At 46.5% G+C, this 71,632-nt stretch overlaps 2 protein-coding genes across 5 annotated transcripts; one reads left to right on the top strand and one right to left on the bottom strand.

Moving 5' to 3' along the window:
* Window positions 1–140: 140 nt before the first annotated feature.
* On the bottom strand, window positions 141–10,917 carry LOC100472056 (cytochrome P450 2E1). The gene is made up of 9 exons (XM_002928709.3): window positions 10,707–10,917; window positions 9,638–9,797; window positions 6,236–6,385; window positions 5,772–5,932; window positions 5,187–5,363; window positions 3,984–4,125; window positions 1,761–1,948; window positions 1,213–1,354; window positions 141–476 (listed from the first exon to the last, which is right to left on the bottom strand). Exons 1-9 carry the CDS (start codon window positions 10,881–10,883, stop codon window positions 289–291), a joined length of 1,485 nt encoding a protein of 494 aa, XP_002928755.1. The 5' UTR covers window positions 10,884–10,917; the 3' UTR covers window positions 141–288.
* A 7,248-nt stretch (window positions 10,918–18,165) lies between these two features.
* Window positions 18,166–53,535, top strand: LOC100468784 (olfactory receptor 13G1). 4 transcript variants are annotated; one of them, XM_034663547.1, is made up of 4 exons: window positions 18,166–18,497; window positions 40,807–41,092; window positions 42,049–42,169; window positions 52,236–53,535. In XM_034663547.1, the coding sequence occupies exon 4, from the start codon at window positions 52,269–52,271 to the stop codon at window positions 53,175–53,177; it is 909 nt and encodes a 302-aa protein (XP_034519438.1). In that variant the 5' UTR covers window positions 18,166–18,497; window positions 40,807–41,092; window positions 42,049–42,169; window positions 52,236–52,268; the 3' UTR covers window positions 53,178–53,535. The 4 variants fall into 4 exon arrangements, 3 of the variants coding, with proteins under 3 accessions (XP_034519438.1, XP_034519437.1, XP_002928744.1); XR_004626343.1 differs by lacking the exon at window positions 52,236–53,535 and having other exon boundaries at window positions 42,049–42,219; XM_034663546.1 differs by lacking the exon at window positions 42,049–42,169.
* The last annotated feature ends 18,097 nt before the right edge of the window (window positions 53,536–71,632 follow it).

The following is a 71,632-nucleotide window of genomic DNA, read 5'->3' as shown; positions in this document are numbered from 1 at the left end:
TACAAACTAGCATCTGTCTTCTTTTTTGGGAACCCTGGTGACTGGGCACTTGCACTTTCCTGGAAGAGGTGTGTTTACGTTATTATGGTCTCGCTCACCCCTGTTCCCGGGAACCCAATATAGACTCAACTAGGTCATGGTTTGTTTCAATTTGTTTAATTAGTTTTACACAATGTTTTTTGGACTTTGCTGTCAAATTTCATCTGACGCACTAACTCTGGAAAGCAGCATCTCTAGCCCAATTTACTCCCTGTGAAGCCTTGACTGGGGGCTGGGGTGGGGGGTTCTTCAGCCCGAGCGGGGAATGACACGGAGTTTGTAATGGGGTGGGATCTTGGCAAACCCGATTACGATTGGACTGAGGTCAATATCCTTGGGGTCAACAAGAGACTTCAGGTTAAAGTGCTGCAGGACAGCAGACAAGAACAGGAACAGTTCCATGCGGGCCAGGCCTTCTCCAACACACACCCGCTTTCCTGGAAGTGACAATAGTGCTGCTGAGACTCTGAGGACAGTGAGGCAGCTGGGGGGGGCCGGGTGGGAGAGGGTTGTGGGTAAACTGTCACCCTAAAGCAGAACTGAGCCCTCTCTGACCCTTGGAAGGACGCACATAACACCTTTCAGTGTACGAATATCCACGATAGACATGTTCAGGGACCAGGACTCAGCAGCATAAACCTACATGGGCTTGGGAGAGTGATCTCTGCCCAGTGCTCCCCCTGACATCCTATAGGGATGTGGGGCCACAGCGGAAGCCAACACTCTAACTTCAAGTGCTAGGGAGTTTGTTACATGGACTTCTCTCCAACCAACCACTGAGGAAAGGCCCTGGAGGAGACCAAGGGCCTGAGAGAGGGCACTAGGACACAGCTTAGGGAACACCAGATGGTCCCATGATGAGTCCAGGTAACCAAAAGTTAGGTTTCATTTATTAACCCTTATTTAAAATTATTGAGAATTAGGTAATACAGTTTGGAAAGATTTTCACTAAGCCCTATGAAATAAAGTTTTATCACTGAATGAAGAGAAGTATCTGCTATGCAGAAAGAATAATTCATCTCATTCCCAGGACCTCTGGTGAGAAGATGCCATCCAACCTCTGTGAACAGGGAAGAACACATTTGGGTCCCCCGTACAGGTGCTTGATCGTGGCAGAGAGCAGGAATTGGGGACAGTTCCCCAGGGAAGTCCCCCCATCTTCATGCTTCTTACCTGCGGAAAACGCCTTGAAATAGTCACTGTATTTGAACTTTCCATTTTCATTCAGAAAGTGCTCTGGCTTAAACTTCTCTGGGTCGGGGAATTCTTGTTTGTCAAACAGGAGGGAGTCCAGTGTTGGAATTACAACTGTGCCCTGGAAGGAACAAAGGCCGTGTCTGTCAGTCAAGTTAACAGAACATGGGCTTCCCACTGGCCCTAGTGGGGAAGTCGTTTGCCTAAGGACTAGATGGAAGTGGTCAGGGGTCAGGTCTGCACGGTGACAAGAGCTCTAATCTCATTAGAGGAGGAGCTCACGGGCTGGTTGCTACTGGTGTTGGTTTCTGGGGGTGGGAAGTACCACAAACCCCAGGCACTGGCCCAGGGCCCCTTCCAGATACTCTCCATTCCTTGGTCACCAGTCCATGTGAGGACTGCCGGGGTGGAATGCTGGCCTGGTAACCACCGTTCAGCCACATCTGCCAAAGGGTCCCGCCGTGGGCGGGTTAGTCGATGGGCTAGCAGGTGGTGCCCACGGTGGGTGCTCCAGGCTCACACCTGACCTTGGGGATGACGTAGCCTCTGAACACAGTGTCCTGGTTGGCTTCATGGGGCAGGTTGGAGGGCAGGAGGTCGATGAATCGCTGAATCTCGTGCACCACGGCGTCCATATAGGGCATCTCTAGCCTGTCCTTGATGGCGGGGATTCGGCTTGGCCCAATCACCCTGTCGATTTCTTCATGAAGTTTCTCTGCCAAGACACGAATGGAATAGATGTAAAGGGTCAAGTCCAGGCTGGCTGGGCACCCATCCACCCAGCACATGCTTATGGAGCAATCTCAGCAGTGCTTTGGGGTGTTCTGGATCCTTTGGACCCTTGGGTAATTCCTCCACAAATGCCAGTAAGAGCCCCGCTCTGGGAGGCTACTGAAAGACCCCAGCACGTGTTAGCCTCTAGCTGATTGTGGCTAATACAGTTCTTGACATTATGCCGGGAGCGGAGAGCAACAAAAGGTCTTAGAAATTTCCTTCGGAGGCGGGGTGCCTGGGTCGCTCAGCCGTTAAGCGTCTGCCTTCTGCTCAGGGCGTGATCCCTGCGTTCTGGGATCTAGCCCCACATCTGGCTCCTCCGCTGGGAGACTGATTCTTCCTCTCCCACCCCCTGCTTGTGTTCCCTCTCTCGCTGGCTGTCTCTCTGTCAAACAAATAATCTTTTTTTTTTTAAAGATTTTATTTATTTATTTGACAGAGACAGCCAGAGAGAGAGGGAACGCAAGCAGGGGGAGTGGGAGAGGAAGAAGCAGGCTCATAGCGGAGGAGCCTGATGTGGGGCTCGATCCCAGAACGCCGGGATCACGCCCTGAGCTGAAGGCAGGCGCTTAACCGCTGTGCCACCCAGGTGCCCCCAAACAAATAATCTTTNGAGCCTGATGTGGGGCTCGATCCCAGAACGCCGGGATCACGCCCTGAGCTGAAAGGCAGGCGCTTAACCGCTGTGCCACCCAGGCGCCCCCAAACAAATAATCTTAAAAAAAAATTTCCATTGGAGGGAAATCTCTGTGTTAATTATTACCCCAGGCTGGTTTATTGCACACTTCAGGAAGTGTGGAGGCGAAAGGCAGAATGGAAACAGATCCACGTGGCCTTCTGCATGCAGAGAGAGGGTCCAAGGTCTGGGCATCCCTCTCTTTGACAAGTTGCTGGGGCCTTTCAATATGTTGAGTGAATGACAAAATCATGTGCCATGTGGTTCCCAGGTAAAAACGTACAACACATCCAGTATGGCTGGTATGCTGATACGGAACAAGCATTAAGTGTATGAAGTCGAGCACAGAGACACCACACACTGTCCTGGGACAAGTCTGGGGGTGGGCAGGCAGGGGGCTAAGGAGGGGCTTCAGCAACCTGTTTTCAAGAGCCCTGAGGCAGGCACTACAAACTGCTAACACAGGTTACATTTGGCAGTGGAGTACGGGCCTCAGCCGTACTTATTTTCTGTCTTTTTCTCTATATTGGAGATTAGTCATAAGTAATCATGTCCAAGAGTTTTTCAGTCTGTAGCTCCCCCAGTACACACTGGTCAGAAGTTCTCTCAGATCCGTGGAAGGCTTTGCCCCAGAGACTTCCGGCTCCTTCATCCCTCGCCCTTCTGTGAGACAGAAGCAGCCGTGGCTTTGGGGTCAGATCGGACCCTGAACAGGTCACATTCCACATCCCTGGGGGAAATGACCTCATACCCTTAAGAACACAGTGCATTCCAGGGCTTATGCCCGTGCCTGGCACATAGCAGGAGCCAAAGTACTGTTGGCAGCACACCAAGCATGCCTCGGGGTGAGGGGACTCCCTGGAGCAGAGCCCAGGGGCAGGGGGACACTAGGGCTGGCCGCTGGCCATGTGGACACCCTCACCCCATCCTGCCCTCTCTCCGTTCTGCCTGGCAAGCCAGGCCTTGTTCAGAGGCAAGGGCGATGCTGTTTTCACTGCCAGACGTCGGTTATCTTGTGGAGCGGGGTGCAGACGGCATCGCACTGCTCCATGCTGGCGTTGGCTCCTCTTTTCTGGAATCGGGTGTGTGTCAGTGGGGTGTGGGGAAACTGGTATTCAGGAGTGCCGGGTACCCGTCATATACAAGAACGCTTCCACTGAATTCATGCAGGGACCCCCTGTCACTGCCATGAGGGTTAACAAGCAATGCCAGCTTCCGCTTTGCAAGCAGAAAGCTACACCCTAAATGGTCCAGCCTGACAGCTCCATAACCCCGAATCCTTGCCTGCTACTTGGCCTACCTTCGATCTCTGGGTATTTCATGAGAATCAGGAGCCCATATCTCAGAGTGGTGCTTGTGGTCTCTGTACCAGCAAAGAACAGGTCAGCCACGGTCACAGCAATGTTGTCCAAGGTGTACCAAGGCTCGGAACTGTACCTTCCCTGCAGATATTTGAGACAGACAGGGACCCCATAAGAAGATGTCTTCAGGTGGGTGAGAAAGAGACCTCTGTCTCCCTCAGCCTCAAAAGAACCCAATAGCCCAGCCAGTTCCACAGGGAAGAGAGGGCAGGTGCACATGAGGGTATCCATGATCGCCTCCATGGCACAGTTAGGGAAACCAAGGATCTCAGAAAACCGGCCACGGGCAGGACTGTGCCCCTCCCCCAGGCTGTGGAGACTTGTGTCCCTTCTGTAGAACTGAGGCTGTGCTGGGGGGGCGGTGGCGGTGGTAAGGCCCTCCCTGGTCCCGAGCCGTGACCTCCAGCAGCCCAAGGCTGAGCTGTGGGACCTCTGCTAACAACCCAAGAATGGCAGGCTGCCCTTGGCCTCCTCCACACCCACAGTCAGCACCACTGGGTCCTAGGAGGCAGGAAAGTCACCAGGAAGCCAGACACCTGGGAGGGGCAGGGAGGAGCCCGACTGCTGGAAGAGCTTCTCAGACAGCCCCCGGCACTTCTCCGGAATTCACATACTGCTCTAGGGACACAAGAGATGTCAAAGGGGAGAGGAGAAGCTTCACCATTTGGGTGGGGTCCTGGAGTGCTGTCAGGGAGATGATGCCGGACAGCCTGGAAACCCATGTACAATTTGGGGTTTACATGCTGACAAGGAGTGTGGAGGGCTTCCCCCCAAATGAGACATGGTCATCGAAGTCAGAAACGGTTAGGAAGTACAGCCTGGAGGGAACCAACATGAAAGGCCCACTCACCCGGCCCCACAACCACTGAGGGCTTCCCCAAGAAAGCTGTCTTTTTGGCCAGCACTGTGGGCAATGCGTGGTGTCTGAGGCCGGCCAGGTAGGCCAGCTGTGTCCCCACACCTGTGACAGCAGGTGTAATGGTCATGTGAGGCCAGTGTGACGTAGGACCAGGAGCGTCAGAACGTGCCCCTGTGGGCCCCAGCAGTGTCACAGAGTCAGTCTGAAGCGTGCATGTGCGCACCCCCTCCTAGCAAACGCATCTCATTTCGTGGAGTCGGTGCAGCCAGTGTCTACACGGTACCTTCTGCAACTCCAGGAGCAGGCAGTCAGTGAAGTCCCGGAGGCAGTTGGGGTCCAATGACTGCTGGTGCTCCTTCACTCTTTCTGAAGTGTAATCTTTTATTTCAGACACGTTTTTTAATACTTTTCGATGGCTTCCAGGCAAGTACTGCAGACAGCTTGGGAAAATGTTATAAAGCTAGAAAGAGAGAGAGGGGGAATTTCTATTTTTTTTTTCCAGATGCAACATGGTTTTGTGTACTGGGCTATTATTTTCTCCAACTTGAACTTACGGACATCATATTGTAATGTTTAGAACATTTTGTCTCACAGTATCTTTTCAGCACCACGTTGTGGGGTGTGTGAGGTCACATGTTAGCAGGGTCCTCTTTTAAAGGGTACGACAGCCTCCCCGCGGTCAGCAAGGCAAGCATCGGGCTCCGTGGATATCTCCAGAAGCAACATCCAGGCTCTCGAGTTACACAAGGCCTGACCGTTCTCTGGCTTTTGGGGGCCTGTCTGCCCGTCCCCCAGTTCCCAACCTTGTCCTTTTCCTAACCTCAGTGGAGCAACCACGGGCAGGTGCAGACTAAGGGGGGGGCCTCACTTGGAGCCAGCCTGTGCTGAGCAGGTGGAAGTTCTCGTTGAAAAGCCTCTGTATCCTCAGACCCGTCTCATCCGTGTAGTCAAAGTGCTTGCGGAAGAGGATGTCAGCGATGACGTTGCAGGGGGCAAAGCCCAGGAGAAATGTGGGGTCGAAGGGCTGGCCTGGAAGACAGGGGAGTGGTCAGGGCAGCTGCCACCCACTAGCACTTTCCAGCGCCTGTGAGCCGTTGCCCTAAGCACCCCCGTAATTCTACAAGGCTTGTGGGAGCCTACTGGAGGTCGCTTTACTTCCCAGTGATCCCGGATAAACACACTGGACATGGAGAGGACCCCGAGCTGCAGACAGTGTCTGTGGATTAAGGCAACCCTCTCGGTGCCAGCAGCTTCGGATCGTTCCGGGGTCTTGCGGGCCCTCCAGGGCTGCCTCCCAGGCCATGTGTGCAAGGACCAGGCAACCACACGCACCCTGGGTGCCCTTGAGAGCTTCCAGCAGGAAGGGGATCTCCCTCCGGATCCGCTCCTCGTTGCCACGCTTCCCCATGCCATAGTCCCGGAGGGTGGTCAGGGAGAGTCGCCGGGTGTCCTTCCAGCCCGGTCCATTGTTGAAAGTAATCCCTAGGGGAGAGGGGACATCAGAGGAGTTACTGCAGACGCCCTGGGGCAGAGTGACAAGGTGAGCGGCTCCAGGTGGGGGGGCCCAAGTGGTGAACTGACCGGCCTGGGCACCCAAGCACTGGGACTGCCCAGTGTCCAAAAGCCTGGCTGGTCCCCCAGAGGCTGGCCTTCCACCCGACATTTCACCTCCCCTGGCGTTCTTCACACCATCAGTTTACTGCCTTTTCCCACTTTGCCCGAGTCTTCCCACCAAGAGAAGGCCCCGCCCCTTTCCCAGAAGCTGTCCTGTTTCTACTGGTTTGTAACCTCCACACTACAAATAAAAAAGTGCCGTTACTAGAACCTGAGCTGTCACTTGGCTCCCAGACTCCGCCAACTATCAGACTGGGAAGACCTCAGGCACATTCCCTCAGAGGTGTAAGCAGAGGTCTGGGAAGGCCGAGGCCAGCACATTCTAGAGGGAAGTCTGGCGGGCCTGAGAGGGACCGGGGTGGGGGAATGTGAGATGAGGCAGGGAGGAGGGCGGCAGCACAGGCCAGAGTAGGGTCTAGTTCCACCCTGAAGGGATCATGAGGTGGAGACAGGCAGGTGGACGGACAGCATGGCCCCTGACTGGGTGTGAGCCCTCGGAGGGTACACGGCACCCTGGACCCTACTTAGAGGTGCCATTCGCCGGGTTAAAAAACACAACCAGCGGGGCGCCTGGGTGGCTCAGTTGTTAAGCGTCTGCCTTCGGCTCAGGGCGTGATCCCGGCGTTCTGGGATCGAGCCCCATATCAGGCTCCTCCGCTGGGAGCCTGCTTCTCCCTCTCCCACTCCCCCTGCTTGTGTTCCCTCTCTCGCTGGCTGTCTCTATCTTTAAGAAAATGAAAACAAAAACAAAAAACCACAGCTAGGGCTGGTGTTTGGGGTCCTGTGGTCAAGTGTGTATGCGTGGAGCTTCAGATCCCTGCAGGGTGGATGCCAGAGACACAGCCAGGCAGCCAAGAGGGAACCCAGGGCATATGCGACCACACTCCCGCGTGTCTGTGGGAGCCTCTGATGGTCTCAGCAGGAGGCCAGCCTCCATCTTCCAGCGGCTGCAGCAGACACATTGACCCAGGACACAGGGCAGACAAGCGGGGGGACCAGAGTGTGTGCACTGAGGAGGCCAGAGGACAGAGCTCTGGGCTGAGGACCCAAGAAGCTGGCAGGGACAGCAGGAAGAGGGAGTGCCCAGTGGACCTTCCCAAATGGCTGTCACATGAGGACTGGGGGCATGGTCAAGGAGGCAGACAATTTTAAAATGGTATTGGGAAGAACTGTGTAGCAAAGGGAAGGTGGAAGATGCCAGAAAATGTGAGGAGAAGACAGAGAGACAGATGCTAAGACAGAGACGGAGACTGAGACAGAAAGATAAGACAGAGAGACAGAGGGATAAAGGGGGAGACAGAGAGACAGAGACTGAGACAGAGACAGAGAAACAGAGACTGAGACACAGAGACTGAGACAGAGAGACAAGACAGAGACAAAGACAGAGACAGAGAGAGACAGAGTGACAAAGATAGAGACAGAGAGACAAAGACAGAGACTGAGACAGAGTCAAAGAGACAGAGACAGAGAGACGGAGAAACAAAGACAGAGACAGAAAGACAAACACAGAGACAGAGAGACAGAGACAAAGAGACAGAGAGACAGAGAAGGAGATCCCAGAGGAACCAAGACATTGGAACCCAAAACAGGCTGAAATGGAGACAGTAATGCTTCTGGGTCAGAGCCTCATGAACATTCCCTGAAACGAAATTTATTGAAATTAACGAGGGCCCTGTGCTCACTATTATGCTGGTATTTAACATTTGCATCATTTTTCCTGGGAGATCAGAGGCATCCCATGTACAGGGTCTGGGTCACATGGGACATATGAAAATAGGACTTAGGAGCCACAGGCAGGACAGGACAAGCCCCCTTGAGTCCAACACATAGAATGTGAGTATGGCCCCTGCTGGCTGCATTCAGGGGCCCATGACTTGGACCAGGGGTGGCAGATAAGGGCTCCCTGGAAGCAGGATGAGCTCCTTGACCCCACAACTCCTGCTCTTGTGGGGCAGCAAAGCTCCCCTTGTGTTAATGACAAAGACTGAGGAAGTTAACTCTGCTTTCGGCAACCCCGAAAAAGTAAAACAAACCCACAATGTCCAAGAAAGAAAATCAAATGCCATTGACAGTGACAGGGTAAGATCTTGTGAATGTAGATGGGAATAAGGGGTCGGCACCATTAGAACAGCGGATGCAACTGTAAGCACATCAATTTGAAATTTCTGCATAAAATGGATACAGGTTTTCTAGAGATTTGTCACCAAGGTTAACGCAGGAAAAACTAGAGGCTTCTGGGTTTTATAGGGTAGATGGGACACTGCTTTATTTCTAATGTGCTTTAGAAACTCACTAAAACGACAGTGAGCAAGGGGAAAAGAATCACCATACAAGGTCGGGGGTCAGACAGACAGTGGTGGGTGCAAGCTCTGAGGGCTGTGAGCTGGTGGAGCTGTGAGCAGGTGGCCCCATGGGCTCCAGGGTGTCCCAGGAGACACAGGAGGTGGGCGCTGGAGTCGGGAGTCTGGACAGTACTCAGATAAATACTCAGACCACCAGATCCCAGTCCGAGGTAACAGTGCACATTCTAGAGATGAGAACCCAGGGCCCTGAAGAAGAAAGAGAGGTGGGGCTGGCAAGATGGGATCTTGTGGAAGTCCCTTTGTGAGCTGGGGCTGCTGTGCTCAGAAGCACAGGTGACGTATCAGAGGTCCCCAGGGTTAGGATGTGAACTGCAGCTGACCTAAGCCCCACAGACAAGCAAGAGGCCCAGTGGGCCTCGGTGCCTGGTCTTAGGTCAGGGGCCTCGAGCGTGGAGCACCAACACACAGAAGCAGGTGAGGCTGTGAGTGGGAAGAGCTCCCCAAACTGAGGCCCCAGGAGGCTGGAAGGGCTGTGGGAGGAAGTCACAGCTCATTCACCAGAGGCATTTCCCTCTGGGATATTTCTCTATAAACACATCTGTCCTGCTGGTCAGAGTGTGGGTGCTGGAGGTCCTGGTTTTTGGCTACACATCTGTCATGGTAGTTTCCAGTAAGGTGTGTCCTGAGCACCTGGATTGATGGGGGATCTCTTCACCCTTTGGTTTTGCTGTACTCCATCTATGTGGTCATTATCCCTGGTATTCCAGGACCTGGCTCCCACGCCCCCGTGGCGGGTGCTCTGAAAAGTGAGGCTCACCTCTGTCCTTGTGAAACTGGAATGCAAAGATTTCTCCTCTGCCAGAAAGGTCGTTCTTGTGGTCAAGCAGGGCTTCCTTCACTGCCTTGTAGCCATGCAGGACCACGGTGCGCTGGGAGCCCAGGTACAAGGTGAACACTGGTCCATACCGCTCTGCCAGCTGCAGAGACCAGCAAGGAGCCAAGTGAGACCACTGGGAAGTCAGGGAGGAGGTGGGCCAAGCTTTAAACACAAAATTGTTGTTGACCAAGAGAACAGAGATGGATCTGGGGGAAGACAATTCTTTGTCCGGCCCAACTTGGGAAGACCCTTCCCATGGCGACTTTCTTCCTCATACCTGGGCTCCTGGACACAATTAACTTTGTGGGCTGACTCCTGTCCCTCCCCTGAGGACCCTTTGCCAACATCTGCCCTATCACCACCACTGTCTGCTGTCCCCAAAGTCCCAGACCCCAGAGTGCTGCAGGAGGACCCTGGGCCAGCACTGTCCTGACCTGCACAAGCCCATCCTCCATGGTGCACAGAGCACTGTCACCATCTCCCTTATCTCAAATGGTTCCCATGCATGTTGGGTTCCCTACGGCACCCTTTATGAACTCATATAATAGATGTAGCAGCTCATTCACTTTTCAGATTTGTTAGCTCATTCACTGTTCACAACAACTGTAGACAGACGTACCACACGGGGTGGCTGACACCACTTTTCACCCTATTCTTTGGCATTTAGTGTGCATCTGGTGTGAACGCATGGTCCTCCTCGCATTGCAACGGCGACCAGCAGCAGCCCAAGACACACTGGCCTCCCCAGGCCGTCCAGTTACCTGGCATCTAAGCCATGGCTCAAGCAGGGTTTCTGGGGCCAGCCACGGCCAATGCCCACTCCAGGGCTCCATGCCCACGCTGTGCACTAACTGAATATCTTTAATGTCACTCTTGGATGCTACTATTACGTCAGTTCACTCATAACAGGCTGGTGTTGAATAACAACTTGTCTGACGATGAATTGAATGCACACATACTAAGTCTAATCCCTGAGTTCTCCTCCGCTAACCAACAATATTGCTCTTACCTTGGTGAGAGACTTGGGAAAATTCTTCAAATCCAACTGAAGAAGATTCCCAATAATGGGCAGTGGAAAAGGGCCAGGGGGCAGGTTCCAGCTGCTGTAGATCTGCTTCCAGACAGAGATCAGCGTCAGGGTGGCTGCCCACACCAGCAGGGCAACTGTGATGCCCAAGGCAGCCATGGTGCCTGTGGGGTCACTGCTGACTTATGGGAATGCTCCCAAGAAAGAGAAGCTTTTACAGTGCACCCTCGGGAAGGAGGGTAACTAGCCAACCAATGCCATCTTCCTTTTCCTCTGGCCCAAGATATTAGTTTATTATTAGCTACTGTTGGCCATCATTTCAAAAGCTGATTTCTGTAGTGGTTACGTCCAAGAAACTCCATCCTGGCACCCACCTTACGACACTCAGGATCTGTCAACACTGAACCCTGGTGCTAGCATCACAGTCAGCAAACACCGAAGCAGGGAAATACCACCACACCAATGCTTGGATCAGAAGATCACCCTGGTTCGGACAGGAGAATTCAGGTTATGTGTATACGTGCAGCTTGGGGGTGGGATCTATCTAAGGCAGCATTGATTATGTGCTAATGAGCATCTCCATGGCAGAGTGCTGGATCTCGAGGGGCAAGTCTCTTTACATCTGATCCGGTTTGTCTGAGCAGCCCCCAGGGGTCACTCAATCACCAGCAGCCAAACTTATGGGGCCAGAACAGGGAAATTCAACATTTGAATTCTTCTCTACTTTGTCAAAGCAATTGGCAAATTCAGAGGAGGAAAAAAAAGAATGACAGTTGACCAATTTTGAAAAAGTTACTATCTATTATAAAAAGGTATATTTTATTGTAGGAAATTAGGGGATAATTATTCTTCAGAATCATTTTTGTCAAATTCTAAAAAAAATTACATTAGCATTTTTACTGGCTTTGTTTCAGTGAGTTAACTTGAGCAGACTTACACTCCATGTAGGAAGGCTAGCTGAGGACAAAGCAGAAACTGACACCCTGCAACACCCCCCCCATGAAATGTATGTGACATTCCTCAGTCACTCCTGGCTGCGCTACAGGAAAAAGAAATAGTTAATCTATAGAGGCCACAATCCTGCGCGACCAAACGTCTTAGCAGTCTACAAGAACAAAGCATGTCTTTTTTTTTTTAAGATTTTATTTATTTATTTGACAGAGAGAGAGACAGCCAGCAGGAGAGGGAACACAAGCAGGGGGAGCGGGAGAGGAAGAAGCAGGCTCCCTGCTCTGCTGGGAGCCTGATGTGGGGCTCGATCCCTGGGATCAGGCCCTGAGCCAAAAGAGGCACTTAATGACTGAGCCACCCAGGAGCCCCAGAAGAAAGCATTTCTATTAGTAACTTAGCTTCTAGAAGGAAATGTGGATACAATTAAATGTCCTTAAAATCTGCAGCCTCCAGGAATCTTCATGTTAATGCCTTGCTAGAGGGAAAACCGTTCTTAACTTGACAGTAGCAAGGCCTCTGGTGTCCTGTGAGTCTTTACATATGAAAGTACTTTCTCAACCTCCCTGTTTCCTTACCTCCCCCAACCCCACAGTATATAATCAGTCCCCCCTCACAACCCAGGGCAGCAGCTCTTCCTGCCCCCAGGTCCTGTCCCCATGATTTATAAACCACCATTTTGCACCAAAGACGTCTCAGGAATTCTCTCTTGGTGGTCAGCTCCGGACTCCACCCCACCTCAATGCACTGAGATCCCACAACCACATCACTCTCAGTGTCTTGCCTTTGTTCCCCCATCAGTGCTGCAGTTCCGCAGCCTTCACCTCTGCTCACCGTTAGTCCTTCACACGGAAACTTCCACCTAGCTGATAGGGCTGCTTCGAGGTATTTCAGAGAGCTTCTGTGTGCTTGTGTTTAGAAGGAAGACGATGTTTTTCATTCTGTCTTCTAATTGATGATATTAGGGAAGATCTTAATTTTAGGTTGTAATTTTATACCTTTATGTAAGTAATGCATTTTTGTGTATAATGAAAAATAGGATGAAAGATGAAAAAATAAAAACCACCTTCCATATTTTTATTTATGTGAAAACAAGGCTGTATCCCGTATACCTAATTATAACCCCATTTTTTCTCTCAAATTATTAGCAACATGGACAATGTATTGGTTCTGCATTTGGAAGTGCAGCCATGTTACTCGTGATTTACTGGTTAACTGTCCCAAGTTGTGAAGGGGGTTGAGCTCTGGCAGCAGTTTTGGGGGTCTTGGCTCCTATCTGGTGTGCTGCGCCCCTTGAGCTGGAACTGACAAGGCTGGCTGGGCTGTTGTCCCTGTGCGGGGACGGATACAGTCGGGTGGATTGTACGCCCTGTGTGACTTGCTCTTTACCTTGATTTCCCTTCCAGGAGCTAGTGTGGGGTGGCAGGGCCCACTTCTTGGGATGGAAACTGAGCTGTCTGGACCCTCTACCTTCTTCATCTGCCCTCCAGGCCCACCTGGGTGAGACACCCATTGGGTCTACGCACCAATTCTCCTGAAGACACTGTGCGTGAGGCAGAGCAGGCCTCATGGCTCCCGTTGGCTGAGAACAGCTGTGCCTGTACACCTTCCTGAGGCTGTACATGCCGGGGAGGGAGCCCGAGGGCAGGTCCTGGTGAACCTGGACCTCACAGGGGTGCACCTGTGCCCTGGGGCTATGTCCCACAGTTCTAGGTCCTCTGGCCATAATGCTGTTGAGCACCCGAATAACATCAAATTCTAAATACGGGAACACATATCTTTTGAAAATAGTGACATTTTTGAGTGCTTCTTTTCAGACGCAAGGCCTTTTTATTCATCTTGCATCTTGTTCAATCGCCTGGACCTTCTAGGACAACGCTAACAGATGGTGATGACAGGGCTGGTCTGGCAGGAATGAGGGCCTTCTGCAGGCTTTCCATCACATCTGCTGTTGGTGGTTCATGGCAAAGACAAAGGTTGGAGCCACCTTCTTGTTTTTCTAGTTAACTAAGAGTACATAGGATGAGTGTTGAGATGATGAGATAGTTTTGTAACTGAGACGATCCTGTGATTTTTCTCCTTGGGTCTGCTGGATGGTGTTGGGTGAAGACGTGGTCCCACATGACAGCACTCACAGCTCTCTACATCACGGCCGGTGTTTTCATGGGGTGGCTCTCTTTTCACATGCTGATGCACTCCACTTATTAATGGTATTTAGTAGTTCTGTTTCTATATCCATAAATAAAATTGGGCTGCAGATTCTTATGTTTTATTAGGTTCTTGCACAAGAATCGTGCTAACTCAAGAAACAATTGAAATGCCCTCCATCATTCTTCTATGTCTGAGATACTTTAACCGGCAGGAAATTATCTGGACTTCAAAATGTTGTTAGAACTCACTAATAAAACATGGGGCACCTGGGTGGCACAGCGGTTAAGCGTCTGCCTTCGGCTCAGGGCGTGATCCCGGCATTATGGGATCGAGCCCCACATCAGGCTCCTCCGCTGGGAGCCTGCTTCTTCCTCTCCCACTCCCCCTGCTTGCGTTCCCTCTCTCTCTGGCTGTCGCTGTCAAATAAATAAATAAAATCTTTTTAAAAAAATATTAAAAAAGAACTCACTAATAAAACAGCATGGAGAGGCTTTATTGAAGTTAGACAATTGTTTATAAGGATTATAAAGGATTATTAGGAAAGTAAAACATGTTCTTTGTAACAAATTCAACAATACAGAACTGGATAAAGCAAACAGTGGGAGCCCCTACCTTAAGACTCATAAAGAAAGAAAAATTACACCAATTCTTTTTTGTTATTTCCTTTTTTTATAGTTTTTTTAAAATTTTTTATTATATATTATTATATTATGCTTATTATATTTTTATCATGTTTCATTCCCCCCTCTGATTATCCCCCTTTCTTTATCCCTTTCTTCCCCTACCGATCTTCCTAGTTCTTATGTTCCATAGATGAAAGAAACCATATGATAATTGTCTTTCTCTGTGACTTATTTCACTTAGCATTATCTCCTCCAGTGCCGTCCATGTTGCAGCAAATGTTGAGAAATCGTTCTTTTTGATGGCTGAGTAATATTCCATTGTATATATGGACCAAATAAAATCTTTTAAAAAAAGAAAGACTTCTTTTACACGTACTTAATTCTGTGTATCAACCTCATGCATACACTTAAAAGGGAAATTGAATCAGTGCCTTGATTCCAGTTAACTTAAAACAACTTCCTGTGTGCTGGTATGGCCTCTCACTCCCCGTAGGAGCCACACCTTCAACACCTGCAGAATTAGCAGTAGGGAATTGAAATAAAGTCCTAGGAGAATAGCAGAGCCTTCTTTTTAAAAAGGCTGCCTGCCTAAAATCAACAACATAGGAAACAACAGGTATTGGCGAGGATGAAGAGAAAGGGGAGCCCTCTTACACTGTTGGTGGGAATGCAAACTGGGGCAGCCACTGCAGACAACAGTATGGAGGTTCCTCAAAAAAATTAAAAATGCACTGCCATGTGATCCAGCAATTGCACTACTGGATATTTACCCAAGAAATACAAAAACATTAATTCAAAGGGATACATGAACGCCGATGTTTACGCAGCATTATTTACAGCAGACAAGCTATGGAAGCGGCCCAAGCGTCCACTGACTGATGAACGGATAAAGAAGAGGTGTCTTGTATACAATGGAGTATTACTCAGCCATCAGAAAGAGTGGGATCTTGCCATTTGCAATGATGTGGGTACAGCTAGAAAGTATTATGCTAAGTGAAGTAACTCAGAGAAGGGCAAATACCGTATGATCTCACTCGTGTGGAATTTAAGAAACAAAGTGAACAAAGGGAAAAAGACAAGCCAAGGAACAGACTGTTAACTCCAGAGAGCGCACAGATGGTCACCAGGGGAGGTGGGTAGGGAGGGGAGATAGGTGACGGGGATGAAGGTATGCGCTTGTGCTGAGCTCGGGTCACGTGTGCGAGTGTCGACTCACCAGGTTGTACACCTGAAACGACCGCACTGTGGTAACTATACTGGAGTTAAAGTAACATATAAATATAAATTATAAATAAATAGATGCTGCCCACAATGCCCCCAACAGCACGGAGGAAATATGCAGGAAAGCCACCACAGACGTCGACAGCTCAGATGGAAGATGTGCTTCCGAGGGGTTGTACCTGAGTGACGTGTCCTGGATACAAATCCCTCGTCAGATACGCAATTTGCAAGTATTCTCTCCCATTCTCTGGGCTGTCTTTTTACTTCCTTGTTGATGTTCTCTGAGCACAAAAAGTGTAAATTTTGATGAAGTCCAGTTAATCTATCTTCCCTTTTGTCGTTTGTGCTATTGGTGTGTATCTAAGGAACCACTCCCGACTCTAGTCACGCAGACTTGCTGTCAGGTTCTCTTTGAAGTCTATGATGTACTTGAGCTGGGTTTTCATGGTATGAGACACAACTCCAACTTCATTCTTTTGCCTCAACACCAGTTGTAGAAAAGACTGTTTCAGCGGTGGAGAGAACCCTGAACGTGCCATTTGTCTTGCCAAAAATCAATTGGCCATAGATGTGAGGGTTCATTTCTGAACTCTAAATTCTTTTCTATTAATCTATACGTCTGTCCTTATGCCAGTGCCCCACTGTCTTGTTTACTATAACTTTGCCATAAGTTTTTGGGTCAAGAAGTGAGTCCTCCAAATTAGTTCTTTTTTTTTTTCTTTTGTGACTCATTTTAAAAACTTTGTCATTATGTTCAGTTAGCCACCGTATAGGACATCACTGGTTTTTGATGTAATGTTCCATGATTCATCAGTGGTGTATAACAGCCAGTGCTCATCACATCACATGCCCTCCTTAGTACCCATCACCCGGCTACTCCATCCCTCCACCGCCCTCCCCTCTGAAAACCTCAGTTTTTTTACCGGAGTCCATAGTCTCTCATGGTTCATCTCCCCCTCTGGTTTCCCCCTTTTCATTTTTCCCTTCCTTCTCCTAATGTCCTCCATGCTATTCCTTATGTTCCACATATGAGTGAAACCATATGATAATTGTCTTTCTCTGCTTGACTTATTTCATTCAGCATAATCTCCTCCAGGTCCAACCATGTCGATGTAAATGGTGGGTATTCATCCTTTCTGATGGCTGAGGAATATTCCATTGTATATATGGACCACATCTTCTTTATCCAGTCATCTGTTGAAGGGCATCTTGGCTCCTTCCACAGTTCGGCTATTGTGGACATTGCTGCTATGAACACTGGGGTGCATGTGCCCCCTCTTTTCACTTCTTAAAGATTTTTTTTAGCTGTTCTCAGTCCCTTGCATTTCTGCATGAATTTTCAGCTTGTCAATTTCTGCAAAAAAGACAACTGATTTTGGTAGGAACTGAAATAAATCTGTATGTCAGTTTGGGGAGGATCGCCATGTGTATTAGTTTTCTGGGGCCACTGAAACAAAGGACCACAGACTGGGTGGCATAGACATTTATTTCTCACAGTTCTGGAGGCTACACGTCCAGGACCACAGTGTCTGCAGGTGTTTCTCCTCGGTTTGCAGACCGCCACCCTCTTGCTGCCCCTTCACATGGCCTCTCCTGTGCTCACAGGCACCCTGGACCTCTCTGTTCTTTGTCACCCCCACTTTAGTTCATGTAATATAAAGTCTCCTATGCTCAGCCAGGCTTTATGCGGGGAGGGTGGGCTCCACGAGGGGGCACGTGTGACTACCCACTGAGTCCTCCCTCTCAAGATAGCTGTCAGGCCACACTGATCCTAGACTGCCTCCCATCACGCCATTCTCTTCATTTGCGAATCCGGTGGGGAAAATAGCTTCTGTCAGGCTGACTCGATGTCAAGAGGGAGAAGGGCAGAGGGAAAGGGAGACAGAGACTCCCAAGCACACTCTCCATGGACCCCAATACGGGGCCCCATGCAGGGCTCGGCCTCACAACCTTGACAACATGCCTGAGCCAAAATCAAGAGCTGGTCACTTAACTGACCAAGCCACCCAGGTGCCCCGTCTCAGAAGCTTGCTGAGAGGCGACTCGGTAACCATAAATCTTAGATCACAGAGGAGAAAGATAGAAGAATGTGATTTCTCTGGCACCCAGAAGGCTCTGGATAAGTAGAAGCGAATGCAGTAGGAATGGAGGTGAAAATGTGCTTGAAAGAGTCAATTTCAGAAATCTCTCCTGAAGGGACACCCAGCTGGCTCTTTGGTGGAGCGTGTGAGTCTTGATCTCAGGGTTGTGAGGGCAAGCCCTACGCTGGGTAGAAAAATGCTAACTAAAAATTATACGTCTTAAAAATATCAAACAAACAAAACAAACAAAAAAAAAGAGAGAGAGAGAGAAACCTCCCCTGGAAATTTCCTCTCATTTTGTATGAGAACACCAAAATACAAATTTGGGCAGATAAGTATGTAATGTTTAATGAACTCTGACCTTGACAAAAGCCAAAAATCGTTTCCAAGTGAAACAAAAGCAGAGAACACACGCTATCACTACGTCCAAAGAGCAAGCCGGCTTGAACCAGGATTGCTTTCCACATGGAGGGGCTGCGGACTGCCCCTGTCCGTGGGCTCCACCTGCGTCCGCGAGCTGCTGTTGAAGATCCGGGGAGCCAGGAACACCGTTTTCCGACACGCAGAAGCATTTGCCCCTCTGGGTGGAAGAAGCAGCCCTCTTGAACTCACCAAGACCCCAAAGGGTGCCCGCACGCGGGTCGGGAGCTTGGCAGCAGAGGGGTCCGCGAAGGGCGCGCTGCCCGTGGAGACCAGCGGCGTGAACCGCCAGAGCGCGGCAGAGCAGAGAGCCCTTCGTGGAGGAGAAGGTGAGAAGGGGCGCCCGGGGTAGTCGGTGAAACACTGCCTTCGGCTCAGGTCGTGGTCCCAGGGTCCTGGAATCGAGCGCCCCATCAGGTCCCTGCTCCGCGGGGAGTCCGCTTCTTCCTCTGCCCCTCCCCCTGCTTGTGTGTGCGCGCGCGCTCTCTCTCTGACAAATAAATTAAAAAAAAATCTTTTTAAAAAATGTGTGAGGTATCTCTTCTGTAAAATATGCGGTGTAATAACAGTATGAACACCGAGCAAGCCACCCCAAATCCAAAAACCAAACCCTGTATTCCAAACGTCATCTACCTGCTTCTTTTTTTTTAAATAATTTTTTATTATGTTACTTTAGTAACAGTACATCCCTAGTTTTTGATGTAAAGTTCCATGATTCATTACTTGCGTATAACACCCAGTGCACCCTGCAATACGTGCCCTCCTTACTACCCATCACCAGCCTATCCCATTCCCCCTCCCCCTCCCCTCTGAAGCCTTCAGTTTGCTTCCCAGAGTCCACAGCCTCTCGTGCTTCATTCCCCCTTCTGATTACCCCCCTTCATTCTTCCCTTCCTTCTCCTACCGATTTTCCTGCTGTTTCTTATGTTCTNTCCTAGTTCTTATGTTCCATAGATGAGAGAAATCATATGATAATTGTCTTTCTCTGCTTGACTTATTTCACTTAGCATTATCTCCTCCAGTGCCGTCCATGTTGCAGCAAATGTTGAGAAATCGTTCTTTCTGATAGCTGAGTAACATTCCGTTGTATATATGGACCACAGCTTCTTAATCCAGTCAACTGTTGAAGGGCATCTCGGCTCCTTCCACGATTTAGCTATTGTGGACAATGCTGCTATGGAGATTGGGGTCTACCTGCTTCTCTCACACCTGACTGCCTCCCTCCAGAGGCAGCCACTGTCCTGACTTTGCTTCTAATATTCTCTGTGGTTTTTCTTAGGTTTTTATACTGTTAATTTTTCTTACTTTTAAATTTCTAAAAGCTATTTCATAGCATTTCTATTCTCTGAGGCCTGAATTTTTTACTCATGTTTACCTCCATGTGCCCATTGTCAGATGTGGTTGTGCATGACTTACCCACCATCCTATTGCCTCATCCTCAAGTTTTTGCTATTGCAAAGGGTGTTACTCAGAACATTCTCATGCATGCTTCCAGGAACACCTTACAAGAATATCTCTAAGCCAGTTATGTACGTGACCGACATAATACATGGTACCACGTTATTTCTCAGGTATTTGAACCCATTTACACTTTTACCAGTGTGTCCATGTGTCCGGTGATTCACTACCCTTCCAACGTTGAATATAGATAGGTTTCCTAATTTTTGCTCATCTAGTGGGTACAAGCTGGTATTTAATCGTGGTTCCCATGTGCATTTCCCAGGTTATGAATAAAGCAAGGAATCTATGTATGTTTATTCATCAGACTTGTGTCTATAACTCGCCTACACCTGTACTTAACTTTCTCCTTGGGCTTCTGCCTTTGTCTCACGGTAGGAATATTTTATACCTTCTGGTTAATGATCCTTTTTCAGTTTTATGTGTTGTGATGATTTTCCACTCTTTCGGCTACGTTTTCACACTATGTAGCATTTTTTTATGAACACTTTAAAATTATTGATCTTTTATTTTAAGTTTAACACTCTTTCGAGTTTAAAAAAATGTCTCCTTATCCCAGAAATATCGGAAAGATACTTGCTCATTTAAAAAATTTGCTTTCACAATTACATCTTAAATCCATGTGAAATTGATCTTTGTGTGTGGTAAGGGCTAAGGATAAATTTGTTTTTCTGATATAGATATAAATCATCCCAGGACGAATAACTAGGCCTCACAGCTTGGTACAGGGCTGCTTACCGCGCGGCGCACAGACAAGTGCTGTCTACAACGGGGACCCACAGAGGCAGAGGAGACGGAGACTCACGCACATTAACACCACTGAGATTTCTAAGCACGTGATCCTTTTTCTAGTAATTCACTTTACTTTGATTTTAAAAATATTGCCTCATATTGGATTGGAAAGGAACAAAAACCATAAAATAAACCAACTCCTTACTACAGACAGTACGAGAAGCACTGAACTAGATGAGGCCCATGTATGTAAATGTTCAGCTAATGCTTGAAAAGCTGCACGTTCGATAATGGTAGCGTTATTCAAATGTCCTTCCTGCCTTTAAAAATGTTTTCGATTGCTTACTTGACTTCACGATGGACAGAGGACTGTTAAAATCTTCCACATCTCGCCTGTAGGTCCATCAGTTTTTATTTTATGAATTTTGAGTCTATTTATTGGATGCGTTGAAATTTTTTTTTAATTTTTTTTTTATTTTTTTAATGTTTTTTTATTATATTATGTTAGTCACCATACATTACATCCCCGGTTTCCAATGTAAAGTTCGATTCATTAGTTGCGTATAACACCCAGTGCACCATGCAATACGTGCCCTCCTTACTACCCATCACCGGTCTATCCCCTTCCCCCACCCCCTCCCCTCTGAAGCCCTCAGTTTGTTTCTCAGAGTCCCTAGTCTCTCATGCTTCATTCCCCCTTCTGATTACCCCCCCTCTTCTTTATCCCTTTCTTCCCCCGATCTTCCTAGTTCTTATGTTCTATAGATGAAAGAAACCATATGATAATTGTCCTTCTCTGCTTGACTTATTTCACTTAGCATTATCTCCTCCAGTGCCGTCCGTGTTGCAGCAAATGTTGAGAACTCGTTCTTTCTGATAGCTGAGTAATATTCCATTGTATATATGGACCACAACTTCTTAATCCAGTCATCTGTTGAAGGGCATCTCGGCTCCTTCCACAATTTAGCTATTGTGGACATTGCTGCTATGAACATTGGGGTGCATATGGCCCTTCTCTTTACTACGTCTGTATCTTTGGGGTAAATACCCCGTATTGCAATGTCTGGGTCATAGGGTAGCTCAATTTTTAACTTTTTAAGGGACCTCCACACTGTTTTCCAGAGTGGCTGTACCAACTTGCATTCCCACCAACAATGTAGGAGGGATCCCCTTTCTCCACATCCTCTCCAACAATTGTTGTTTCTTGCCTTGTCTATCTTTGCCATTCTAACTGGCGTAAGGTGGTATCTCAGTGTGGTTTTGATTTGAATTTCCCTGATGGCTAATGATTTTGAACATTTTTTCATGTGTCTGTTAGCCATTTGTATGTCTTCATTGGAAAAGTGTCTGTTCATATCTTCTGCCCATTTTATGATTTGTTTATTTGTTTCTCGTGTATTGAGTTTGAGAAGTTCTTTGTAGATCTTGGATACCAGTCCTTTATCTGTGGTGTCCTNACTTGGATACCAGTCTTTTATCCGTAGTGTCATTTGCAAATATAATCTCCCATTCCGTGGGCTGCCTCTTAGTTTTTTTGACTGTTTCCTTGGCTGTGCAGAAGCTTTTTATCTTGATNAAACTAAACAATCTGGAAGAGATGGAGGCCTTCCTGGAAACCTATAAACTACCAAGACTGAAACAGGAAGAAATAGATTTCTTAAATAGGCCAATTAACTATGAAGAAATTGAGTCAGTGATAAACAACCTTCCAAATAATAAAACTCCAGGCCCAGACGGTTTTCCTGGGGAATTCTACCAAACATTCAAAGAAGAAATAATACCTATTCTCCTAAAGCTATTTCAAAAAATAGAAACAGAAGGAAAGCTACCAAACTCATTCTATGAGGCTAATATTACCTTGATCCCCAAACCAGGCAAAGACCCCCTCAAAAAGGAGAATTACAGACCGATTTCTCTAATGAATATGGATGCCAAAATCCTCAACAAGATCCTTGCTAATAGAATCCAACAGTACATTAAAAGGATTATCCATCATGACCAAGTGGGATTCATACCTGGGATGCAAGCATGGTTCAACACTCGCAAATCAATCAATGTGATACATCATATCAACAAGAAAAGACTCAAGAACCATATGATCCTCTCAATTGATGCAAAAAAAGCATTTGACAAAATACAGCATCCTTTCCTGACTAAAACCCTTCAGAGTGTAGGAATAGAGGGTACATTTCTCAATCTCATAAAAGCCATCTATGAAAAGCCTACTGCAAGCATTATTCTCAATGGGGAAAAGCTGGAAGCCTTTCCCTTAAGATCAGGAACACGACAAGGATGCCCACTCTCGCCACTATTATTCAACATAGTACTAGAAGTCCTTGCAACAGCAATCAGAAGACAAAAAGGGATCAAAGGTATCCAAATCGGCAAAGAAGAAGTCAAACTGTCTCTCTTTGCAGATGACATGATACTCTATATGGAAAACCCAAAGGAATCCACTCCCAAACTATTAGAAGTTATAGAACAATTCAGTAAGGTGGCAGGATACAAAATCAATGCCCAGAAATCAGTTGCATTTCTATACACGAATAACGAGACTGAAGAAAGAGAAATTAGGGAATCCATCCCATTTACAATAACACCAAAAACCATACGTTACCTTGGAATTAACTTAACCAGAGACGTAAAGGACCTATATCCTAGAAACTATAGATCACTTTTGAAAGATATTGAGGAAGACATAAAAAGATGGAAAAATATTCCATGCTCATGGATTGGAAGAATTAACATAGTTAAAATGTCCATACTACCCAGAGCAATCTACACTTTCAATGCTATCCCGATCAAAATACCGAGGACATTTTTCAAAGAACTGGAACAAATAGTCCTTAAATTTGTATGGAACCAGAAAAGGCCCCGAATCTCCAAGGAACTGTTGAAAAGGAAAAACAAAGCTGGGGGCATCACAATGCCGGATTTCGAGCTGTACTACAAAGCTGTGATCACAAAGATAGCATGGTACTGGCACAAAAATAGACACATAGACCAATGGAACAGAATAGAGAACCCAGAAATGGACCCTCGGCTCTTTGGGCAACTAATCTTTGATAAAGCAGGAAAAAACATCAGGTGGAAAAAAGACAGTCTCTTCAATAAATGGTGCTGGGAAAATTGGACAGCTACATGGATGTGTTGAAATTAACGTGCCTGATAACACCTTCTCTCTTACAATCTAATTTTTTTTTTTTGGTGTGAATGTAACTACCCCGACTTCCTGTATACGGTATTAAATCCAGCTTGGTTGATAGTAACTTATGAGACCAAAGGGTCATGGTTGGGCTTATGTATGCCTGAAGCCAGATTCAGGGATGGCAGGTTTTTGAAAGAGACTCACACATCTCATAAGAAACCCCTGCCATGATGACGGTGATAATGATGATGATGATGATGGTGGTGATGATGGTGGTGATGATGATGGTGATGATGATGATGATGATGGTGATGGTGGTGGTGATGATGGTGATGATGGTGGTGATGATGATGGTGATGATGGTGGTGATGATGGTGGTGATGATGATGGTGATGATGGTGGTGATGATGATGGTGATGGTGGTGATGGTAGTGGTGATGACATTCACTAAGACATCCATCTTAGAAAACTGAGGCATTATTTTCTGGATTTAAATCATGTGCAAGTTGTGAGGCTTTCAATATATTTAATGTATTGGGAAGATTTATAAGCAGAGAGGCTGTCAGTTTTGTTAACAGCCTCAGAAACAAAGCTCTATCTAAACTCCAGAATGAATGAATGAATGAATGAATTTCCAGAGTTTACATCTTGCTTTTTCTTCAAAACTGTTGTTACTTATGAGGACAATCTTCTCTGTCATACACTGTGTAGCTGAACAGTTGCCAAGAAACAACCCTGCAAAGTCCAGACTTTTGGCATGCGTGTCAGGAGATAACCTTTGGATGAAATTGAATGACATTGTTGCAAGAGCTAGGATAGCCTGCCAAAGTCCACATTAAAATTATGATGACAGCATAATGTGAAGAGCTAGTAATAGGTCCTGACAGTATATATGGGGATGACATGAATGGTAACCAGTTTTGAAAGTTCCTATTTTTTCAATAATTTGATATCAATTTTTAATTAATGAAGATTGGAGGAATTATCTTTTAACTACCTCTAACTCTACTGACTTATTATCAAAGAATGTGCAATGTAAAATGTTTATATTTTATAATTTGCAGAGATTCACTTCATTCCCAAGTACATAATGATTTTGTAATGGCACATGAATACACAAACAAAATATTTAGTTTGTGTTTAAAAGTAGGCTTAATGGCTACATTATTCAATTATTTCCTGTCCTTACCAGTTTTTTGTACTAAGCTTGTCCAATTCTGAAATAGTGTTTTAAAGCCTTCCACTCTAATAGTCCTCTTTCTGGTTTTAGTAGACCTCAGTTCACACACTTAGGATTGTGTTGTCTTGGTGCACGTGAATTTATGGTTGTTACACCTTCTTCGTACCGTATGCCTTTTATAATCATCTTGTGTCTCTTTTTGTTCTGTTTAGTATATTTAACTATAAACATCACATCTTGTTGTGATACTAATATTACCAAATGCATACAGGAAAGTATCCTAAGCGTGTAGCTTGATGGATTATCCCAAGGTTAGCGCACTGTATTAAAGGGCATCAAGACCAAGAAACGAGTGTCGCCCGCACGTCAGAGAAGTCCCTGTCCTTCTTCAGCTGCTAACCCCTCCCCCAGGCAAAGGAAACTTTATCCTAATTTCCAGAACCACAGATTAGATTAATTTTGTCTATTTTTTTTTTACTTTTTGTAACAGTAACAAAATTACACACCATGTATTTTTTTTGTGCCTTTCTTCTTTTACTCAACATTATGTTTGAGCAATTCACTCATGTTAATTGTACCCGGAGCTCATTCTTTCCCACTGCTGTACATTGACAGTGACTCTGGCACGATGCATCCTTCCTACCCCAATTGAAATTTGGTTTGTCTCTACTTGTTAGCTACTGGAAATCATGCTGTTATGAACATTCTAGTAGTTGTCTTTACATGCACGTGTATGCACATTTCTGTTGTTTATGTATCTAAAAGTGAAATTGATTAAGCACACACCATAACCAAGGTTTCATACATGTGTAGGTCTGTTTCTGTTTCTTTGTGTGTCTCTTGGTTTATCTGTCTCTTCTTGCACTAATCTCACACTATCTTCTTTACTGTAGTTTAAATATGTTTTGATATCTGACAGTGTAAGTTTTTCAGCTTTGTTCTTTCCCAAGGGGTTATTCTTGGCCCTTTGCATTCCTATTTATGTTTTAAAGTCATCTTGTCTACCTCCTGGGATTAAGGTTGGAACTACATTGAATTCATACATCGATTTGCAAAGAATTGGTATGTTACAACACTGAGTGCCCCAATTTATAAACATAGCATTAATTAGTGGTTTCTGTGAAACAAAACAAAACAAAACAAAACCCAGAGCTTTTTCTTGATCCAGCAGGCTAATGTAGGCTCAGGTGGAGTTGGCTAGGTAATCAGGTAGCTCTGCAAAGAGGCTCTGGTATGCCTGCAGGTCTGGTGTGGCTCTGCTCTGTGTCTCTTGTCCACTTTGGAATAGTGGTGGGGGGGCTGGAACATGTGCTTGTCATGGTGATGACAGGGGTACATTCTCAGACACCTTCCTGCCTGGGTGCTCATTGTTTCAATCAGGCACTGTTGAGTCTGACTATTGAATTTAGAGACATTGGTTACCTGCTAGAGGCCTCAGAATGTGTGTCTTGGATCTTTGCACCCTTTTTTGCTTCATGCAGCCTCGATAGTTATCAAGTTATACTCCAGATTGTGGATGGTGCTTGTAGCAATTTCCTTGTTGCATTTATTTTGAAATTCTCTTTTATTTCTTTGTTCTATTGTTATTCTTGGCTAGTTTCAAGTGAAAAAAGTATACTGAAATTCCATACATCCACCGTCTTTAAACAGAAGTTTGGAAACTGCTTCTCTTATTTTTCAAAATTATCCCATGTAAAATAGACCTCTCTTTCTCTTGGTGTACAGGACTATGTGCAGTTTTGTGTAACCATCACTACTACAAGCAGGTACAAAGCAGTTCTATCATCCCAATAAACTGCATCATGATATCTGCTTGTGGTCCCACAACCTCCCCTCCCACATCATTCCTAACTCTGGACAGCTGCTGATCTGCTCCCCACCACTATAGTTTTTCTTTTGATGGATGTCATATAAATGGGCTCATACAGAATGTAATCTTTTAGGACTGGATTACTTAACTTATCAAAATGCTTTTGAGATCCTTGCAAGTTGTTTATGTATCAGTAGTTCATTCTTTTTTCTTTTAATTTTTTTTATTATATTATGTTAGTCACCATACGGTACATCCCTGGTTTCTGATGTAAAGTTCGATGATTCATCAGTTGCGTATAACACCCAGTGCACCATGCAATACGTGCCCTCCTTACTACCCATCACCAGTCTATCCCAATCCCCCACCCCCCTCCCCTCTGAAGCCCTCAGTTTGTTTCTCAGAGTCCATAGCCTCTCATGCTTCATTCCCCCTTCTGATTACCCCCCTTTCTTTATCCCTTTCTTTTCCTACCGATCCTCCTAGTTCTTATGTTCCATAGATGAGAGAAATCATATGATAATTGTCTTTCTCTGCTTGACTTATTTCACTTAGTAGTTCATTCTTTTTTATCATGAGTGCTGTCTCACTCTACGGGTTTACCACAGTGTGTTGCTTACCCATTCAGAGATATTTGGGTTGTCTTCATGTTTTGGAAACTTTGGATAGAGTTACTACAAATATTTCTGTACATGTTTTTGTGTGATTGCTGAGTGAAGTAACTGGGTCTTAGAAATTACTAGGCCATTTTGCAGAGTGACTGTGCCACTTTACTCCCTCCTGCAAAGTGTGAAAGCCCCAGCTAGCTGGTGTTTTCACCAGCACATCACCAGCACATGGTATGGTCATTATTTTTACCCTTCTAGATGTGGTGGTATCTGATATGGTTTTAATTTCATTTCTCTAATGGCTAAATAATAGTGAACCTTTTTATCTATGTATTTATTTGCCATGTTTATATGCTTTATAGTGAAGGATTTGTTTAAATATTTTGCCTTTTAAAAAAAATAGGTACTTTGTTGTGTTACTGTTGATTTTTGAGAGCTCTTTACATATCCTGGACCTAAGCCTTTATGTGATTTGGAAGTATTTTCTCCTAGACTGTGTTTGTCTTTTCATTTTCTTACAGTGTTTTAACAGAATGAGAGTTTTTAATTTGGATAGTCTTGCACATATCACAACACAGAACGTAAATGATGTGCATTAGGGCAGTGTAACATAAGCAGTAATCGCCTCACCTTCCTGGCAAAAAATCCATCCATGTTGTCAAAAATTGAAATTTGTTAAAAAAAAAAAACAACTCCTACCCTTCAATGTTTTTTAATGTTGTTTATAATCTCTTGACCTCAGTGCATGTTCTAGGGCACACCAATATTTGGGGGGGCTCCCCTGCCGTCTGAATGGCCACATGTTACCTTTCAGACTCAGTGAGATAATTCTTTTTTTTTTAAAGATTTTATTTATTTATTTGACAGAGATAGAGACAGCCAGCGAGAGAGGGAACACAGGCAGGGGGAGTGGGAGAGGAAGAAGCAGGCTCATAGCTGAGGAGCCTGATGTGGGGCTCGATCCCACAACGCCGGGATCACGCCCTGAGCTGAAGGCAGACGCTTAACCGCTGTGCCACCCAGGCGCCCCCAGTGAGATAATTCTAATCAGTAGGAAACAGAGATGAGTGCAGAGGGTTTGCTTCCCCCAGAAACTTCCAAATGCCCTGTAAGCAACAAGGAGCATTGCCTCATTTCTCCTGCCCTCTGCTGGAAGGTGGAACATCAGGTGGCATCATCCTGGGAGCCAGAGTTGGCTCAACATGCCCAGGGAAGGGTGGGCCACACGACTGAGGGAGCCATCTCAACTGGGTATGTGCTCTGGGAGGAAGGAGGAGATGCTGTGGCATTTCATTGTTTTTCTTAGGGAAAAATTGTGGGTCCAGAATGACATTCAATCAAAGCTCTCTTATCTGACTTAGAAACATGTTTTTTTCCACTCTCTCTCAACCTCTATCTGCGTCTCTATCTCTGTTTGCACCCCTCCTTCCACCCTCCTTTGTTCTTTCTTTCTTGAAAAAGAAAAAGGCAGCAATCATGGTGTCTTTTTTTTTCCAATGTTTTATTTAAATTCTAGTTAGTTGACATATAGTGCAGTATTGGTTTCAGGAGTAAAATTCAGTGATTCATCGTTTACCCACAACACCCAGTGCTCATCACAGCTGCCCCCGTGACACCTAGAACCATAGTGTCTAAAGAAAAAAATGCTCCCTGGGGATTTGGAGAAACTGTGCATTATCCTTCCTGAGGCAGATGCCACCCTGTCCCTGTCCCTGGGTGCAGAGTCCCAAGTGAGCCCCTGATTTGAGGACAAGAAACCAACCCCCCAGAAGGAAAGACCACTATGAGGAGGGCTCATGAGGAGGTTTCCTGAGAGATGAGACTGTAATAAGGTTCCTTGGGTACTAATTTCCTTTATGGTGAAGAAATATTTTCCTCAGTTTCTTTAACCTTTTCAGATTTCTTTCAGTTTCTTTGTTTTTATTATTAACTATAGCTAAAATTCAGTTTTATATATTCCATTTTAAAACATATATAATATTCTCATAACATGCTACTAAACAGTGAAGGGCCAACCAAGAAATCAGATAGGAAATTAAAAGATATGTGGAATTATTAGCCACTCATGAATTGTTGAACACTACAACAAAAACTTCTGGGGTACTATACGGTGGCTAACTGAACACGATGGAAAAAAATTTTTAAAAAGACACGTGGAGACAAATGAAAATGAAAACACCACAGTCCAAAATCTTTGGGACACAGCAAAATCTGTTCTAGAAGAGAATATTATGCAGGACAATATAGCTTCTTAAGAAGCACGAAAAATCTCAAATAAACAACCTGACCTTACACCTACGGGAGCGAGAAAAAGAACAAAGTTCTAAGCTGGTAGATGGAGGGAGATAATGAAGTAAGAGCAGGAATAAGTGAAATAGAGGCTAACGAAAAAGGACAATAGAACAGATTGGTGATACCAGGACATGGTTCTTTGAAAAGATTAACAGAATTGATAAACCTTTAGACAGACTCAACAAAAAAAAAAAAAAAAGAGAGAGAGAGAGAGGACTCAAATAAATAAAACCAGAAATGAGAGAGGAGAAATAACAACCAACATCACAGAAATACAAAGAATTATAGTAGAATATTATGAAAAACTACATGGCAACAAATTGGACAATACATAAGAAATGGATTAATTCCCAGAAACATTAAACCCTCTAAAACTGAAGCAGGAAGAAATAGAAAATTTGAACAAACTGATTACAAGCAATGAAATCGAATCAGTAATCAAACAACTCCCAACAAAGTTCAGGACCATATGGTTTCACAGGTAAATTGTACCAAAATCTTCAAACTATTTCAAAACATAGAAGAGGAAGGAAAACTTCCAAATTCATTCCATGAGGCCAAATTTTATCTTTCAATCTAATTTAAGCAGTTCTCCAACCACACCTCCTTGAACCTACCTGTATATGCAGAGACATATGGGACCACGTCTACAATGACATCTACCAAATATCAAAACAGGAAGTGCAGGGTCATTTTTGAATCACCTTGAATAAGTATAATGTATGAATACTAAAATGCACTCACGTATACATACATTTTGATGGGCCCTGACTAATGCGCACATCCATGTAAACACCACCAAGGTCGTGATACAAAACATCTGAATTACCCTAGAAAGGAACGTTCTAGTTCCTTGGTTCTAGTTCCTAGTTCCTTGGTAACCCTTTAAAACAAATTCTTCCCCCACAAATGGAATCACATTATAGGGACTTATTTTGTGTCTGTCTCTTTTTATTTTTAAAATCTTATCACTTTTGAGATATATCAGTGTTATTGCACAAATACATAATGTTTCTCTTATTGCTGAGTGCTGTTCCATTGTATAGATGCATCACAATAATTTCACCCATCATCTGTTAGTGTATATTTGTTTTAATTCCAGGTTTTAACTATTTTAAATAAAGTTGCAATAAACATAAGCATACAGTCTATGTGGATATGTTTTTATTTCCCCTATGTAAATGCATAGGAGTGAAATGGTCGGGTCATGTGCTCAGTGTATCTTTAACAGTCCATGTTTTCCCTGGTGGCTGTGTCATTTTACATTTCCACCAGGAGCATGTGGATGTCCCAGGGCTCTACATTGTTTTCAGTACTTGGCATTGTCAGTCTCTTTGATTTTAGCCTTTTCACTGGGTGTCTAGTGATATCTCATTGTTTTTCTAATTTGTCTTTCTTTGATGACTAAAGATGTTGAGCACCCTTTTGTGTGTTTACTGACCATGCATATACGATCTTTTATGCAATGTCTGTATGTGTGAAAAATTGACCTTTGTTTCATAGTCTTACTTTATTTTTTTATTATGTTCAGTTAGTCACCATACAGCACACCACTAGTTTTTGATGTGGAGCTCCATGATTCCTTGTTTGCTTATAACATACAGCGATCATTGCAACACATGCCCTCCTTAATACCCATCACCCTGTTACCCCCTTCCCCTTCCCCCTCCCCTCTGAAACCCTCAGATTGTTTCCCTGAGTCCTTTTTAAAGAAAAATTTGAATTGTCTCCCTATTGCTGGGTTTTAAGACTAATTTCTTTTTTTTTTAAGTGTCTTATTAAGTTTATTCATGTTGGCACTCAGATATTTTTAGGTGGGCAAGGGGATATGTGGATTTCACTACAAGGAGCGATGGAAAGCCCTTCTGGAAGGGATGGTACACCTGGCACAGGGTTGGCAGTGGTCCGATTTCAAACAAACGTGAAGATGACAGCTTCATTGGGAAAAACTTGAAATAATGACATAAAGTTTCATGAGGCAAGACATGTTCCAATTTTTCTTAAAAGATTTTATTTATTTATTTTGACAGAGAGAGAGACACAGCGAGAGAGGGAACACTAGCAGGGGGAGTGGGAAAGGAAGAAGCAGGCTCCCAGTGGAGCAGGGAGCCCAATGTGGGGCTCGATCCCAGGACCCTGGGATCAGGCTCTGGGCCGAAGGCAGACGCTTAACGACTGTGCCACCCAGGTGCCCCAACATGTTCCAATTTAAAACACTATGAAATAGTACTATCAAGTGAAAAAGGAAATCAACTTCTAAGTGTACCAAAGGGGTTACAGGGCAAAGAAGAGGAAAATCTGCATTTGTCAGGTATTCCCTAATAGAGGCATTAATTATTATTAATGGCAAACCCTGCAAATAAAACCCAAACCACTGGTCACATAATTCAAGGCAATAGCTTCACTTATGGTCTGTCAAATAATTACTCCACTAGCGTTATCTACAGAAGCACTTGGCCCGTCTGTACACAGTGACTCCTTACGCATGCCACAGGGTCTCCGTGAACATGACGCTATATACAGATCTGTACACTGAGTCACCAGAGCGGTTCTCCACCACGCAGAGGGGGTCGTCCGCTTAAAGCAGGACACTTGAGGTTTCATTCGTTTGGCTGCCTTATCATGATCCCCAATACACATTTCAGGGTTTGTTTTTGTTTTTAAAGACACTTTCCTTGATATGTGCACTATGGCCAAAACTGAAAACAAGAACAATAAGGGAGCTGGCCGTTCCCACCCCTTCTAGAGCCTTCATCTGGCTGAGGCCGGCGAGCAAGGGCGGCAGCCGCAGGACCAGTCCCCGCGCCCGGGCCGGCGCCTAGCGTCGCGCTGCTTCGGTGGAGGCCGCAAATCTCTCATCGACTCTCGAAATGGAGGAGGACTACAAAGAAAAACAGAAAAACAAAGCCCCAAATGCCCAAGGCATTTCAGAGGGATGAAGTCCGTCCGCCCCCTGGAGCCTGGCCTGCAGCTGCACCACCACCGTGGTGTCCGAGGTCCGGGACAGCTTGCTCCCTCCGCGCGCCCTGCAAAAGGAGGAAGAATCATTGCGGATGAACCCTGAAAGAAAGGCCTCTTGGGATGTCTTTCACCTAAGCTCTTGAACCCACCGTCAGCGCCCGGGATCTTCCTCTCGGATGGCGGATGGCGGAGACGCTGTCCCAGTCACTGCCCCTCCTGCATGCCGGGCTGGCGCAGCGCCGGGCTCTGGTCGGCCTCCCGTCTGTTGCACCTGTCGCTGAGCTCGGCCAAGCGGGCTGCTCGTCTCTGCGCCGCGCGTTAGGGCTTGTGCTCGGGCCTCCTTAGCAGGCGTCTAGCGCTTGGCTCCTGCTTCAGACAGGCTTCCACAAAGTCCTCGGGGGGCTTTGCGGTGGTTTCCCGGCGAGGGCGGGGGGCGGGTTTGGAGGGAGGAATAAACCCTTCCCGGGATGCAGACCGGAATGAGGAGCTGGATGGCTGTGAGGCCCAGGGACCAGATGGCCAACTTCGAGTCCTACCCTGACTTCGTGCACCGTCCAGAAAGGGCAGAAAGGGGTGTCCTGCCCACAAAGGTGCTTCTCTCTGCCGGCCTCTGTGAGCTGGCCAGCCACCCGAGTCAGCCAGCTTCACCTCCCCGTGTTCAGAGAGGATGTTGGCAGCTTTAGTAACCCTGGGAATTCTATAAATCATCAAGTCAGTATTTCTAAGTTTCACGTAGGAGCTCTGGTGCGGACCCCACCAGTTGTTCCATCACTGTCCACAGTTTAGTGTCCTTCACACGGGAGCCAGCATCCTTGGGTTCGCGCGGACTGGCGCAGGGACTCAGCACTGTGGTTTCCTGTTGAACGTCCTCACCGCAACCGCTTTCTGAGTCCAAAGGCCAATGCCTTCAACACCTCACCGAAGGAGCCCTTTCCGATCTCTTCCAGTTTGTAAAACTCTCTTCTGGATCTGCTTCGGAGTTCAAGGTCAAAAGGTCCACCTTGGCTACCCTGCTGACACTCGGTCTTGTCTGCCCCTGTCCTCACTAGCCCGGGGTTCCTCTCCCAGCCTCCCCGGTGCAGCCGGCATGCCGCACAATCCAAGTCCTTCCACCGCATGCGGGGCGGCCGACTGCACCAGCAGTGAGCCTCGGAGGTGAGCACCGCGCCAGGGCGGGGCTGCGGGGGCGCACAGAGTTATTTCTAGGAGATGGACGCATAGCTTTTGTCAGATACATATGTTATAAATATTTTCTCCCAGTGCATAGTTTGCCTTTTCATCTACTTAACTATGGTTTTTTAAGTAGTTTTAAAGTTTGATAAAGCCTACTTTATAGGGCGCCTGGGTGGCACAGTGGTTAAGCGTCTGCCTTCGGCTCAGGGCGTGATCCCGGCGTGATGGGATCGAGCCCCACATCGGGCTCCTCCGCTATGAGCCTGCTTCTTCCTCTCCCACTCCCCCTGCTTGTGTTCCCTCTCTCGCTGGCTGTCTCTATCTCTGTCAAATAAAGAAAAAAAAAATCTAAAAAAAAAAATCTGTCGAATAAATAAATAAAAATCTTTAAAAAAAAAAGCCTACTTTATAAATTTTTTCTTTGATGGTTTGTGCACCCTAAGAAATCCCCTCCCCCCCAAATTGCAAAGATCCCCCCCTTTTTCCTAATAGTCTTCAGTTTAGCTTTACTGCTTTGATCTACGATCCGTTTAATGTTTGCAATTTTTTCTACATTTTTAATTTAATTATTAATTTTTAAATTGAGATATAACCGGCAAACAGCATTATATTAGTTTCGGGTGTACAAAATAATGATTTGGTATATGTGTACATTGCAAAATGATCCCCACAATAAATCTAGTCAATGTCCATCATCTTATATAGCCATGAAAAGCATTTTTTTCATGATAAGAACTTCTAAGATCTACTCTTTTAACAACTTTCCATCTGCAATGAAGTATGAGCAGAAAGGGTGAATGCCCACCGTTTTCACTGGATGGACGGAACTGGAGGGGATTATGCTGAGTGAAATACGTCAGTCAGAGAAAGACAATTATATGGTTTCACTCATATGTGGAACATAAGAAACAGTGCAGAGGATCATGGGGGAAGGGAGGGGAAACTGAATGGGAAGAAATCAGAGATGGAGACAAACCATGAGAGACTCTGGACTCTGGGAAACAGACTGAGGGTTGCAGAAGGGAGGGGGCTGGGGGGCTGGGGTAACTGGGTGATGGGCATTAAGGAAGGCACGTGTGGTGATGAGCACTGGGTGTTACTGAACACACATCAAAAGCTACTGAGGTATTATATGTTGGCTAATTGAACATAATATAAATAAATAAATATGCAATTCAATATTATTAATTACAGTCACCATGCTGTACATTACACCCCATGACTTACTTATTCTATGAATTGAAGTTTGTACCTTTTTGATCCCCTTCACCCATGTCACTCACTCCCCACCCCCAACCCCTGGGAACCACCAATCTGTTGTGTTTTTAGGAATTTTTTTTAGACTCCACATATAAGTGATATCATAAGTTATTTGTCTTTCTCTGTCTGACTTATTTCACTTGGCATAACGTCCTTCAAGTTCCATCCATGTTGTTACATGACAATATTCCTTCTTTTTTATGGCTAAATTGTATTATATATATATATTTATATCCCACACTTTCTTTATTCATTCATCCATTAATGATACTTAGCTTGTTTCCATATCTTGAATGTTATAAATAATGCTGCAATTAGCACAGTGGTGTGTACATCTTGTTGAATTAGTGTTCTTGTTTTCTTTGGACAGATACCCAGAAGTGCAATTGCTGAATCATATGGTAGCTCTATTTTTAGTTTTTTGAGGAACTTCCATACTGTTTTCCACAGCGATTGCACCAGTTTACATTCTCACCAACAGTGTGCAAGTATTCGTTTTTTAGCACGTCCTTGCCAACACTTGTTACTTACTGTCTTTTTGATACCAGCCATTCTGACAGGTGTGAGGTGAAATCACATTGTGGTTTTTGTGGTTCGTGGGGGGTGTGGGAGAGGAAGAAGCAGGCTCCCAGCAGAGCAGGGAGCCAGATGCAGGGCGATCCCAGGATTCTGGGATCACACCCTGAGCCAAAGGCAGACGCTTAACGACTGAGCCACTCAGGCACCCCTGATATATGGAGTTTAAGAAACAAAACAGAGGATTATAGGGGAAGGAAAGGAAAAATAAAACAAGATGAAATCAGAGACCATAAGAGACTCGGAGTCATAGGAAACAAACTGAGGTTTGCTGGAAGTGAGGGAGGTGGGCAGATGGGATAACTGGGTGACAGACGTTAACGAAGGTGCGTGATGTAATGAGCGCTGGGTGAGTAAGACTGGTGGGTCACTGACAGATCACTGCCTGCTTTCTCCACATCCTCGGCCACACCTGTTATTGTCTATTTGTTTACAGCTGTCCTAGTCAGTGAAAAGTAGTGCTTCGTGTGGTTTTTATTTGCATCTCCTTCATGACTTACGATGTTGAGCATCTTTTCATGTATTCGTTGGCCATTTGTGTATCTTCGTTTGAGCAGTCTCTATTCAGATCCTTTGCCCATTTTTAAAATCAGGTTATTTGCCTTTATATTATTGAATTGTAAGAGGTTTTTTTTAGTTCTAGATACAAGTCCCTTATCAGATTTATGACTTGCAAATATTTCCTCTCATTTGCTAGGTGACATTTTCAATCTCCTGATAGTATCTTTTGACACATAATGTTTTAAAATTTGAAGTTTAATTAATCTATTTTTCTTGGGTTGCCAGTCCTTTTGGTGTCATATCTAAGAAGACATTGCCAAATCCAAGTCCTGATGATATAGATGCCTCTACATTTTCTTTTAAGTGTTTTATAGTTTTTGCTCTTAGGCTTTGACCCTTTATGGGTAATTCTTGTGTATGGCATGAGGCAGGGGTCCAGCTGCATTCTTTTGCAGATTGATGCCCATTGTCCCAATACCACTTGCTGAAAAGACTTTTCTTTCCCCACTGAATGGTCTTGGTAGGTTTGTCTAAAATCAGTTGGCCACAGTTGCGTGGGCCTATTTCTGCACTCTGTGCTGTACTCCATCGATCTATGTGTCCACAGTGCCGTGCCGCCTTGATTACTGCAGCCTCATGGAGAGGTTGAAGTCAGGAAGAGTGTGGTTGGGTCCATCAGCATCCTGCTGAGGCTTGCTGCCCTGTGGACCTGGAAACCTCTGGAGAAGAGAGACTCTCGCACTATGCTGAGAATTCTCACAGCCCTGGGACAGTTCTAGCCATGTGGCAGGTGCCTACCCGATTGTTATTAACCAAATTAGTACACATATTGAGGCTTCCACGCTACAAATTATGGCTACGTGTTGTGAGCTACGAGATAAAGATAAAGTTCACTGATTAGTTTTATGGATAGACATCATCCCTTTAAGGGAAAGTATCAATTAGGAAAATCAGACATAGCCAAACATTATATCACATATAAATAAAGTAGGAGAATCATTCAGATCTCGATTTGCTGAAACTCTATCTCATTTACTGTCACATGAAATAAATAATCATCGGTCAGAGACTAAAACTATGTGCTGATGATTGAGGTGAAGGAAATAGGAGTAATGGGACCAGTGGTTATTCTTTTGTGAAGTGAAGAACCACTTCAAATTAATAACGGCCCCTTCTTTGGCTCTTTTGCAATGACTAATATCTGTATGTCTTGTTTTCTGAACTTGGTCACAAATATAAATTACTAGATTTTCCTTGTACGTACTATTTTTTATACGTTGGGCATGTTGTAGACAGACCACCAACAGATACCGCAGTATCTCTTGACCATTCAGGTGAAGAAGCCACCTGCAACGAGCTCGCTGAGCTCTGAGGGGCATGGGGGCTGTGGTTGACCCTGCCAGCATGGACCCTCCACCCCTGATGCTGGGACACCCAGCGCTGGGGCTTAAAAATGGTTATGAAAAAAAAAACATCTTCTCCAAGCCAACATCAACAGTGAAAATCAATGATGAATGTCTCCTGATGTGATGAGGTGAGGGTGACACCTCAGCCTGTGATCTTCCTCCCGAAACACAGCCCCCTAGTCTGATCATGAGAAAAACAGCAGACAAATCCCAATAGAGGAACACTCCACAAAATTCCTGACCAGCACTCCTCAAAACCGCCAAGGTCATCAAAACCAAGGGAAGTCTGAGAACATGTCAAGCAAGAGGACCCTAAATGTCATGTGATGTCCTGGGTGGGATCCTGCACAGAAAAAGGACAAACTTAGGGTAGAAACTAAGGCAATCTGAATCAACTATGGACTTTAGTTGGTGATAATATGTCAATATCGATTCATTACCAATAACAAATACCTTGTAGTAATGGAAGTTGCCACTAATAAGGGAAACTGGGTCTGGGGCTTACAGAAACTCCCTGTACTGTCTTCTCAGGTTTTATGTTAAGTCCAAAGCTGTTCCAATAAACAAATTCTATTTGAAATAAAATCCCATCTTTCCTGCGGGGATTGGTTTTACACGGCTCTTATCTGAGACTGCTCATGAGAGAGGCTGTCAGCTCACATTGCCCTCATGCCTACGCCCACGGGAGCCTTGTCCCTGTGGCCCCAGGCACTCTGACCCTTCTCAGGGCCCACGGAGCCTTGTTAACCTCCAGGTGAAGGTAACTGCTCCCTGCGCTCAGAGCTCGCCACACCCCAACATCCATTCGAGGGGATGGACTCCACTTAACAGGTTCACAGCAAACAAGAGAATCACGGAACAGGGAGGATGGTCTTAGCCTCATGCCCCGTCCTCTTTCCCACCAGAGTAAGAATTTCCTGTGTCTTTGCATGAAAACGTGGATGTCTTATATTTAGACAGGAGACGATCTGGGGTGCACCCCTTACATCCACAGTGAGTATCTTCCTGTCACTACCTCTTCTTGCTTCGGGGGCTATCTTCCCTAATTTTCCTTTTGATGTTTCTCAAAAGGCAGATTTGGTTTTGTGCTGACCTATTTTCTCATGGAAAAAATGATAGAAAATCACTTTGCTCATGGCTTTCACGGCTTCAGTTTGAAATTGCAAAGTCCTCAGAGACCTCCAGCACATCTGCTTATCTGTGACCTAATTGCTCACCACATCAGGAGAAGGGAGAAACCCAGCAGTGTGGTTTGATCTCTAAGTAGGTCAGGATCTTTACGAGAAAGACGCAGTGAGCCTGCAGCTGGGGTTTTGTGAATCTGGGTGGGCAGCCAGCCACACAGGCAGACAGGTACCTGGAACTCAGAAGCTGCAACCAGAAGAGGCTTTAGGAATTCCCATGTGCACACAGAGGGTCCTGGGTCCTGGGTCCTGGGTGACTGCTGAGAAGGGGCGTGTGTGGCATCTGGCATGGGACAGGGCCAGCAGTGACCAGCAGGTGGGGAGCCCCATCCTGCTGACTCAGTGGCACCTCGGGTCTGCAGGGTGGGAGCAAAGGGGGGAGAGGGTTGGATATGCAGCAGGTGGGGCTCTTGGGAAGCCCAGAGCTCTCCAGCCTTGGAGCTCCACCATAACTGATTAAAGCTGGTGACGTATTTCTGTAAATTGGTGTGTCTTTGTTCAGATTCCACCTGGGATAAGACAAACTTTTTCTGTTTGAGACATGCCATGTTGTTAACACTTGTACCTGGTAGCCCACAACCCATGTGAGCCCCCAGGGCAGGCCATGGATGCACCTACCTGATGCCCCTGGGACTGCATGGAATTGGCCGCAGGGAGGGAGATCGAGCTGGCCTTGTTTCCCTCATGCGCCACCTGATTCCTCCATGGGCTTGAGGAAGATGCTGTCTTCTAATGAGATCGGCCCTGTCCTACCCAGGGAGACTGGGTGGCCCCAGAAGGGCTGAGGGCTGCAGGTACACAGGTCTGGGAGCTGGGTGGGTGTGTTGGCCAGGGTCATGCAGATGTGTTGAACTGGGTCTGTGCCTTTTTCCTGTATCCCAGTCCCTGGCCCAGGGAAGGAACAAGCTTTCTGTCCAGCCCTGGAGCAGGGGATGGGGTTAGAACCAGGAGCCTGGATGACCCACACTCCCCCATCTCATCCCAAGGATGCAGCCTGGACTGGCCCAGGCGGGGTTGGGCAGCTATGGCTTCAGTGAAGTGCTGCGGCCGGGTCCGTCCACAGCTGACTCTGACAGCTGAGCATGACTTCCCAAAGCAGCCACATCCTCTGGTGCCCCAGCCATGACGAGGCTGGGACCCAAGCCACTCACTCCCCTCCATGACCCTGTGCTCCCCCTGAATGCCCAGCTCGAAGACCCACAGGTGAAAATCCCATCCTGTTCTTATGGCCCCAGCTGACTGGATTCTCCTTCTGGGAATCTGGCCTGGCTTGCTGCTGGAGACGTGCTCCCCATGGCAGTGCCAGGCACACAGTGCAACAGTGAGCTTCTTGTCCCTGGATAATGTAGGAAACGTTTGAAATCAGAGTGAGGAAAGGCTCATGCTGAGCTTTCTGTGTAATAGGGGTATGATGCCGGCCCAGCCAAAAGCAGGCTGTCATGGGGAGGGGTGTCTGCAGGGCTAGGAAGGGCTGGCAGGGGGTCCAGGAGGAGAGTTAATTTTCTGTCTCCCTGAGCCTAGGGACCTTTGTTGGCATCTTCATTAATCTGTGTAGCAAAGTTTCAAGCAGCAAGCAGTCCAAGGTCCTAAGAGCAGGCAGTCTCAGGGCTTCAGGGAGCAGGAAAACCCAATGGCCAGCCTGCCCTCTGTCCTGCCCCTTCACCTGGCTGGAACCTTGGTCTCAGGCCTCCGATGAAAGCCACCCACAGAGTCTCTGTTTGTCCCTTATCTGAAAGTTCCCTTCCAGCTATTCATGCTATTTACTCATTTATTTTTTTAAATCTTACTGTTTATTTACCCAAGTATATTTCACTAGAACACAAGCCCCGTGAGTACATGGACTTTTGTCCCGTTCTGTGCTGTACTGCCAGCACGTACACGGTAACTCGCATGACCTTCCCTGAGGTCAGTTGAATGCATGAATGGCTCACATTCTCAAATGTAGACTTTGTGTCTTCCAAGCTTCTATCTTCTTTGTTCAAGCTGAGCACAACACAATAATCATTTCCTGAGTGAACGATGTACCCACGTCCTACTGGAGAACCACGGGGCTGGACTTCTCCCGGTGTACGCGGTTTTGAGGAGTTTAGAACCAGGCCACACGGTTGTTTGGGGTTTTAGGGCTGCTATGACAAGCTTGGCCTGTAACTAAAAAGTCAGGAAGCAAAGTGCAGTTTCCAAAGCCTGAACTCCATGCCCAGGCATGTCTGCATGCAGTCCTCTGAGGGGAGACCTATCCCCAGGAGGCTCCAGGGGACGGGGAGGGAACCCTCCAGTGGCATGGAGGGTGGAGACTGTGAGGGGACATTTTTTGAAAACGAGACTTAAAAGGCGCATGCATCCCTTTAGATGGAACTCTCAGGAGGATGGATTCTGTGGAAGTCCTTGGAAGTGCTGAGCCTGTCTTGGTCCTGGGTGAGCTGGGGCTGCTCCCTCTGAAGCGGCAGCCCCGAGGCTTCCCCTTGCTCCTGTCCACTTGAACTGTAGCTGCCCCTCGGCCTGAAACATGTCAGCCAGCCATCGCTGACTGCTGCAGGGGGCTTCCTGGAAGTAGGCCCTGGACAGTACTTTGTGGCAGTCGTTGATCAAAGCAGCCTCCAGAGAAACCAGCCTAGGGAACGACACAGAACCAAAGGTGAGTGTGACTGACCCCAGTTGATGTCTCAACCTTGGTTTGATCCTGCGGGCGGCTCTGGAACATGAAATTGCATGGGTAGGGGGTGGATTTTCAATCCCCCACACCAGCTGGTCCCTATCCCCTGGGCCTAGGGCAGGGTTGTATGTGGGCAGGACAGCCTGGTCCTCACACCTAGTGAGGTGGCACTAAGCTGCAGTGTAGGCCCTGCCTGGAGGGAGGTGCTGGGTGGAGGGAAGCACTCAGGAGTGGGTGCATGGAGGGAAGAAACAGAGCTGCAGCCATGTCTAGTGCAGGACAGTTGATAACTACATGTGTCACTTGTGTGCTGTATCCATACTTTAGGAAAGGCACAGTGTGGTCAGTCCACATGGCAGCCCTGAGACCCAACCAGGGGCCAGCACTGGGCTGTGAGCTACAAATTCCCAATAAATGCATGGATGGAGGGGGGAGGAGTTAAGATGGCACAGGAGTAGGGGACCCTAATGTTGTCTGGTCCCTGGATTTCGGCTAGATAGTTAGCAAATCATTCTGAACACCTGTGAAATCAACCGGAAATCTAAGAAAAGAAATGCTGCAATTCTACAAATCAAAAAGCAATGGTAGGAGGTGCAGAGAAGTGAATCCGAGGTGGTATATTGGAAGATGAACCGCGGGGGAGGGTCCTTCCTTAAGCTGGCTACCGGAAGGTTTTAAGAGCAGCGGAGCACAAAATCAGAACTTTTAAAAGTCTGCCTGAAGGGTGCTCAGGTGGTGAAGCAGGGCAGAATCCCAGGTGGGACAGCATGGTCTCAGGATCCCCAGGATCACAAAAAGAATGGGTGTGCCTGAGTGCAGCCGAACTCCCAGGCATCGGAGCAGGGAAGCTGGCTGCAAACAGTGAGCCCAGGTGCCAGCTTTCTGCTCGGTAACCATCAACTGGGAACCGCTGTGTCGGGCAACCTCTCTCTGAGCAGGGGCCCAGAGAGAGGCAGCACTGCGGCGGGACCCCTCTGCATCCCCTGGGAGGAGCAGCTCCGGTCCACCCCACAGGAGTCTGTGAAGTTTGGAGGCTCGAAGCAGGGTCACGAGTCTGAGGTAAAAGCGTTCAATCACCAGATGTTTTTCCTGCTTTATCAAAGATTAGTTCCCCAAAGAGCCGAGGGTCCATTCCTGGGTTCTCTCTTCTGTTCCATTGATCTGTGTGTCTGTCTTTGTGCCAGTACCATGCTGTCTTTGTGATCACAGCTTTGTAGCACAGCTCAAAATCCGGCATTGTGATGCCCCCAGCTTTGTTTTTCCTTTTCAACAGTTCCTTGGCGATTCGGGGCCTTCTGGTTCCATACTAATTTAAGGGCTGTTTGTTCCAGTTCTTTGAAAAATGTCATTGGTATTTTGATCGGGATGGTGTTGAAAGTGTAGATTGCTCTGGGTAGCATGGACATTTTAACTATGTTAATTCTTCCAATCCATGAGCATGGAATATTTTTCCATCTTTTTGTGTCTTCTTCAATGTCTTCAAGAGTGATTTGTAGTTTCTAGAATATAGATCCTTTACGTCTCTAGTTAATTCCAAGATAACGTATGATTTTTGGTGCTATTGTAAATGGAATGGATTCCCTAATTTCTCTTTCTTCAGTCTCATTGTTAGTGTATAGAAATGCAACTGATTTTCTGAGCATTGATTTTGCTACATGCAAAAGAATGAAACTTGACCACTCTCTCACACCATACACAAAGATAAACTCCAAATGGATGAAAGACCTCGATGTGAGACAGGAATCCATCAAAATTCTAGAGGAGAACATAGGCAGCAACCTCTACGACATCGGCCAGAGCAACCTTTTTCACGACACATCTCCAAAGGCAAGAGAAATAAAAGATAAAATGAACTTATGGGACTTTATCAGGATAAAGAGCTTCTGCACAGCCAAGGAAACAGTCAAAAAAACTAAGAGACAGCCCACGGAATGGGAGAATATATTTGCAAAGGACACCACAGATAAAGGACTGGTATCCAAGATCTACAAAGAACTTCTCAAACTCAATACACGAGAAACAAATAAACAAATCATAAAATGGGCAGAAGATATGAACAGACACTTTTCCAATGAAGACATACAAATGGCTAACAGACACATGAAAAAATGTTCAAAATCATTAGCCATCAGGGAAATTCAAATCAAAACCACACTGAGATACCACCTTACGCCAGTTAGAATGGCAAAGATAGACAAGGCAAGAAACAACAATTGTTGGAAAGGATGTAGAGAAAGGGGATCCCTCCTACATTGTTGGTGGGAATGCAGGTTGGTACAGCCACTCTGGAAAACAGTGTGGAGGTCCCTTAAAAAGTTAAAAATTGAACTACCCTATGACCCAGCCATTGCACTACTGGGTGTTTACCCCAAAGATACAGACGTAGTAAAGAGAAGGGCCATATGCACCCCAATGTTCATAGCTGCATTGTCCACAATAGCCAAATCATGGAAGGAGCCGAGATGCCCTTCAACAGATGACTGGATTAAGAAGTTGTGGTCCATATATACAATGGAATATTACTCAGCTATCAGAAAGAACGAGTTCTCAACATTTGCTGCAACATGGACGGCACTGGAGGAGATAATGCTAAGTGAAATAAGTCAAGCAGAGAAAGACAAGTATTATATGGTTTCACTCATTAATGGAACATAAGTAGGAAGATCGGTAGGAGAAGAAAGGGAAGAAGAAAGGGAGGGTTAACAGAAGGGGGAATGAAGCATGAGAGACTATGGACTCTGGGAAGCAAACTGAGGGCTTCAGAGGGGAGGGGGGTGGGGGAATGGGATAGACCGGTGNGAATGGGATAGGCTGGTGATGGGTATTAAGGAGGGTACGTATTGCATGGTGCACTGGGGTGTTATACACAAGTAATGAATCATGGAACTTTACATCAAAAACTAGGGATGTACTGTATGGTGACTAACATAATACGATAAAAAAAATATTATTATTAAAAAAAAATGCTCAATCACTGGCTGAGTGAACACAGAGTGTGGACGGAAACCAGGGAGACAAGAGTGCTGCACTGCTTTTCTGTAAGGGTGCACTGAAGAGTGGGGGTGCTAACTTTCAGCTTCAGGGCTGGAGATGGGGCACCACCATTTTTATCCCCCCCACCAGCTCTGGAGCTGCTTACACTGAGCCCGGCCCCCTGACGAGCGCAGTGCAATTCCTCCTGGGCAAGGACACCTGAGAATCAGCTCCTCAGGCCCTCCCCCAGAAGACCAGCAGGAATTTGGGGCATATACTGAGCTTACCCATCATAGAGAACTGCGAAACTTCAGCCCTTAAGGAAAATGGTATATAACATTCATGGGAGGGGGTATTATTCTTTAGTCTTTCAGTTTAATTTTTTTTCTTTTCTTTTTTTTATTATGTTCAGTTAGCCACCGTATAGTACATCATTAGTTTCTGATGGAGTGTTCAACGATTCATCAGTGGTGTATAACAGCCGGTGCTCATCACATCACATGCCCGCCTTAGTACCCATTCAGCTATTTTCTTATTTTATCAATTCTTTTTTTAAAGCCTTTTTAATTTTAATTTTTATATTTATACTACATATTTTTTAATTGTGGTTTCCTTTCATTGTATTCAATTCTATTTTGCATATATATAAGTTTTTGTCTCTTTCCTATTGTGGGATCTAATCTCTTCTAATAAACAGACCAAAATACAACCAGGATCTAGTTTATTGTTTGTTCTGTTTTACTTTTTGTTTGATTTCTCTCCCTCTCTCTCAGTTTGTTTTCTTCTGATTTGTTTGTATTTTTCTGGTGTCGTTGTTCCTATTTTTATATTTTCTCTCTCTTTCATATATTCTTTTCTGGACATAATGATGAGATGGAGAAACTCACACACACACACACACAAACCCCAAAAAACGGGAGGCAGTACTCACTGCCAGGCATTTAATCAGTAAGAATATAAGTAAGATTCAGAAAGAGAATTCAAAACAATAATTATAAAGATACTAGCTGGGCTTGAAAAAAGCATAGAAGACACTAGAGAATCCCTTACTGAAAAAATAAAATAACTAAAATCTAAACAAGTCAAAATCAAAAAGGCTATTACTGAGATGCAGCAAAAAGTGGAGGCTCTAACTGCTAAGATAAATGAGACAGAAGAGAGAGTCAGTGATATAGGAGACAAAATGATGGAAAATAAGGAAGCTGAGAAAAAGAGAGATAAACAACTACTGGATCCTAAGGGGATAATTCCAGAGATAGGTGATACCATAAAGTGAAATAATATTAGAATAATTGGAGTCCCAGAAGAAGAGGAGGGGGACAGAAGGCTTATTTGAATAAGTTATAGCAGGAGGCACAGAGAAAACCCACCCTCAAAATTAATAAAAATAGGTGAACACCCAGATACATGATAGTGAAACTTGCAAATTTCAGAGAGAAAGAGAAAATCCCAAAAGCAGTTCAGGACAAGAGGTCCCTAACCTACAGAGATTGAAACACGAGGCTTGCAGCAGACCTGTCCACAGAGACCTGGCAGACCAGAAAGGATGGGCATGATATCTTCAAGGCGCTAAATGAGAAAATATGCAGCCAAGAATAATTTATCTGGCAAGGCTGTCATTCAGAATACAAGGAGAGATAAAAAGCTTCCAGAACAAATAGAAACTAAAAGAATTCGTGATCACTAAGCCAGCCCTGCAAGAAGTATTAAAGGGGATCCTTTAAGTGAAGAGGGAGCCCAAAAGTAACAGAGACCAGAAAGAAACAGAGACAATCTACAGAAATAGGGACTTTACAGGTACAATGGCACTAAATTCATATTTTTCAGTAATTACTCCGAATGTAAATTGGCTAAATGCTCCAAACAAAAGACACAGGGTATCACATTGGATATATATTTAAAAAAGACCCAACAATATGCTGTCTGCAAGAGACTTATTTTAGACCCAAAGTCAGCTTCAGATTGAAAGTGAGGGGTGCAGAACAATTTATCATGCTAAAGAAACTCAACAGAAAGCTGGGGTAACAATCCTCATATCAGACAAATTAGATTTTAAACCAAAGAATGTAATAAGAGATGAAGAAGGACACTATCATACTTAAAGGGTCTATCCAACAGGAAGATCTAACAATTGTAAATATTTATGCCCCTAATATTGGAGCAACCAATTATATATGCCAATTAACAACAAAATTAAAGAAACACATCGATAATAATAGGAGGGGACTTTAACACTGCACTCACAGCAATGGACAGATCATATAAGCAGAAGATAACAAAGAAACAAGGGCTTTGAATGACACACTGGACCACACCAACTTCACAGATATACTCAGACATTGCACCCTAAAGCAGCAGAATACGCATTCTTCTCGAGTGTACACGGCACATTCTCCAGGATAGATCACATGTGTGGTCATAAATTAGGTCTCAACCAGTACCAAAAGATTAGGGTTATACCCTACATATTCTCAGACCACAATTATTTAAAACTTGAACTCAATCACAACAGGAAATTTGGAAAGAACTCAAATACGTGGAGGCTAAAGAGCGTTGTACTAAAGAATGAATGGGCCAACTAGGATATTAAAGAAGAATTTTTAAAAAATTCATGGAAACAAATGAAAATGAAAACACATTCCAGAACCTTTGGGATGCAGCAAAGGTGATCTTAAGACGAAAGTATACACCAATACAGGACTTTCTCAAGAAACAAGAAAGTTCTCAAATACACAACCTAACTTTCCGTCTAAAGGAGCTGGAGGAAGAACAGCAAATAAAGCCTAAATCCAGCAGGAGAAGGGAAATAATAAAATTTAGGGCAGAAATTAATGAAATAGAAATCAAAAGAACAGTAGAAAAGATGAACAAAACTGGGAGCTGGTTCTTTGAAAGAATCAATGACATCGATAAACCCAAGGCAGACTTACCAAAAAGGAAAGAGAAAAGACACAAATAAATAAAATCATGAATTAAAGAGGAGAGACTGTAACCAACACTGAAGAAATACAATTATAACAGAATATTATGAGCAATTATATGCCAACAAATTAGGTAATCTGGAAGAAATGGATATATTCCTAGAAATATGTAAACTTTATCCATTCATCTGTTGAAGGGCATCTTGGCTCCCTCCACAGTTTGGCTATTGTGGACATTGTTGCTGTGAACACTGGAGTGTATGTGCCCCTTCTTTTCACTACATCTGTATCTTTGTGGTAAATACCCAGTAGTGCAATTCCTGGGTCATAGGGTAGCTCTATTTTTAACGCCTTGAGGAACCTCCATACTGTTTTCCAGAGTGGCTGTACCAGCTTGCATTCCCACCAACAGTGTAAGAGGGTTCCTCTTTCTCCACATCCTCATTTGCCAACATTTGTTGTTCCCTGTCTTGTTAATTTTTGCCATTTTAATTGGTGTAAGGTGGTATCTCATTGTGGTTTTGATTTGTAGTTCCCTGATGACAGGAGGTATGGAGCATTTTTCCATGTGTCTGTTGGCCATTTGTATGTCTTCTATGGAGAAGTGTCTGTTCGCATCTTCTGCCCATTTCTTGACTGGATTCTTTGTTTTTTGGGTTTGAGTTTGAGAAGTTCCTTATAGATCACAGACAAATGGATAAAGAGATGTGGTTCATATATACAACGGAATGTTATTCAGCCATCAGAAAGGATGAATACCCACCATTTGCACTGACATGGATGGAACTGGAAGAGATAATGCTGAGTGAAATAAGTCAAGCAGAGAAAGACAATTATCATATGGCTTCACTCATATGTGGAACACAAGGAATAGCACGGAGGACCACAGGGGAAGGGAGGGAAAACTGAAGGGGGAGAAATCAGAGAGGGAGACAGACCGTGAGAGACTCTGGACTCCAGGAAATAAACTGAGGGTTACAAAAGGGAGGGAGGTGGTGGGAGGGGGTAACAGGGTGATGGGCATTAAGGAGGGACGTGTGGTGATGAGCACTGGGTGTTACACTCAACTAAAGAATCGTTGAACACTACATAAAAAACTAACAATGTACTATATGCTGGCTAATTGAACATAATATAAATGAACAAATAAATAAATAAATGCCTTCATTTAAAAATTTACACCTCAGGAAATAGGAAAAGAACAAACTAAGCCCTAAGTTATAGAAGGAAGGAAATTATAAAGATTTGAGCAGGAGAAAATGAAGTTCCACTAGACACACAATAGAAAAGATTGACGAAATTAAGAGCTGGGTTTTTGAAATGATAAAGATAACTTACAAATCCTTAGGTAGACTTACAAAGGAAAAAGAGAAGACTTAAATAAATGAAGGAAACATTACACCTGGTACCGCAGACATAGCAATAATCCTAAGAGGCTACTATGAACAATTATATCCCAGCAAGCTGGACAACCTAGAAGAAATGAATAAATTCCTGTAGACACATAACCGACCAAGGTTGAATCATAAACAAAGAAAAACTCTGAACAGAAAAGTAGTGAGTAAGGAGATTGAATCAGTAATCAAAACTCTCCCAAAAAAAAGACAAGCCCAGGACCAGATGGCTACATGTGTGAATTCTACCAAACATTTAAAGATTAACACCCATTATTCCAGACTCTTCTGAAAATATGAAGAGGAGGTCACATAACCAGGCCAGCATTACCCTGTTACCAGAGGCAGAAAAGGACACTACAAGGAATGAAACTGCAGGCAAATATCCCTGATGAACACAGATGCAAAAATCTCAACACAACTGAGTTCAGCAGCATATTAAACGCCAAGATCAGGCAGGATTATCCCTGACGTGGGGTGCCTCCACAGATTCAAATCAATCAACGTGATGACTACATTAACAGATCGAGGATGAAGCCATATGATCATCTCAATAGATGCAGAAACAGCATTAGACAAAATTCAATATCCTTTCATGACAACAATCTCTCAACCATTAGATAGAACAAAGGCACCTCAGCACAGTAAGTGCGGCCATACGCAAGCCCCCAGCTGACATCACACTCGATGGTGGAAAACCACCAACCTTTGAAGATCGGGAATGAGACAAGGATGCCCACTCCCACCTCTGTTATTCAACAAAGCACTGGAGGTCCAAGCCAGAGCAAACAGGCAATCAAAAGAAAGAAAAGAAATCCAAATTGGAAAGGAGGAAGGAAATTGTGTCTGTGTGCAGACAACGTAATCTTATAGAAAGAGAATAATTAAATAGAAGATTACCTGAAACAACCCCACAAAATGCATCCTGACATCTGCAACAACATGGACATTACGGTCCGTGAAACCCGCCACACAAAAATGACAAACGGCGTACAGTATTACTTACACGAGGACTCGGAAAAAAAAGAACACATAGAAACAGAGTAGAACAGAGCTTGCCTGGAGCTCAGGGTATGGGGAAATGGAGAGATTCTGAGTAAAAGTACAATCTCTCAATTATAAGATGAGTAAGTTCTGAGGACTGGACATACTGCATGGTGACAATACACTGTACTATGCACTTGCATTTGCTAAGACAGTAAATATTAAGCTTTCTCACCAAAAGCAATAACTCTGTGAGATGATGAATGTGTTCTTTAACTCGGTTGTGACACTCACTTCATAAAGTACCAAATCTTCACGCTGTATACCTTAAAAAACTCATGTTGTTAAAACGAAGTATATACAACTTTTATTTGTCATTCATTCCTAATGAAACTAGGGGAAACCTGGGCCCATCCCAAGTGAGAGGCTGACCCCTTCTCTGAAACCAAGCAGTGAAGGGTTAGGGTGAGTGAAACCTAGATTAGTCCCAAACTGATGAGTGCCCTGACCAGGAACTGAAGATGTCCAGCCAAGATCAGCAGTTTGGGCAGGTGGCCAGCCAGTCACTGCTTCCACAGTAAATGTCCTGGAGGTCTGAAAAGACACCGGCCGTAAGATGCACCCTTTCCAGGAGCAGGGGCAGGCTGTTGCCACTAGCCCGGGTTCCGTGGTTTGCCCAGGGCAGGGAAGCTTCCATTCCTGCAGGTTTGTTGAGCAGGGAGGGAGCATTGCCAGACCGGCTGAAGTCTGCACTCACTCCTTCTGTGAGGCAGGTGGCACTGAGTGCACAAAACGCTGAAAGCAACGCTCGTTGGTCACTGACAACTGGCCGTTAGCTACTCTGAGGTGTGGGGACCTGGTAATGTCCAGCAACAGCCCCGGACCAGTGAGGAGCTGTGCGGGTTGGCCTTGATTTTTTGCACACTTCTATCTGGGAAGGAAGGACAACGTCTGCCCGTGGCAGAAATGATGGGTTGGTGTGTTCATTGGCTCAATGCCATGGCAGTGTCACTGTCTGACATGTCCATCCGCTCTTCTGACGCTGCTGCCGGTAACCAGTCCCTGGGTGATTGTACCGCTGAGCACCAGCCCCTGCTGGAGCCTAGAGCGCCATCAGGTGCCAAGATTATCTCCTGTTCTTACTCGGTTGGTGATTACATCTGTCCCCCAGGTGCTGGTCAGCTTCTCCAGAGAGTCCTGAATCCATGGGCTGGTTCTGCCCAATCAGGGAGAGCAGGTTCTGTGCTAATCGGTCCCTCAGGGAGCGCCAGCACTACCTGTGAGCGGTGTCTGCCTGTTTCAGATGATATAGGGCATCTCTAGCCCTGGTTACAACCTCCGACTGACCCCGCTCCTTACTGCAGGTGCACTCACTGTACTTTATCTTTTTAAAACAAAATCTGTTGTCTAGTAATTGCTGGTGATTTTCTAAAGTTCTTTTCTTGGGACTGAGAAGGAAGTTTCTTGAGGGATAGATACCAGGATTTCCAGAAAGACTTTTTTTATATTTTTGTAAGCACCTACTATAATTGAATGTGGATTCTATGTACCATGTATGTTTTAAATATGAACAACGATGTTTGATCATGGTGGATAATTACATTGTACTCTGTTGACTAAGCGTCATGAGATCCCTTTGGCTGTTAGGTTTTAGGATGAAAGTTCTCTAATCATATTTTTTAAAAAGGAAAATGAGTAACATGGACAATATGTGGTATAAAATCCATCTCTGTCTCTCTCTCATTCTCTCTCTCTGTGTCTTTCTCTTTTTAAAGAATCAAGATTTTTGGTTGAAACGTATCAGCATTTTCCACACCAGTGAGCACATCCCAGTGGGCGATCTGGTTTGCCATTCCCAGACCACCCCTGGCAGGAACATGTCCCTGTAATGTCTAGTGAAAGTCATACATCCCCACAGCGACTGTAAAGCAGATGGGTGGGGAGAGCAGATCTCAGCCAATGCAGGCAAGTAGGTCTCCAAGCCCCTGGTTTTATGCAGATGTATTAAAGTCTTCTTTTTAAATTGAAGGCCAATGATCTAAGTAGTGAAATATTTTCAAGATGCACTGTTTTGAAATACACACAGTGCCTCCACATTGACATCATGGTTTATAAATTTCCATGCCACCAGCACTGGCATCATGGCCAGAAGCCAGCACGGATAAGCCTGAGTCCCCACTATTCCAGGTTTATCTTGGGGGACATTTTTGATTCAGCCAAAGAGTTTTGGTGGTGATTTGTCTCTGATTTTTGGGGGTCCCTGTTGTGGGCTGTCCTGCCCCCGGTGCCCAGTGACCATGTGTGTGAGGACGCTCGGTTGCCCTCAGCCAGTGCTGCCTGGAGATGGTCAGTCCTGGAAGGAGGTAGCTGGGCTTTGGAAGCAGGTTCTTTCCCATTTCATGTGCTCCCTTCTCCCCATCTCTCCCGTCCCTCCTCTGTTCCCAGACCCTATCCGAATGGATGGGCGGGCTGTAAACACAATCTCTGTGGTCTTCACAGAGCTCAGGTCCCCTGGTTCTCTGTAAGCCCCCCAACACCACACATACTCAGTGATCTGTGATGCTGGGGAGACCAGCCCTCAACGACCAGGGCTCCAAGTCTGGTGATTTTGTGAATGGCCATCTGAGTCCTGCACCAGGAAGAGAGGGGCGAGGACTGGGGCTTCTCTGCACGTCAGGGGGGCGGCTGCTTTCTCTGTGATGCCTCTGATCCCCAAAGTTTTCAGGGACGCAAAGCTCCATTTTTATTACCAAAATAGTATTTGAAATTCTCTTTCTAAGTGGGTCACACACATATTTGCAAGACAGGGTGTTCAGAACAAAGTGAACCAGTGAGTACCTTTTTCCTTCACAGCCAGGCTCAGAGCTCCTGCCCCCAGCAGCTGTGATGAACCAGACGCAGGTCACTGAATTCCTCATTCTGGGATTCTCAGAAATACCTCAGCTGGAAAAGCTGTTCTTTCCTGCCTTCCTCCTCCTCTACATGGTGGCCCTCTCTGGAAACCTGCTCATCATGGTGGTCATTGGCTCCAGCCCTGCCTTGCACACCCCCATGTACTTCTTCCTGGTCAGCCTGGCCGTGGTGGACATCCTCTGCACCTGCACGATCCTGCCTAAGCTGCTGGACAGCATGGTGGCTGACAGGACCATCTCCTACGGGGGCTGCATGCTGCAGCTTTTCTTCTTCACGTGGTCCCTGGGGGCTGAGCTACTGCTCTTCTCCGCCATGGCCTATGACCGCTATGTGGCCATCTGCTGGCCCCTGCGTTACAGCACTCTCATGGACCCGCGAGCGTGCAGGCTCCTGGCCGTGGCTGTGTGGACAGTCAGCCTGGCCAACACCGGCGTGCACACCGGCCTCCTGCTGCGCCTGCCCTTCTGCCACTCGAACGTGGTCCAGCACTTCTTCTGCGAGATCCCCCCTTTGCTGAAGCTCTCCTGCGCCCCGACACGCCTGAATGAAGCGATGGCCTTCGCTGCAGACATAATCCTGGCTGTGGGGAACTTCTCCGTGATCATTCTCTCCTACGTCCGCATCATCGTCAGCGTCCTGCGCATCCGCTCAGCCGCGGGCAAGCGGCGGGCCTTCTCCACCTGCTCCTCCCACCTCCTGGTGGTCACCTTGTACTACTCCACCGTCACGTACACCTACATCCGCCCGGCGTCCAGATACTCGCTGGACAAGGACAAGGTGGTCTCTGTGATCTACACTTCTGTAGCACCCTCCCTGAACCCCCTTATCTACTCCCTGAGGAACACGGATGTCAAAGCTGCCCTCAGGAAGCTGCTTTGCTGAGCTGAGGGCTGTGTGTCCAATGCCCAGGCCGCACCACCTCCCCCAGGGGGTACGGCAGCAGGCCTGGCCCGGGGCGCGGGTTTCCCTAACGTGGGGTGTGTCCTGGTGTCTGGAAGCCCGTCCTCCTTCCGGAAGACACACCCCAACGCACTATGCAGTGTCCCTGGAGCCCCGCTCTGACACCACTGCCCCCTGGGGCCTCGGGAAGCCCCTTGTCCTCCAGATCCTGGGTGTCCTGCCCTGTAGGGTCGAGGAATGACCTATGTGGTAGCTCTGTGAACTGAAAGGCACTAAATAGATCTCAGAAATCATCAGTGTGGACACGGCCCTGTCCCCAGCGCTGGCTAGCAGTTTTCTCTCCAACACGCCTCTGCTCATTCTGCCCGAGGCAGGGGTTGGGTGAAGCCTGGGGCAGCTCTCCCACCTCACTCAAGGCTGCCTTTGTCGCAGGGTGAGAGGCAGCGAGGGGAGGGCGGGGGTGGTGCTTGGGGAAGGATAGAGTTTCAGGAGAATAGGTCCTTCCTGGAAGCAAAGGCTCCAAGAGTGGTCTTTAAAAAAAAATTTAGCACTTTTTAGCACAGTAATTGGATAAGGCTTTTTCAAGTCTGGCATGTGAGGATGTTATAGATATCACTGTGGGAAGTAACCCGGGCTGCTGGGCCCTGTCCTCCTCTGCCACAAATGACGAACCCAGTTGTCCTCTCCGCATGGACCCCGGATCCAGGAGATTTGGATTCAGGTGGATGTGGGCACGGGGAAGTCCCAGGGGAAGAGAGGCTCCTTGTGGCCCAAACACTCTGTTCCCCTTGAGATTTAACTGTGCAGGGCTGGAGGTGGGAGGTAGGAACGTGTTGCTTTGGAAGTACATGGACAGAAAGGCCCTTTGAGGGAACAGAGCTGCTGTCTCCCCCACAAGCTCTCTCACCGTGTTTCCTGGCCCGTTCTCCTCCACGTTGCCTTGTCTGTCTCCCCTACAGACTTTAAGCTCTTTGAGGACAAGGACAACGTCTTGTTCACCGGGGTTATTTGTCGAAAGCGATTCGTTTGCGAGCATTGTGCACCAGGCACGTGGCAGGAACCCAGTAAATACCACTTGACAGAGTAAACAAATGACCCAGAGATGATTTCTGCCAATTAGAACTAATTCTGGAAAGGCTGCACAGAAGCATTGTTGTGACATGACCATTCTTCTATGTTTCCCTAATCAAAAATAAACCTCACATTTATGAGGGTTATAAAACCTGTGGAAACTGGGCAGGGTATTAGGACGGTGGCCAGGGTCAGAGTTTACAACGTAATCCTAGAGCCTCTGAGCTTCGCACGGAGGTCACAGGAAGGTGGCTGATCCGCAGAGTCCTGTTGGGACTGGCTGTGGCCATGGAGATGTGGGCTTTGCCGGCCTTGCGTCTCTGACCCCAGGCGGGGACAGGGTTGTAGGAAGTGCTCCCAGAGATGAACCCTGGGGCCAGAATTCTGCATGAGAGGTGCCCATCCCCCCTCAGGCTGGGGGAGGCACCCTGCTGAGTTCAGGATCTAGAATCAGCACGGAGGGCCCCCAGCCCAGGGAGCCCCGATATGGCTCGTACCCCTAACTCGTGTCTGCTCTCGGGTTTTCTGTTTTTCAGTGTTGTAGGGATTCCCTGAAAAAGATCCATGGGGTTTCTTTTCATCACAAATGTGTATTTTATGCTAATAAAATTGGAAAACACAGGCATTCAAAAGGATAAAATAAAAAAGCAAACCCTTGTGATTCCACGCAGAGGACGCCGTCCTGTGGCGAGCAAGTTTTGTCGGATCTGTGTTGGCACACATCCACAGGCTTTAATAAACACAGAATAACTGTGGTTGTTTTAGAAGCTGTGTCTTCAGTTTAAAAAACACTGTGTAATTCTTTCCATGTCATTCCAGGTTCTTCCAAATTGGTTCATATTGGAAGTGCTCAGTTTCGTTACTGCCTTGTGTATGCAGGTGTCGGGGGCCCACCGAGGCTTCTGATCCTGTCCTAGAAATGTTGGCCTTCTTCCTCTTCTCAAGCCCTATATTCAAATTCTCAGCAAGTCCCTTGTTCTCTTCTTGCTTCCGAATAAAATGTATGCATATTTAAGGATTTTTAGAAAACATTGAATTGAAAAGGTTGTTTGTACTTCTATAATCTTTAAGTAGGTTTTATCAGTAGCCCTCACACAGGTAACAATTATAATCTCCAGAACAAATGTTTTCTATGTGTCACAACTCTTTCTAGAACTTTAGGGTGACCTAAACCAGGCAAACTGGATAGGAATAAACCTGGACAGAACCGAGTCATCGTAAGGATCTGTGTCTAGGCTCAACTACGAGCTGAATTCCGGGCACTTATGACTCATCCCAGGGCCACAGGCCAGTTGGCTTGAGGTGTCAGAGGAGAGAGATTGTGGCTGCCAGGCAGATAGAAATCGAGGATAAATGTCTCGGACAAAAGAGGAGGTGCCAAGGGTCTTCCAGCCATGGGCGGATACCTGAATTGTGCAAGGAAGGGGGGCACTGAAAGGACACAAAGGAGTGTCAGTATCTGGACGGCTCAAGGGGCTGATATGTGAGTTACTTCTCATCATGGGACAGACGGAGTTTGAAATCCAAGTCCCACCTTGGTAGAAGGGCTTGATCAACACCTCGGGATCTCCATTAAAACCCCAGAAGGGCCACACCTAAGGAATAAAGACTATGACACAAGATCAAAGATTTACCTTCAGGCTAAAATCACTCAAATACAAATCAAGACCATAATGAGGAGTCACCTCACACTTGTCAGAATCAAGCATAATATGTGCTGGGGAGGGTGTGGAGACAGGGGATCCCTCATGCACCGTTGATGGGAATGCAAACTGGTGCAGCCACTCTGGAGAACAGATGAGGTCCCTATTCCATCCAAAAATTAAACTAGAATTACCTTATGATGCAACACTTGTACTTCTGGGCACATATCCAAAGGGATTGAATCAGAATCTTGTAGGGATAGCTGCGCTCCCGGGTCCACTGCAGCACTGCTCATAATAGCCGGGATATAGAAACAACGTAAGCATCAGTGGGCGAACGGATAGAGATGTGATTCATACACGGTAGAATGCTATTCAGCCATATGAAGGGAGATCTGCCATTTGTGAAACTTGGATGTACCTTCAGAGCATTGTGCTGAGATATTTAGACAGAGAAGGATACATACTGTATGATATCTCTTACATGTAGGATCTAAGAAACAATAAAAGGAAACCAGGAGAAACAGGAAGTAAGGTGATGATTAACAGGGGCTGGGGCATGGGGGGTGGGAACATGGGGAGATATTTGTCAAGGGTACGAACTTCCAGTTACAAGATTGACAAGTTCTGGGGATCTAACGTACATCATGGTTATTACAACTAATAATACTATGTATTATACGCCTGAATGTTGCTCGAAAATAGACCTTAAATGTTCTTAGCACAAAAAAGAAATGGTAATCATTTGACATGATGGAGGTATTCGCTAATGCTCTGATGGTAATATTTCTGCAATGCACAAATTTTTCAGTATACCAATGTACCAGCCCCACATGTTGTACACCCTAACTTACAAATGCTGCATGTCAATTATATATCTCAATAAAGCCGGAGAAATAAATTTAAAACAATGAGAAAAAAACTGAGGTGCAATGTCAGAAGGCAAAGGGCCAGAATAGCACACTCCTGGCACAGCAAGAGGTAGCAGCTGGGGGGAGGAGCCTGGGGTGAGGGGACCTTGCAGAAGCAGGGCATGTGACAGGAGACTGCAGGACGGGCAGCCTGCACCTGACTGGTGGATGTTTGAGACCATCCAGCCACAGCACAGTGGTGGGAGGGAGGGACAGGAGTCGATGGGGGAGGAGATGGGGGCCTTCCAGGAGACACTCCAGTGCAGGCAGGAGCATGAAAGAACACGGCAAGGGGTGCCTTTGAAAGTGAAGTTCTGCACAGAATGATCCAGGAAAGATTGTTTTGCCTTTTTGCTTAAATATGTGAACAGTATGAGAAGCAGTCAGCCAGGAGGGAAAACCTACATTGCAGGAGAGAGGGCAGAGCCAAGGTGGAGGTCTCTGAAAGGGTGGGAGAGAGGGCACCCAGTGCAGAGCAGGGGAGAGGCCAGGAGGGTGGTGAAGCCAAGGTCAGAGGGTGAGTGGCTCTGCCAGACACACAGTGGGGAAGGGTCCAGCACAAGGGACAGGCTGAGTGGGTCCCTAAGTCTCCATGCATACGTCCCAGAAGAGTGGTGGTTGAAGGAAGCCTGGGTTGAAAAGCAGTGAGGGTTGGGCAGGCCCTCTCTCTCTCCCAAAGCCTGTGCTCTCACCACTGGGCATGCTTACCTCCCAAACCACGTGCTCTCCACTTAAACACTGGGAGTCAGAACTGGTGGCAAGCCTCCACTGTGTCTCCAAATTAGACTTTATTACACTTCTTTGAGGTAAGCCGATCCACACTTTATGAATAAGACGATCCATCAGTGAAGTCACTTGCCAAGGACTCTCACTGTGGTCAGCTCCTGTCATGGACCCCAGCGTCCGTTCTGTCTGCAGCACAAAGGCAGAAAGCCCCCACTACGGTGCAGTCTCCCTGGACTGGAGCGGGCAGGGATGATGAGAAGAGTTATTCCGTGTTCACGTCTCAAGAATCCATGGTCCAAAGCCACGGCCATCCTGGCTCCTCCTCTGTCCACCACACCTTCTGGGCACCCACCAACCCCCTCAAACACCTCCAGACACACCCTCCCTTCGTGGCCCCCCTCAACTGCCTTTCCAATTTCTTTGCTTTATTCCTGGAAAAGTGTTAACTGGTTTCCCTCCCTGCAGCCTAGCCCCTTTCTACTTCCCACACTGTCCTCAGGGGAGCTTCCTCAAAGCCTGGTTTTCTCCAGCTCAGGATCCTTCATTCGTACCTTGGTTCTGAAGTCACCGCCTGACATCCCACCTGACATGCACTCACGACAATTCCCGCCTCTGCTCCTCTGAGGCCCCGAGCTCCTTGCTCAGGCATTCAGTTCCCTGTGGATGGAAAGCAGAAAGGCAGGAGCAAGGGGACCTCCTCAGCACGTGTCCACGAACTTTGCCAGGCCCTTCAATGCGTTACTGCTTCCACTGCAATGCTGGAACCAAGTTGTGACTTTAATTACAGACACAATTACACACAGCGTTCCACAATTTGTTGATCAAGACACCCATCAGACCTCTCAGATTGCTAGTCTGCTGCCAGGTCTCTTCCTCTGAGGTCAGCTAATATGTGAGGTCCCCTGGGCAGCAGGCCGGGCAGGGGCCAGAGTCTCTGCAGGGCAGGTGCTGTACCTCACAGACATGGTGGACCATCGTGTCCATCCTGACATCCACAGTGACAGGTGTTGTCCCCCTCTGACCAGGTCACTTTTATCCTAACCTCCACCTCCATGCCCCTAGGATGGAGTCTGGCTGATCTCTGCCGGCCTTTTCTGGACAATTCCCTCAGCCTCAGCCTCCTGCGCCACCATCCTGTGCCCATCCAGTAGGCACGATACATCGGAGTTTCGTCTGTGGGATTTGTGCATAGTCTGGGCTGGAGACACCATCCGTTGGTAAACAGACCACCCAGATTCTGAGCGGACATGTCGCTGCGGCCTGGAGTGAGGGAGGTGGTGGGGACCATGCACTGAAGGAAGGACATTCTTTATTCTCAGGGGCCTAGAGAGGGGCCTTGATGACGGCGGGAGAGCAGGTAGGTGGCAGCAAGAATGATGCTGCTGAGGGTCCAGGGTGATGGAAGGCACTTAGCTCCACACTGGGACGGGTTTGGCACCCATCCCATAGCTTTGCTTGAGAACTGGCAGCATGGAATGAAACTTGATTAAACTTGGAAAATTTTTCCCTATAATCCAAACACTGCTTATACAGTAAGACTCAGAGGAGCAGTTTCACTCTGAACTGGCCTCTGGACTTTGCAGCCGGGACCGGCCCATAACCGCCAACACTCAGCCCATCACCCACTGGAGCTCCCACTCTCGAACACTCCATGCTACAGGTGTGGTGAACACACAATCGAATATTACTCAGCCAAGAACAAGAATGACCTCTGGCCACCTGCATCGACATGGACGGAGCTGGAGGGGATTACGCTAAGTGAAATAAGTCAATCAGAGAAAGACAATTATCATATGCTCTTGCTCAAATGTGGAATTTAAGAAACAAAACAAATGAGCAAAAAAAAAGAGAGAAGGAGAGAGAAACCAAGAAACAGACTGTTAACTCTAGAGAACACACTGGTGGTCACCAGAGGGGAGGGGAGGGGATGAAGGAGTGCACTTGTTGTGGTGAAAAAAATAAAATTGAAAACAAAACACCCCATGCTGCCCGGCTCCGAAGAGAGGGTGTGGCCTGGCCAGCGGTTTCTCAAGGTGTCCAGACGCCTCTGCCCCTCCATGGGCTGCCCTTCCTGCCTTTTCCTCGGCACATTGGTCCCTCTCTTCCACTTTTCCTATTTCCCTCAGTTCAGTTCATGGTATGGACACAGTCCACAGATGAACACACTCGGCTTGGAAACTGGAACATTACGAGACAAAGCTGAAGCCCCTTGACCACGCCCCCAGCACCACTGTTGTGTGCTTGCTGTGTGTCCATGCAAACCGCTGCCTGTGCATTCGTGCTCCTGTTTATATAAAGAACGATACCCCCTCCTCATAGTTTGTATGTTAACAATAGGATATGCTTTTTGTTCTGTAACTTGCGGTTTTCAAAGTCTGGAAAATCATGACTTGGAGACCTTGGTTCTACCAGATGCACTGCCCTGGGGAGACGCGCCGTGGCTTAGCCGTGGCCCCGACAGTGGTCTTGTCTTGTTGCCGTTGCTCGTGCTACAGTGAGGATAGGAAGCATCCGCCACGAGGAACACCACGTGCTGCAGTGCAGACTGGCAGTTCCAGGCCAGGGGAGGGGTTGTGGAGTGACCGCTGGACAGCTGCAGGGTCGCCATTTGGGCAACGAGAAAGCTCTGGACCAAGGTAGTGTGAGGATGTAGTCAGTGCCACTGAATCGTGCACTTTAAGATAGTCAAAATAGTGAACTTTATGTCATGCGTATTTTACCACACACAAAAATGTAGGGATCCTGGGGAAAATGTTAAGTCACACGCCTTGAATAGATACAATTTTTATTAGCTAATTTTGACTTTAAAAAGTTGGCAAAATGCAGATAAGATGTCAAGAACCCCCACAGACCGCATGGACATTCTCACAACGGCTATTCTTCCAATCCATGAGCATGGAATGTATTTCCATCTCTTTGTGTCTTCCTCAATTTCTTTCATAAGCGTTCTATAGTTTCTAGAGTACAGATCTTTACCTCTTTGGTTAGGTCTATTCCTGGGTATCTTATGGTTTTTGGTGCTATTGTAAATGGAATCGATTCCTTAATTTCTCTTTCTTCAGTCACATTGTTAGAGTATAGAAATGTCACTGATTTCTGTGTATTGCTTTTGTATCCCGCCACGTTGCTGAATTCCTGTACGACTTCTAGTAATTTTGAGGTGGAGTCTTTTGGGTTTTCCACATAAAGTATCAAGTCATTTGCAAAGAGAGAGAGCTTGGCTTCTTCTCTGCCAACTTGAATGCCTTTTATTTCTTTCTGTTGTCTGATTGCTGCGGCTAGGATTTTTAGTAATATGTTGAACAACAGTGGTGAGAGTGGGCATCCCTGTTGTGTTCCTGACCTTAGGGGAAAGGCTCTCAGGTTTTTTTTTTAATTATGTGCAGTTAGCCACTGTATAGTACACTGTTAGTTTTTGATGTACTGTTCAATGATTCCTTATTTGTGTATAACACCCAGTTTTCATCACAACACATGCCCTCCTTAATACCCATCGTCTTGTTACCCTAGCCCCCAACCCCCTTCCCCTCTTAAACCATCGGTTTGTTTCCCGGGGTCCCTAGTCCCTCAGGGTTCCGCTCCCTCTCTGATTTCTCCCCCTTCAGATTCCCCTCCCTTCCCTTATGATCCTCCTGCTATTCCTTATGTTCCACATATGAGTGAAACCATATGATAATTGTCTTTCTCTGCTTGACTTATTTCACTTAGCACAATCCCCTCCAATTCCATCCACGTCATTGTAAATGGTGAGTATTCATCCTTTCTGATGGCTGAGTAATATTCCATTGCATATAGGGACCACGCATTCTTTATCCATTCATCTGTTGAAGGGCATCTCGTCTCTCATTTTTTCCCATTGAGAATGATATTCACTGTGGGGTTTCATAGATGGCTTTTATGATATTGAGGTGTGTTCCCTCTATTCCTATACTTTGCAGAGTTTTAATCAAGAAAGGATATTCAGAGCAATCTACACATACAAGGCAATCCCGATCAAAATACCAATGACATTTTTCACAGAGCTGGAACAAACAATCTTAAAATTTGTACGAAATCAGAAAAGACCCCCAGTAGCCAGGGGAATGTAGAAAAAGAAAACCAAAGCCAGGGGTATCACAATGCCTGACTTCCAGCTATATTACAAAGCTGTGATCACCAAGATAGCATGGTACTGGCACAAAAATAGACACACAGACCAATGGAACAGAATAGGGAACCCAGACATGGACCCTCAACTCTATGGTCAAACTAATCTTTGACAAAGCAGGAAAGAATATCCAATAAAAAAGACAGTCTCTTCAATAGATGGTGCTGGGAAAAAAGGCAAGCCATATGCAGAAGAATGAAACTGGACCATTCTCTTACACCACACACAGAGATAAACTCAAAATGGATGAAAGACCTCAGTGTGAGACAGGAATCCATCAAACTCCTAGAGAACACCTGCAATAACCTCTTCGACCGCGGCCACAGCAAGTTCTTGTAAGACACGTTTCTAAAAGCAAGGGAAACAAAATCAAAATTAACTTTTGGGACTTCATCAAGGTAAAAAGCTTCTGCACAGCAAAGGAAACAGTCAACAAAACCATAAGGCAATTGACAGAATGGGAGAAGATCTTTGCAAAGACCATGACAGATAAAAGGGTTGATATCCAAGATCTATAAAGAACTTATCAAACTCAATACCCAAAGAACAAATAATGCAGTCAAGAGAGGGGCAGAAGACATGAACAGACACTTTTCCAAAGAAGACATACAAATGGCCAACAGACACATGAAAAAATGCTCCACACCACTTGCCATCAGGGAAACACAAATCAAAACCACAATGAGACACCATGTTACATCAGTTAAAATGGCAAAAATTTAGGAGACAGGAAACAACAAATGTTGGCGAGGATGTGGAGAAAGGGGAACCCTCTTACACTGTTAGTGGGAATGCAAGCTGGTACAGCCACTCTGGAAAACAGTATGAAGGCTCCTCAAGACATTAAAAATTAAGTTACCCTATGACCCAGCAATTGCACTACTGGCTATTTACCCCAAGGATATAGATGTAGTGAAAAGAAGGGGCACATGCCCCCCAGGTTAATAGCAGCATTGTCCACAATAGCCACACTGTGGAAGGAGCCGAGATGCCCTTCAACAGATGACTGGATAAAGAAGATGTGGTTCATATATACAATGGAATATTCCTCAGCCATCAGAATGGATGAATACCTACCATTTGCATCGACATGGATGGACCAGGAGGGGATTATGCTGAGTGAAATAAGCCAATCAGAGAAAGACAATTTTCATATGGTTTCACTCCTATGTGGAACATAAGGAATGACACAGAGGACCATAGGGGAAGGGAGGGAAACCTGAATGGGAAGAAATCAGAGAGGGAGACAAACCACGAGAGACTCTCGCCTCCAGGAAACAAACAAGCTCTGGTTTCGGGGGGGGGTGTGGGACGGGGGTAGCCCAGTGATGGGCATTAAGGAGGGTATCATATGCAACTAAGGAATCACGGAACACTACATCAGAAACTAACAATGCATTATATTGTGGCTAACTGAACTTAATGAAAGAAAGAAAGAGAGAGAGAGAAGGAAGGAAGGAGGGGGTGGAAGAGAGAAAGAGAGGAAGAAAGGAAGAAACAAAAGAAGGAAGGAAGGAAGGAAGGAAGGAAGGAAGGAAGGAAGGAAGGAAGGAAGGAAGGAAGGAAACCCACGGAAATCGGCATACCATACGTGCTCAAACTGGCTCAGCTGCCCCCAGTGGCTGCTGCTGAGTGGCTGTTATTGGCCTGTCGTGCAAAACCCCTGCCATGGGCGAGCTTCCTGCCCACACCCCCCACACCCCCACCCTGCCACTGTCGCCCAGAACTCCTGCCGTTCCCTATTCTGCTTCCTGGACAACCCCCCCCAGCCTAGTGGCTGGGGAGTGCATGGTGATGTTGGCAGCCCTGCCCTGTCGTCCATGGGCCTGTGACGGGACTGATGCCCTCCCCTCTCTGCACCTGCTTTCTCAACTGTACAGTAAGGCTCAGTGCCGTCACCTCCAAAAACCTTCCAGCCCTGTGTTGTCCGTGAGAAACCAGCGCTCAGAGTGTGCACTTGGGATGTCAGTGTCTGGCAGACATTCCCCATCACAGCCCGGTACAGGAAGTAAGTTTCTTGTCTGCCTGACCTGGAGTGACAGCTCCAGTCAAGACCTCTTTCCTCTGTCTCTCTACAACTTGCTCTGCCCTGAGGCCACCGCTCTTGTGTTCCGAGGTCCCCAGGGCTTCTGATTCCTGTAAGTGACAGGGTCTGGAGCTGGATCCCAATGGGTTAGCATCTTCACTCATGACATCACGCAGCAGAGCGGCCTCTTTAAAGCCAGGCTGCCCTGGGCTCAGCTGCCATCCTGTCCTCAGCACGGACCCGGCTGGCCCTTGAGCAGGGAGCCTGAGAGTGCCTACACAGCGGGGATGCTGTTTGCTTCTTCCGAGTTGATCCCAGGGGGACTCCCCAGACAATTTAAGGACCATCTGCAACATTTCTGGGACTTAGAAAGAAGCTTGCGTCTGCTCAACAATTTTTTTAACAATAATTTTTTACTATATTATGTTAGTCACCATACAGTACACCCCTAGTTTTTGATGTAAAGTTCCATGATTCATTAGTTGCGTGTAACACCTAGTGCACCATGCAAATGTAAGAAGTAGGAAGATCGGTAGGAGAAGAAAGGTAAGAAGAAAGGGGGGGTAAACAGAAGGGGGAATGAACCACGAGAGACTATGGACTCTGGGAAACAAACTGAGGGCTCAACAATTTTTTAAGTCATGCTGCGTATTGATTCTTGATCACGGATCTCTTTGTCTTGCTATTATTAGATTCATTTTACAAAATTAGTGGAACAAAATGACTTAGGTCATGAAACTTTTTATTTGCCAGGTCATAAATTATTATTACTGAGCAATTTTGAATTTTAGGGGTAAGTTTTAATCATTTTCAATGTTCACAGAGAGAGCAAGGCAGGGAAGGAGAAAGAGGCTAGGACTTTGTGGCCAAGGTCCTTGTCCCTGAGTTTTGCAGCTCAGAGTGGGGCTGTGGACCGTCCTCTCCAGGACTCCAGCGGACACCTGTGAACAGCTTCCTGGAGGCTGAGGGCAGCGTGGCTCTTCTCTGAGGTGGGTGCTGCTACACTTGTCGCCTCTCCCGACGAGTGAGACAGGTCAGAGGCTGGCTCCAAGGTCGTTCCCATTTTCCTCTGCATCTTGCACCTTCTGTGAGGTCTTGGGTTTGAGTGTGATCGCGTCTGCAGTAACCTGATGCCTCCAGAGCCCAGTGTCCTTAAGTGCTGCCCTTTCTGCTTGGAGGGGCCCATGTACCCCAGCTGTGCCTGCTGGTGTATGCAGGTCTGTCCTGGACGTTAGGGAGGGTCTTCTTCAGCATGTTTGAACACAACTGACTTCTGCTTTTTGACAGAATATGTTGTTAGAATAAATTTCCATGTTATCAAGTTTTTAAACCAATTGCTGACCACACTGTGTCCAGGCTCAGACTGCGACAGGGAAGGAGAGCATGTTGGGGGTTTTCTGCATCTTCAAAAGAGTGCAGGGTTTTCCCTAGGATGCTTCTGTGTTCCCACTGCTCTCCTCTGATGCTCAGACTTTGACCTCCCTGCTCTTCTCAGGCCCCACATGCTCACAGCACAGCCCAAGGCGAGGCCAGCAGAGCAGAAACAGCTCGCTTTGTGCAGTATTCTCTTTTCTGGAATGAGAAAAGGCTGAGAGGGTCTGAGTTCAGGTCCAGTTGCCAGAATGATTATTTAATTACACTTCCAAGAATGTCCCTGTTCATACCACATTACTGCACAGAACAGGTGCAATTAAGAGACTATTTCAGAAGATGGGGTGGCTTTCCCCATGCCTGCGGGTCTTTCCAACATGAAGATCCTTTGGGGTTGTAAAAATGAAGATGCTGGGGACCCAGTCACGCATGGTGTTTCAAGCAGAGACATTTTACTTAAGACCGGGCTGCCCCTGTGAATTGGGGCAGGTCTGCACCCTTGCAGTACAAAGTCAAAATTAAAACAGTGACGGTACAACTTGTCGCTCATTTGTGGTAGGAAACCTTAAAAAGGTGCTTTACTTAGAGATTTCACTGGCAGGCCACACGGGGCTGAGCTGTCTCTGGTTCACAGTGGACTCCCCTTTAGGCTGATGGGGGCTGGGGCAGAAGACGCTCCACTCGGTAGTAATACTGTCGTCTCCCCGCGCACCAGCCGCTGAGTGGATTTCTGGGAAGTCCTCTGCGGGCTGTCTGGAAAGGGCCAGTGTGTCTGCGGGGATGTGGACTGTGCCTGTGGCAGGGTGCGGTCCTGATCCCGGGTCCAGTTAGGAAGACTCGACATAATTCGACCTGCTGTGTCACTGTGTGTCTTGCTGAAATGTCCAGCCTTCTCAACGAGCCTGACATTGATCCACTTGTCGTTTGTAGGCTCATCCTTGAAATGTTTCGCTACGTCTGTTTTCATACAAAAAACATGATTAAGGGATATAAAACACGTCTGCTTTCTGATGTACCAGCACACGTCAGCCGGAATCAGGGCTACGGACGAGGTCACCGCTACAGAAGCAGGCGGGAGCTGCCACCAGGCTCTTTGATGCCTGCCTGGCCCTGGCCTGGATGCATCATTCCCAGGACTGGGCAGTCACTGGGGCAGAATCAGCAACACTTTTCTCTGGGAGACCCCTTGGTTCTGCTCTTTTCTGGAGTAACTGCCTTCGACCCTCAACCTGTCAGGTTCTCCCTCTTCCAGAACTGCCTAAATCACCTCTGACCTTCCTAGTCTGGTCCTGACTGTACTACGTCCGAGCCTGGACCTCATGTCTGTCGTCCTTGCTGACTTAGGTCTCCCACCTGACTGCAGATTTATCTGCCCTGCCTCCTGGCCTCCTGCCTTTCCCTGGCGTCATCCTCTGTCCCCCTAAGCAGAGCCCAGGCTCATATCAGGGTCTGCTGGTCACTGAGGAAGAAGCTCATGTCTGGGACAGCTCATCAGGGGATGTGGAGGGATCAGGGGAACCAGGCAGAGGAAGTGGGATAGCATACTTAGGGGGAGAGGGGAGAAGAGCGGGGGCGATGCAGGGTACTCCCTGGCTAGGACAGGACATGGAGACACTTTAAGGCTCACTGTGGACACTGGACATCATCTCCTGAAGGGCTCTCACAGGGACGTGGCCACTGTGGTCAGAGGATCACTGTGGGAGGCCACTGTGCCGCGTTGGGGGTGTTTGTGGGGAGGTGGTCCAGAGCACGGTGGTGGCAGGATGGAGCAAGGGTGAGCACTCCTGCCCGCTTTTCTGAGAGGAGCTTGTTAGCCGGTGATGCCCAAGTCTAATGAAATATGAAAGTATTTAGATTCGGGGACAGACTGACACATGAAGATGTCTTGACCTACTTATGTCAATCATTAATGCCACACACTTTTTTCCAGCCCAGCTGCAGAGCAAGAAAGAGTTTGAACTGACCAGTCAAAGGCCATGAGTAATCAGACGCTGGTGACGGAATTCCCCCTGCAGGGCTTCTCAGAAGTGCCGCAGCTCCAGGTTCTCGTCTTCGTTCTCTTCCTCGGCCGCTGCACCACGGCACTCTGTGGCAATTCCCTCATAGTGGTGGCCATCACCTTCAGCTCCAGGCTCCACACGCCCATGTACTTCTTCCTGGTCAGCCTGCGTGTGTTGGATATTATCTGTGCAGGCGCCGTGGTGCCCAAGCTGCTCGAGATCCTGGTGGCAGAGAAGAGAAGCATCTCCTACAGGGGCTGCGTGGCCCAGACGTGCTTCCCGTCATGGTCAGTGGCAGGGGAGGTACTGCTCTTCACGGCTGTGGCCTATGACCGCCGCGCGGCCACCTGCCAGCCACTGCTCTACAGCTCCATGATGGGCCCCAGGGTATGTGCAGCGCTGGCTGGAGCTGTGTGGGGCATCAGCACGCTACGTGCTGGAGTCAATGCCTGCCCGACGTTACGGCCGAACTTCTGTGGGCCCAACGTGATGGACCACTTCTTCTGTGAGATCCCCCCTCTGCTGTTACTCTCCTGTTCCTCCACATACGTGAATGACATCATGGCAATTATGGCTGACATCTTCTTTGCCATGCTGAACTTCCTGCTCCCATGGTGTCCTATGGCTTCATCATCTCCACCATCCTGAAGGTTCGCACAGCCGAGGGGAAGCAGCGAGCCTTCTCTACCTGCTCCTCCCACCTCATTGTGGTCACCTTATACTACTGTACCATCACCTACACCTATCTGAGCCCTGGCTCCAGCTACTCCCCAGGGATGGGCAAGGTGATGGCTGTACTTTATTCCACTGCGAGCCCCACCTTGAACCCTCTCATCTACAGCCTGAAGAACAAGGATATCAAGGCAGCCCTCAAGAAAGTCTTGATTCTCTGGTCAAAAACCTGTAAATTGGCACTCTCTAAAGTTTGTGTTATTTGTTGCTCTCTGACCGCTGACCCTTGGGAGATGTATCCCACCTGTTATAAATACCCTCTTTCTATGCGACCCTTTATCATGAAAATATTCCTCTGTGAATTCTCTATAGCATCCCAGTGAGATGCAGCTTTCGGCCACCTGTTACTGAAAGTTCAGAATTCCTGGAATATAACACACATTAAGATACAATGGATGGGTTGGTTACTTCTCAGATCCCTGGACTGCACACCAACCCAGAGTCTCTACCTATGTCTTACTGACTTCCACAAGGTGGGAACCGGCTTAACTCCATCAAAAATGCCCTGTAAACAAACAAACTAACAAACAAAAAATGCCCCTGTAAAGCTACCCAAAGTTCTGCTTAGGCCATATGGATCTTGGTCCCAAATTGCAGAGGACGCGTCTCCCATAAGGGGTGATTTTATGTGTCAGCCTGACTGGGCTCTGGAACGCCCAGACAGCTGGTCAAATATTATTTCTGGGTGTGTCTGTGAGGGTATCAGATTAGCATTTGAATGGGCAAACTGGGTAAAGAAGGTCACAGATCCGTCCTTACCAATGGGGGTGGGCATTACGAGTCCACTGAGGGCCAGAATGGAACAAAAAAGGGAAGGAAAGACATATTTGCTTCTTTGGCTATCAGACTCAGAATAGTACTTACAAACTGGCCCTGGGTTGTGAGCCTTTGGACTCGGACTGAATTATTCCATCAGCTCTTCTCGCTCTACAGTGAGCAAACGGCTGGTACTGGGCTTCTTGTCTTCCATAAGTGCATGAGCCAATTCCAACAGTAAACCTCCAACTGTACATATACATGCGTGTGTGTGTGCACACCGTGTTGTATAATATCATGCACGTAATTACACGTATGTTGTACACACGTCTGTGTGTTGTACACGTGTGTATATATACGTGTACGGATATAGACACAGATTACCACACGTCCAAACGTGTGCATTCCTCCTGTTGGTTGTCTCTCTGGAGAACCCCATCTAAGACATCTCCCTCCCATATAATGATTGCCTTGGAATCCCGGGTCCAGGGATATGATAGGAACCTCGTGATACAAGGCACCATCCCTCTTCGAGTCTTGTGTACACACGCCCCTTCTGCGTGGAATGCTGTTTACCTGATTAACTCACGCTCTTTTCACATCCCAGCTGCATGTTAAATCCTAAGTAATTTTTCCCGAACCAGATTGAGTTAGGTCCCTCCATTATCTGCTCTCCTAGTGCCTTCTTATTTCCCTTAGAGCTAATCATACAGTTGATTATATAATTAATATCGCTTGTAAATGGGTTTCATTAAGAGAAGGGCTATAGTTTTTGCTCACCGTTGTATCCTCACAAAAAACAGGACCTAGAACATAAGAAGTGATAAATAAATGACAAATAATCCACAGTACCATCTTACTTTGCACATCTACTCAGGATGAAGATGCACCTAGTGGGCTGTTCAACAATTGCATTGCTAGGTGGTCTTGCACATACACAAGGACATGGGCTCATTGTTTGCTCCATCACTCTGTGCAGCAGCAAAAAGTGGAAACTACCTAAATGCCCATCAGTCGAACGTGAATATGTAAGCCATGGATTCATCACACATGGATCATCACCCTGAATCCATACATTTAATGTGGACATATATCACACATGGAATATCATGTTGGACGTGCCTTATCCATGTGGACATACAGCAAAAGCATAACGTCAAGTAAGAAAAGCTAGTTGAAAGTGACTATTATAGGTGGCAACCATTGCCATATTTATAAAAATATTGAAATAATGGGGCACCTGGGTGTCTCAGTTAAGTGTCTGCCTTAGGCTCAGATCATAGTCTCAGGGTCCTAGGATTGAGCCCCGCATCGGGGGTCCCTGCTTAGCAGGGAGTCTGCTTCTCCCTCTGCCTGCCACTCCCCCTGTTTGTGCCCTCTCTCTCTCTGACAAATAAATAAATAAAATCTTTAAAAAAAAAAAGAAAACACTAAAGAATCAGAATTTGCATTTTAACAGGTTCCCTGGGTGATGCTTCATAAGATGAGGTATGAGTACCCCTGATTCAAGGTAAAAGCAAGACTTTCCTGTCTCTCACTATGTACCCATTATGGGATCTGATATTCTTCCTCAACACAGAGAAAGTTATAGGACCCCCTCGACTAAATTCCTCTGTTTGGCAGATAATTCTGAATTTTCACTCAACAGTATAGAATATTCATATATTGTTTGTTCAAAGAAAAGTTGTCAGTATCATCAATCAGAATGGCTAAAATTAACAACACAAGAAATAACAGGTATTGGTGAGGATGTGAAAAAAAGGGAACCCTTTTACACTGTTGATAGGAATGCAAACTGGTGCAGCCACTCGGGAAAACAGTATGGAGGCTCCTCAAAAAGTTGAAAATAGATCTACCCTATTACCCAACAATTGCACTACTGGGTATTGATCCAAAGGATACAAACAGAGTGATCTGAAGGGGCACCTGCTCCCCAATGTTTATAGCAGCAATGTCCACAGTAGCCAAACTCTGGAAAGAGCCCAGATGTCCATCGACAGACAAATGGCTAAAGAAGGTGAGGTACATATCTACAGTGGAATATTACTCGGCCACCTAAAAGAATGAAATCTTGCCATTTGCAACAACATGGATAGAACTAGAGGGTGTTATGCTAAGCAAAATAAGTGAGTCAGAGAAAGACAATTATCATACGGTGTCACTCATACGTGGAGTTTAAGAACAAAACAGAGGATCATAGGGGAAGAGAGGGAAAAATAAAACAAGACAAAATCAGAGAGAGAGAGAAACCATAAGAGACTCTTAAGCATAGGAAACAAACTGAGGGTTGCTGGGGGGGGAGGGGGAGGGGGAGGGAGTAACTGAGTGATGGGCATTCAGGAGGCACGTGATATAATGATCACTGGGTGTTATACACAATTGACGAACCATTGAACTTTACCTCTGAAACCAATAGTACACTGTATGTTAATAAATTGAATGTAAATGAATAATTTTAAAAAAGTTGTCAGTATCATAATCTGAGTTTTTAGGGGTGCTGTTTTAGCAAATATAGGTAGCTCAGCCAGTTGGGCTGTATTGTAGTCCCCAGAACACCCCATTTTTTCTGTGGTCTAAAGGCCATGGGTCATCTCTCCACTGCGTGGTTCGGCCCCAGGCAGCTCCCAAAGGCCCTGTGAAAGCTATTTTTCATACTGTAGAAGAGACACGCACAGCAGGTGTGTCCGCCTGTGACCGGATCCTGGATGTACCACTGACAGCACAGGTAGGCTGTGGGAAGGGCCACAGGCTGCTTCGGATGGTGACACAATCCTTGAGTGCTGAAAATAGTATTATAGGGAAAAGAGCTCTTCTAAATCCTATCAAACTAGTAATCACATGAATGTTTCCAACCATCCAGCCAGCATTGGAGTTTGTATCGTTCTCACCTTGCCTGACTCCAAAAGACAAATGAACTGACTACAGAATGTCACCTGGTACTAGCCGCTGGTGAGTCAGCACGTCAGAATGGCTTCCGTTGGTCCCTCTGGGCACTTTAGACACTTAGAACTCACCTCCCAATTTTGCAGGTACTTAGCGGTATTTACAAATTGT

The sequence above is a fragment of the Ailuropoda melanoleuca genome, chromosome 6, assembly GCF_002007445.2.
Source record: "Ailuropoda melanoleuca isolate Jingjing chromosome 6, ASM200744v2, whole genome shotgun sequence".
NCBI classification, from domain to species: domain Eukaryota; kingdom Metazoa; phylum Chordata; class Mammalia; order Carnivora; family Ursidae; genus Ailuropoda; species Ailuropoda melanoleuca.
The sequence above is the reverse complement of the archived record's forward strand: the minus strand, read 5'-3'. Positions and strand labels throughout refer to the sequence as shown.

Bases quoted from the DNA above. Each gene is read 5' to 3' on its own strand.
- LOC100468784 (XM_034663546.1), top strand. From the start codon at position 52,269: ATGAACCAGACGCAGGTCACTGAATTCCTCATTCTGGGATTCTCAGAA.
- LOC100472056 (XM_002928709.3), bottom strand. From the start codon at position 10,883: ATGGCTGCCTTGGGCATCACAGTTGCCCTGCTGGTGTGGGCAGCCACC. The intron at 6,386-9,637 runs GTGAGCCTCACT...CCTCTCCCCTAG, and splicing joins CCAGTTTCACAAGGACAGAG to GGATTACTTTCAACAATGGA. The intron at 5,933-6,235 runs GTGCGTGTGGTT...CCTGTCTTCCAG, and splicing joins AGCTCTCAAGGGCACCCAGG to GCCAGCCCTTCGACCCCACA.